This window comes from Bufo bufo, chromosome 3 (assembly GCF_905171765.1).
Source record: "Bufo bufo chromosome 3, aBufBuf1.1, whole genome shotgun sequence".
Taxonomy (NCBI): Eukaryota; Metazoa; Chordata; class Amphibia; order Anura; family Bufonidae; genus Bufo; species Bufo bufo.
The window spans coordinates 22804465-22876553 of NC_053391.1; the positions used below are offsets into that span (position 1 = coordinate 22804465).

The 72089-nt window shown below is 46.2% G+C and overlaps 1 protein-coding gene across 1 annotated transcript; it reads right to left on the bottom strand.

Moving 5' to 3' along the window:
* Window positions 1-21129: 21129 nt before the first annotated feature.
* Window positions 21130-48991, bottom strand: LOC120993578 (gastrula zinc finger protein XlCGF71.1-like). Its single transcript, XM_040422053.1, has 5 exons — window positions 48921-48991; window positions 36011-36132; window positions 22947-23009; window positions 21693-21794; window positions 21130-21599 (listed from the first exon to the last, which is right to left on the bottom strand). The coding sequence occupies exons 1-5, from the start codon at window positions 48989-48991 to the stop codon at window positions 21130-21132; spliced, it is 828 nt and encodes a 275-aa protein (XP_040277987.1).
* Window positions 48992-72089: the final 23098 nt, after the last annotated feature.

Sequence of the window (72089 nt, forward strand, 5' to 3'; positions counted from 1 at the left end):
TGCGGACCCATTCTCTTCAATGGAGCCGCAAAAGATGCAGACAGCAATCCGTGTGCTGTCCGCATCATTTGCTCCATTCCGTGGCCCCACAAAAAAAAATAGCATGTCCTATTTTTGTCCGTTTTGCGGACAAGAATAGGCATTTCTACAATGGGCCGCCCGTTCTGTTCCGCGGACCGCAAAAAACAGCACAGTTGTGTGCATGAGGCCTTAGTCTTTACAAACTTCAGCAACCTAGGGTATTGGGGGGGGGTCTTAATTTCCCTGACATTTCATTATATTATCTAGCGGCCAACTTTCGATATGTGGTTGATTGGATAGGAGGTAAATCCTATTTTGCTAATGTGGACATAGAAAAAGAATTCTTCCCTCACATCTCACTATTAACACTCCTACACTTGCCTAGAGTTACTCCTTCTCCTAATATACATGAATTCCCTGTTTTATGGAATACCATTCAGGCCTGGCATAAAGTCAGGAAACTTAGTAAACTGGATAGTGTGCATACCTTCTTCCAACCCTTTATTGGTCACCCAGGGTTTCTGGGAGGCAGACCACCCCAGGATATACACTACCTTGGCCTCACAGGGATGTGTTATGATTTTGGATTTATTAGACTCCAGCTACTTTATTCTTCCTTACACAGAAGCTTCTCAACGGTTCCCAGCTTTTACCTATCACCAATTTATATATCTACAAGCCCGTAGTTTTGCGCAACAGTGTATGCACAGTATTCCGAAAGAGTTGAGAGGGGCTTGCTTAGACATATTCCTTAAAAGGTTCAGAACACAGATCTCCTCAACCAGTAATATTTACAGATTTCTAAAACCCCTAAAAGACTGGGATGTAGTTACCACAGGTGCGGGGAAGTGGCTCAAGGATTTTCCAAGTCTGGAATTGAAAGCACTATTAGAGGCTACTTTAAAAATCCATACACATTCTCCGGTCAGCAGCCATACAGATATGGCATTGCTAATCTTCCATAGGGCTTATGTGACACCAAAGATTAAAAATAAAATGTCTTCTAACTGCATATACTCTTGTTCTAAATGTAACATACCCGACACAGATTTATACCACCATCTTTGGAGTTGCACATACAGTTTTGTTCAAAATAATAGCAGTGTGTTTAAAAAAAGTGAATAAAGCTCAAAATCCATCTAATAGCTTTTATTTCCATACACACAAATGCATTGGGAACACTACACATTCAATTCCAAATCAAAACATGAAGAAAAATATATCAAGTTTGTGTTGTTCCTCTGAAAAAAATAATAATAATTTGTATAAAAGTTATTAGACTGTTAAATAGCAGTGTTTGTATTCTTTACAAACTCAAACATTCACTATATAAACTGAAAAATGTTTGAAGATTTTGCTTTCCTTTGAATCACTTCACTAATATTTAGTTGTATAAACGCTGTTTCTGAGAACTGCTGGACGTCTGTGTTGATCGGAGTCAACCAACCTTTGGCCCCTGTGAACAGGTATTCCAGTCCACGATGATTGGACTACATTCCACAGTTTTTCTTTATTTCTTGGTTTTGCCTCAGAAACTGCATTTTTGATGTCACCCACAAGTTTTCTATTGGATTAATATCTGGGGCCGCTCCATAACGTCAATCTTGTTGGTCTGGAACAAAGATGTTGCACGTTTACTGGTGTGTTTGGGGTCGTTGTCTTGTTGGAACACCCATTTCAAGGGCATTTCCTCTTCAGCATAAGGCAGCATTGACCTCTTCAAGTATTCTGATGTATTCAAACTGATCCATGATCCCTGGTATGCGATAAATAGGCCCAACACCGTAGTATGAGAAACATCCCCATATCATGATGCTTGCTTGTCTTCACAGTGTACTGTGGCTTAAATTCAGTGTTTTGGGGTCATCTGACAAACTGTCTCCGGCCACTAGACCCAAAAAGAACAATCTTACTTTCATCAGTCCACAAAATATATCTTTAGGCCAGTCAATGTGCTCTTTGGCAAATTGTAACCTCTTCAGTCTTTTTTTCAACAGTAGAACTTTGCGGGGGCTTCTTGCAGATAGCTTGGCTTCACCATAGGCGTCTTCTAATTGTAACAGTACTCACAGGTAACTTTACACCTTCTTTGATCTTCCTGGAGCTGATTGTTGGCTGAGTCCTTGCCATTTTGGCTATTCCTTTATACATTTGAATGGTAGTTTTTTGCTTTCTTGCACGTCTTTCAGGTTTTGGTTGCCATTTTAAAGCATTTGCGGTCATTTTAGCTGAGCCGCCTGCACTTCTTTATATGTTTCCCCCTCTCCAATCAACTTTTTAATCAAGGTACGCTGTTCTTCTGAACAATGTCTAGAACGACCCATTTTCCTCAGAATTTCAGAGAGAAATGCACTGTAACCAGCATGTACTACATTTGCTGCCTTCCTTTCTTCCTTAAATAAGGGCAATAATTGGCACCTATTTTTCAAAGAATGAATGACCTCACTCATTGAACTCCACACTGCTATTATTTTGAACATGTCCCTTTCAATAAGTGATTGAATTACAGAGAATCAGCAGCATGCATGTCATGACTGTTTGGTCTGTTGGGTTTCTATTACTCTAGTAAATTATTTGCCATGTAGAAATATCATTTCTACCACAAACAATGATTGATCAGGTTAGTGATGTCTGACTGCTATTATTTTGAACACAACTGTATATTTAAGACTTATGGGAGCAAGTGAAATCTCATATACTAACAACATACAAAATATCCTTCACTATCACTCTCAAGTGGGCCTTTTTTAACATATTAGCTGATGAACAACACAGTCTCCCTAGATGCGAGAAAGCTTTATTACATAATTGGGGCGGCTGCTACGTGGAAAAGTATTCTACACATCAATGGTTAGACCCAGAAATACCCTCTATCCCTTTTATCAAAGCCAAGATAACCTTCCTATTTCATATGGATTGGATTTTTGCCTTATCAGATAAAGAAAAGTTGACCTAAAGATTTTTTGAAAAATGGTCTTTATTTATGAATACTCTCTCCAATTCCACCGCTTCTAAACTTATTTCACATTTTGAGCACACCACATGGTACTTATATGAGATTATTCATGGGTAGGGATGAGCGAACCCGAACTGTATTGTTCGGGTTCGTACCGAATTTTGGGGTGTCTGTGACACGGATCCGAACATTTTCGTAAAAGTCCGGGTTCGGGTTCGGTGTTCGGCGCTTTCTTGGCGCTTTTTGAAAGGCTGCAAAGCAGCCAATCAACAAGCGTCATACTACTTGGCCCAAGAGGCCATCACAGCCTTGCCTACTATTGGCATGGCTGTGATTGGCCAGTGCAGCATGTGACCCAGCCTCTATATAAGCTTGGGTCACGTTGCGCTGCACGTCACTCTGCTGATTGAAGCATAGGGAGAGGTTGCAGCTGCGACGTTAGGGCGAGATTAGGCAGATTAACTCCTCCAAAAGACTTCATTCTGTGATCGATCTGCAGCTGTGGATCATTGAAGTGCTATTATTGACTTGCTCACTTTTTTGAGGCTGCCCAGAGCATTTTTAGATCACATTTTTTCTGGGGTGATCGGCGGCCATTTTGTGACTTGTGGTGCGCCAGCACAAGCTATCACCAAGTGTATTTAACCATCAATAGTGTGGTTATTTTGTGCTATATCCTACATCAGCTGCAGGCTGAGCCTGTGTCACCGAAGTGCATTTAACCATCAACAGTCTGATTATTTTTTGGCCATATACTACATCTGGTGCAGGCTGAGCCTGTGTCACCCAAGTGCATTTAACCATCAACAGTGTGGTTATTTTTTGGCCATATACTACATCAGGGGCAAGTTGAGCCTGTCACCCAGCGCCTAAAAAATAGACCTGACATTTCTATTCAACCAAATCTGTACAGTTTTAGCTGGTCAAGTTATTTGTAGTGACCGTAAAAGCACAGTTTTTGTTCTGGGTTGAAAAACTATTCCCAAATTTGCCATTCTCAAAATAACTAGTTTCTGGTATTTGAGGCCTACTTGAAATCTATCCCAAAAAGGATATCTTACATTGAAGGTACTGATAGTGTCATTCAGAAAAACCTAAGACACACGCTACCGTGCTGATAGAAGTCTGATTCTGTGATTAAACCTATACCTGTCACACAGCGCAAAAAAAAACAGGCCTCACATTTCTATTCAACCAAATCTGTACTGTTTTAGCTGGTCAAGTTATTTGTAGTGACCGTAAAAGCACATTTTTTGTTCTGGGTTGAAAAACTATTCCCAAATTTGCCATTCTCAAAATTGTGGTGAACGGGAACAATGAGGAAAACATCTAATAAGGGACGCGGACGTGGACATGGTCGTGGTGGTGTTAGTGGACCCTCTGGTGCTGGGAGAGGACGTGGCCGTTCTGCCACAGCCACACGTCCTAGTGTACCAACTACCTCAGGTCCCAGTAGCCACCAGAATTTACAGGGATATTTGGTGGGGCCCAATGCCGTTCTAAGGATGGTAAGGCCTGAGCAGGTACAGGCATTAGTCAATTGGGTGGCCGACAGTGCATCCAGCACGTTCACATTATCTCCCACCCAGTCTTCTGCAGAAAGCGCACAGATGGCGCATGAAAACCAAGCCCATCAGTCTGTCACATCACCCCCATGCATATCAGGGAAACTGTCTGAGCCTCAAGTTATGCAGCAGTCTCCTATGCTGTTTGAAGACTCTGCTGCCAGGGTTTCCCAAGGGCATCCACCTAGCCCTTCCGAAGGGGTAGAAGAGATAGAATGCACTAACGCACAACCACTTATGTTTCCTGATGATGAGGACATGGGAATACCACCTCAGCACGTCTCTGATGATGACGAAACACAGGTGCCAACTGCTGCGTCTTTCTGCAGTGTGCAGACTGAACAGGAGGTCAGGGATCAAAACTGGGTGGAAGACGATGCAGGGGACGATGAGGTCCTAGACCCAACATGGAATGAAGGTCGTGCCACTGACTTTCACAGTTCGGAGGAAGAGGAAGTGGTGAGACCGAGCCAACAGCGTAGCAAAAGAGGGAGCAGTGGGCAAAATCAGAACACCCGCAGCCAAGAGACTCCGCCTGCTACTGACCGCCGCCATCTGGGACCGAGCACCCCAAAGGCAGCTTCAAGGAGTTCCCTGGCATGGCACTTCTTCAAACAATGTGCTGACGACAAGACCCGAGTGGTTTGCACGCTGTGCCATCAGAGCCTGAAGCGAGGCATTAACGTTCTGAACCTTAGCACAACCTGCATGACCATGCACCTGCATGCAAAGCATGAACTGCAGTGGAGTAAACACCTTAAAAACAAGGAAGTCACTCAGGCTCCCCCTGCTACCTCTTCTGATGCTGCCGCCTCGGCCTCTTCTGCTGCTGCCGCCGCCTCGGCCTCTTCTGCTGCTGCTGCCGCCGCCTCGGCCTCTTCCTCTGCCTCTGGAGGAACGTTGGCACTTGCTGCCCAGCAAACATGGGATGTACCACCAACACCACCACCTGCGTCACCAAGCATCTCAACCATGTCACACGGCAGCGTTCAGCTCTCCATCTCACAAACATTTGAGAGAAAGCGTAAATTCCCACCTAGCCACCCTCGATCCCTGAATGTCAGCATTTCTAAATTACTGGCCTATGAAATGCTGTCATTTAGGTTGGTGGACACACACAGCTTCAAACAGCTCATGTCACTTGCTGTCCTACAGTATGTTGTTCCCAGCCGCCACTACTTCTCCAAGAGAGCCGTGCCTTCCCTGCACAAACAAGTGTCCGATAAAATCAAGTGTGCACTGCGCAACGCCATCTGTTGCAAGGTCCACCTAACCACAGATACGTGGACCAGTAAGCACGGCCAGGGACGCTATATCTCCCTAACTGCACACTGGGTAAATGTAGTGACGGCTGGGCCCCAGGTGGAGAGCTGTTTGTCGCACGTCCTTCCGCCGCCAAGGATCGCAGGGCAGCATTCTTTGCCTCCTGTCTCCTCCTCCTCCTACTCAGCTTCCTCCTCCTCTTCTTCCACCTGCTCATCCAGTCAGCCACACACCTTCACCACCAACTTCAGCACAGCCCGGGGTAAACGTCAGCAGGCCATTCTGAAACTCATATGTTTGGGGGACAGGCCCCACACCGCACAGGAGTTGTGGCGGGGTATAGAACAACAGACCGACGAGTGGTTGCTGCCGGTGAGCCTCAAGCCCGGCCTGGTGGTGTGCGATAATGGGCGAAATCTCGTTGCAGCTCTGGGACTAGCCGGTTTGACGCACATCCCTTGCCTGGCGCATGTGCTGAATTTGGTGGTGCAGAAGTTCATTCGCAACTACCCCGACATGTCAGAGCTGCTGCATAAAGTGCGGGCCGTCTGTTCGCGCTTCCGGCGTTCACACCCTGCCGCTGCTCGCCTGTCTGCGCTACAGCGTAACTTCGGCCTTCCCGCTCACCGCCTCATATGCGACGTACCCACCAGGTGGAACTCCACCTTGCATATGCTGGACAGACTGTGTGAGCAGCAGCAGGCCATAGTGGAGTTTCAGCTGCAGCACGCACGGGTCAGTCGCACTGTGGATCAGACACACTTCACCACCAATGACTGGGCCTCCATGCGAGACCTGTGTGCCCTGTTGCGTTGTTTCGAGTACTCCACCAACATGGCCAGTGGCGATGACGCCGTTATCAGCGTTACAATACCACTTCTATGTCTCCTTGAGAAAACACTTAGGGCGATGATGGAAGAGGAGGTGGCCCAGGAGGAAGAGGAGGAAGAGGGGTCATTTTTAGCACTTTCAGGCCAGTCTCTTCGAAGTGACTCAGAGGGAGTTTTTTTGCAACAGCAGAGGCCAGGTACAAATGTGGCCAGACAGGGCCCACTACTGGAGGACGAGGATGAGGAGGAGGTGGAGGAGGATGAGGATGAAGCATGTTCACAGCGGGGTGGCACCCAAAGCAGCTCGGGCCCATCACTGGTGCGTGGCTGGGGGAAACACAGGACGATGACGATACGCCTCCCACAGAGGACAGCTTGTCCTTACCTCTGGGCAGCCTGGCACACATGAGCGACTACATGCTGCAGTGCTTGCGCAACGACAGCAGAGTTGCCCACATTTTAACGTGTGCGGACTACTGGGTTGCCACCCTGCTGGATCTCCGGTACAAAGACAATGTGCCCACCTTACTTCCTACACTGGAGCGTGATAGGAAGATGCGCGAGTACAAGCGCATGTTGGTAGACGCGCTACTGAGAGCATTCCCAAATGTCACAGGGGAACCAGTGGAAGCCCAAGGCGAAGGCAGAGGAGGAGCAAGAGGTCGCCAACGCAGCTGTGTCACGGCCAGCTCCTCTGAGGGCAGGGTTAGCATGGCAGAGATGTGGAAAAGTTTTGTCACCACGCCACAGCTAACTGCACCACCACCTGATACGGAACGTGTTAGCAGGAGGCAACATTTCACTAACATGGTGGAACAGTACCTGTGCACACCCCTCCACGTACTGACTGATGGTTCGGCCCCATTCAACTTCTGGGTCTCCAAATTGTCCACGTGGCCAGAGCTAGCCTTTTATGCCTTGGAGGTGCTGGCCTGCCTGGCGGCCAGCGTTTTGTCTGAACGTGTATTCAGCACGGCAGGGGGCGTCATTACGGACAAACGCAGCCGCCTGTCTACAGCCAATGTGGACAAGCTGACGTTCATAAAAATGAACCAGGCATGGATCCCACAGGACCTGTCCATCCCTTGTGCAGATTAGATATTAACTACCTCCCCTTAACAATATATTATTCTACTCCAGGGCACTTCCTCATTTAATACTATTTTTAATTTCATTTTACCATTATATTGCGGGGCAACCCAAAGTTGAATGAACCTCTCCTCTGTCTGGGTGCCGGGGCCTAAATGTGTGACAGTGGCCTGTTCCAGTGGTGGGTGACATGAAGCCTGATTCTCTGCTATGACATGAAGACTTATTCTGTGCTGACATGAAGCCAGATTCTCTGTTACGCGACCTCTCTCCTCTGCCTGGGTGCCTGGGCCTAAATATGTGACAGTGGCCTGTTCCAGTGGTGGGTGACGTGAAGCCTGATTCTCTGCTATGACATGAAGACAGATTCTGCGCTGACATAAGGCCAGATTCTCTGTCACGGGACCGCTCTCCTCTGTCTGGGTGCCGGGGCCTAAATGGGTGACAGTGGCCTGTTCCAGTGGTGGGTGACGTGAAGCCTGATTCTCTGCTATGTTATGAAGACAGATTCTGCGCTGACATAAGGCCAGATTCTCTGTTACGGGACCGCTCTCCTCTGTCTGGGTGCCGGGGCCTAAATGTGTGACAGTGGCCTGTTCCAGTGGTGGGTGACGTGAAGCCTGATTCTCTGCTATGACATGAAGACAGATTCTGTGCTGACATCAGGCCAGATTCTCTGTTACGGGACCTCTCTCCTCTGCCTGGGTGCCTGGGCCTAAATGTGTGACAGTGGCCTGTTCCAGTGGTGGGTGACGTGAAGCCTGATTCTCTGCTATGACATGAAGACTGATTCTGCTCTGACATAAGGCCAGATTCTCTGGTACGGGACCTCTCTCCTCTGCCTGGGTGTCTGGGCCTAAATGTGTGACAGTGGCCTGTTCCAGTGGTGGGTGACGTGAAGCTTGATTCTCTGTTATGACATGAAGACAGATTCTGCGCTGACATAAGGCCAGATTCTCTGTTACGGGACCGCTCTCCTCTGTCTGGGTGCCGGGGCCTAAATGTGTGACAGTGGCCTGTTCCAGTGGTGGGTGACGTGAAGCCTGATTCTCTGCTATGACATGAAGACTGATTCTGCGCTGACATAAGGCCAGATTCTCTGTTACGGGACCGCTCTCCTCTGCCTGGGTGCCTGGGCCTAAATGTGTGACAGTGGCCTGTTCCAGTGGTGGGTGACGTGAAGCTTGATTCTCTGCTATGACATGAAGACAGATTCTGCGCTGACATAAGGCCAGATTCTCTGTTACGGGACCGCTCTCCTCTGTCTGGGTGCCGGGGCCTAAATGTGTGACAGTGGCCTGTTCCAGTGGTGGGTGACGTGAAGCCTGAATCTCTGCTATGACATGAAGACAGATTCTGCGCTGACATAAGGCCAGATTCTCTGTTACGGGACCGCTCTCCTCTGTCTGGGTGCCGGGGCCTAAATATGTGACAGTGGCCTCTTCCAGTGGTGGGTGACATGAAGCCAGATTCTCTGCTATGGCATGAAGAGACTGATTCTCTGCTAACATGAAGCCAGATTCTTTGCTATGGCATGAAGAGACTGATTCTCTGCTGATGTGAAGCCAGATTCTCTGCTATGGGACCTCTGTCCAATTGATATTGGGTCATTTTTGTTTTTTTAATTTTTATTTTAATTAATTTCCCTATACACATTTGTTTGCAGGGGATTTACCTACATGTTGCTGCCTTTTGCAGCCCCCTATCTCTTTCCTGGGCTGTTTTACAGACTTTTTAGTGCCCAAAAGTTCGGGTCCCCATTGACTTCAATGGGGTTCGGGTTCGGGACGAAGTTCGGGTCGGGTTCGGATCCCGAACCCGAACATTTCCGGGAAGTTCGGCTGAACTTCTCGAACCCGAACATCCAGGTGTTCGCTTAACTCTATTCATGGGCGTACACCTGTACAGATTTTGGCCAGTTCTTGAGGGTCCTCCAAGGTGCCTTGCATCAACGCACAACAGAATTCAGGGGGAGGGGGAAGAATGTTCTGTTCTGTTTTATGACATTTGTATTAGTGACGATTATATCTACCAATGTATTTTGCATTGTTACCAGAAATGTTGAATTGTATAATCTTCCTGACTTATTTAAAAATCAATAAAAAGATTAAAAAAATAAAAAAGTATTTTCTGATCACTGTCCCTAGTACCTGTCACATCTCTCCCTGCACTGAGTTCACTGCAAAATAGCAGAGACCAAGCAGGAGGAGACTTTTTTTTATAGGGCTGTGACATCACAGGGGCTGGCTAGCTGCTGATTGGCTATCTGCATGGTATTATGGGTGCTCCCTCGTTCCCGGGTTTCTTACTTCCTCTTTCTAACATGTGCAGCTGCCATTTTAGAAAAAAATACTATTCATTACCATGAAGTGAAAGGAAAATAGACTTGGGGACAAATCGAATTTTTCCTGAAATTCAAATCGAATTCAACTTCACTAACTTCAATTCGCTCATCTCTAGTTGTGACACCCAAGCAAACCAAGTTCTCCTTCACCGGTGTATAAAATATCATTTTCATCAAAAGAATGAGTCGTAGATCCATGCAGATTTTCACAATCCTCCGTCTGAGTTCGATTACTAGATCTGCTCAGAGGTAGGTGGATAGAGAAATAAGGAAAACAACAAACAGCAGGTGGCGCTATACATGTACATTTTATTAAATGACTCAGTGGCTATATTACATTATAATTACATGCAAATACAAGAGAGTTAATTCCACCCCATTATTGAATCACAAGTTGTAGTAAGAATAGTTTTCTGTATTATATCCAGATATTTGTAGAGGTTGTACAGGATTAGAACTTGTGGCTGCTTTCTAACGCTGCGTTCACACTTGAGCGTACGGGATGGAGCGCTCTGTATGCGCGATTGTATGCGCGTTTACAATCGCGGCTCCGGAACAAGTGAACGCCCATTGTCGCGCGTTCCCGGAAGTCTATGTATGGGAACGCACGACAAGATGCCCCAAAGAAGCTCCTGAACTTCTTGGGGCGTCGGGCGTTTTACAGCGCGATCGCATGCGTTGTAAAATGCCCAGGTGAGAACCATGCTGATAAGGAAGCATTGGTTTCTCCTTGTTGAGCGTTTTACAGCGCGTAGGAACGTGCTGTAAAACGCTCAGGTCTGAACCGGCTGTTAGAGAAACAGCCCCACATCTGTCCATAGGTTATGTCTGGTATTGCAGTATGGCTCTATTAAAGTTAATGTGGCAGTATTACAATGCTGCGCTCAACCCTTTGACAGAAGAATGTCACGGATGGTGTACAGGAAACAAGACAATGCAATATAATCTATGACTCACTGGATCCGCAACTAAGGAACAAAAGGGAGACCCCTGCATGAGACTTGGAACTCTCCCTGACTGCTCAGCCTATGCGAACACCCCAAAGGTGGATGGTCGCATATCCACGTACCTCGACTATCTAAAGCCTGAAGACCCTACAATAGTGAGGGGACACGACCACCGGCTCCCTACACAGACACGGAGGGAGTCAGGGTCATCTGGATCCAGCAAACAGAAAATCACAAATGAATGTACAGCACTTATCTTGTAGAAGACTGGGAAATAGGAACAGCATGCACACACACTCTAGGAAGTTGTATAAGCCGCAACCTAATGCATTATGGGGAGGAATTTAAAGGGATACAATCAGTCCAAACACATGACAGCTGAAAGAGGCCAACGAGATGATGAACTGAAAACCAAACAAAGAAACTCAAGGAGGAAGTTCTGAAAGGTTTCTGTCAGAGCTTCTCAGCTGTCTGGTTGTGACAAAGACATGATGTTTTGGAGTAAAGAAGTTCTTTTTCTAATCCTGGAAACACCTTTATGTTATAGATCAGAAATCATGGTGAAGCAGCAGGTCCTAAAACTAAGCTCCACACCTTCCACATTTTCTACACTCTGAACATTACAATGGATCCCTCCTAGACTCTAAGCACGTATGGATTCTCCCTCATATGAATATTCAGATGTCTCACTAGACTTAAAGATGTTGTCCGGGATCCCCTATATTGATGACCTATCCTCAAAATAGTCTTATAGGAAATCCGAAAGCAGTTAGGGTGAGGATTAGGGATGCTTTAGGAGGTGACCTGCTCTCTTATCCCAGTCGCTGGCCTAGTTGTATTTCCAAAATCCCTTCTCATTGTACGGTGATGAGTTCCACCCACTCCCCACCGTGACAGAGAGCTTGTTTTTTGCTTAATGGGGTTGGCCACCATAAGTATAAAAAAACAATAAAGTGCCCCAGACAATAACTAAAGCCAAGAGGAATTTGTATCATGACAGATATACTGTATATATATCATTTTTCTACTGCATAGCATGCTCCCATTGATGAGAGGCTGTGTGGGCGGAGCAGCTGCAAAGTGAAAGTAAAAATCCCAGCATGCATCACAGCAAAGCGTCTCCAGGGGAGCAGTCACATGACATCTCTGCCTACTTGTGATGCCATAGTGACAACAGCACATTAGCTGTCATTTCATCAGAGCTTTAGCATACCTCCCAACTTTAGAATAGAAGGAAGAGGGACACTACGTGCCCAAGGCTACTTTCACACTTGTGTTTTTTGCGGATCCGTCATGGATCTGCAAAAACTGTTCTGTTACCATAGTATAACCGCATGCATCTGTCATAAACGGATCCATTTGTATTAGGTCTTCTATAACCATAACGGATCCATCTTGAACACCATTGAAAGTGAAAGGGGGACGGATCCGTTTTCTATTGTGCCAGAGAAAACGGATCCGTCCTCATTGACTTAGGCTCCGAAAGATACGGTGTGGTCTGGAATGGAAGCACAGATCGGAAACCTATGGAGTGCATCCATGGGTTTTCTGTCTATGCCTCCGCACTGCGAAAAAGTACTGTCGGATGCAGATTGCAGACCCCATTTAAATGAATGGGTTCATGTCTGCAGACAGTGGACACACTGTCAGCGCCCATGCATTGCAATGTACACACACACACACACACATGTGTGTGTAAGTGTTAAGGCTAGCTGTGGGCTAGCCTGGATTTGTGGGAGGAGCCGGTACCTTACTTAATGCGGTCCGGCTCACACAGGCAGCACGTCGGCAATTCGGACGTCTGCTACTTCCGGGTGTGACGTCATCATCAAGCGTCCTGCACGAGTCGGAGCTCAGAGACGCCGGGTGGTAACTTTGCTTTCAGCCTGAAAACTTCCTAAAATCATCTTTTCGGATCGCTGGTTGGTTTGAAAACTGTGGGAACGTGAGGGAGGGTAGGAGGGTGCAAGGCAAGAGGAAGTGTTCTGGAGGATCGCTTCTCCTCATTGCGATCCAGCACATGCGGTTCGGGACTTGGCACCAGGGGGCAGTATTGCCACACGTCTAGCTCATGCCTGCTCAGCACATTCAATGAATTTTCTTACTTCACACATGGGGCTGCGAGTCACCTGGGCATAGCGTGACTAGGCTCTGGCAACTGGGTCCTGGTGCCAGTATCTGGGTTGATTGCTTGTAGGTTATCTGGTTGTGCACATGATTGGCATTTATGACATACAGTACACACCTACCTTAGCATATAGTTCCGCACATCCGTTAGCCTTGACGTAAAAAAATAAAAATAAAAATAAAAGGGTGGTTTAAACTGAAAAAAAAATAAAAATATTAAATTACGAAATAAACCGTTTTTTCCCACCAAACTTCATGCATACACCACTAGCATAGGTGCATTCGCTAGTACAACCACACTCTCTCACGACAGACAGATACACCCCGTATCATCTCGTAGACTAGTGTCATACGGTCTGTTTTCCACAAATCCTATACTTGCATACATCACCTACCACGTCTGTAGGTTCGTTAGCCCGCAGTATTCGTTTTTAATTGATCGGTCACGTCGCAGATTCAGAAAAACTCGGGCTCGCTTCATACGTCAGTGGAAACGACTATCATACACCCTGTCAGCCTCGCCGGCTTCTCGTTCATTCGTATCACGCGGCGGGGGAGGAAAAAGGGGGGGTTTAGAGTCTGTCACCTTGTCTGCTGGCTTACGGGCAGCAGGTCGTAGGGTTAACAAATTGTTTTGTTTTGGTTGTTTGCAGTGGTCATGTCTCAGCCTTCAGATATTGAGGAATTTGTGTCCTTGCCTCCATCTCCAAGCAGAGGGTCCGAACACGGTAGCATCCCATCTCTGACAGCTGAACTTCTCAGGAGAGGCATTCCATTTGCGGCTACAGCCAGAAAGGCGGAACTGTTCAGACTACTTTTCCCCGCTACACCACAGGCCAGGCCTGCTGTGATCAGCGACAATACTACCATCAACAACTCGTTGGTGCAGATAAACGTGGTGTTGAACACTCACGAGTTCCATCCAGGATTTACAAACCCGGATGGAGGTGATGGAGCAGCGTCGCGACCCCCCCCCTAGCAGTTGGGCCAGCCAGTGGCGCGGCACCTCCGGCTGTGGTGGCAGGTACTGTGCCTACTTTATTATCAACAGCCAACCTGTCACAGGGCGGGGGAGTACCTTCAGTGGCGCCAGTGTATTTTGTTAGGCCTAGCATAAAAAAGGACATCTTGGAGGGCAAGGATGTCAACCTGGCATCCTTGTTAATAACATCCCATGAAGTAATGGAAAACAAGTCCTTTGGCTGTAGCAAGGTGTCGGTGGTGCTCAAAACCAAGGACCCCAGGCTCAGTCGTAAACTGTCACTGGCCGAATTCATCCTGGCCTTCAGCCTGTTCAGAGACGTTTTGTGCTCCGCCAGCCCTAACAGAAGAGAAGAGCTGGACACTTACCTCTACAGGGTGGTGGATTTGGCACACAAGTACGGGGGTTCAGCATTCTATGATTATCATAGGTCCTTCTCGGCCAAAGCGGCAGCCATTTGGGCCCAGTTTCAGGTAGTCACAAACTGGAGCAATATTGACATGGAGCTATTTTGCAGGCACTTCGCCAGTTTGAAATCCCCGGTGTGCGCCACATGTCAGTCCCCTGCTCATACTACTACTTGGTGCCCATTGGCTGACCTTACAGCTGTTCCCAGTACCTCCAGAGTTGGGATCAACCCGGGTCCTAGTCAGCAGTCAACTCAGTTTGACAAACTAGGGAGACCTATTCACTACTTAGGGAAAGCCCAGCTGTGTAATAATTTCAACTATGCCATCTGCAATTTCAGCCAGTGCAGGTGGATGTAGAATTAATTGAACCAGCTCCTGCGGCTTCACCCGGTTCAGCCGTTCCGGGCATTTCTGGTGGAAGGGTTTTCCCGGGGGTTCCACACTGGGCTCATCACCTTGCCACAGCAGACTCATGAATGCCCCAACCTTCAGTCTGCTTCCAGACATGCTGGTCTGGTGGACGAACTGTTGGCAAGTGAGCTGGATAAGGGCTTCGTCATAGGTCCTTTCCAGTCCCCTCCTTTTTCCACATGGAGGGTGAGCCCGGTGGGGGTGGTGCAGGGAAAATATTAAAATAAATTTTGTTTGATTTATGATTTGTCTGCTCCACATTCTTCCCACGTTCCAAGTCTCAACTCGTTGATTCCGTCTGAGGAATTTTCCTTGAAATATACTTCTGTGGACCAGGCTATCCAGGTCATTCTCCAGACAGGCGGGGGTGCTTGGCTGTCCAAAGCAGATATCTCTGATGCGTTCAAACAGATGCCCATTAGCCCATCTCTCTGGCAGTGGCATGGTATCAAATGGAGAGATGTATATTATTTCGCCACCAAATTGATGTTTGGTTCCAAGAGCAGCCCCAGTCTGTTTGACAAATTAGCGCAGGCACTGGAGTGGATTTTGTTGGAAGTACGGGGTTGCCAGAATATCATTCATTACCTGGATGATTTTCTGTTGATCGAAAGCCCCTCACAGACGCCTGTTGACTTGCAAGTTCTCTTGCAAGTCTTCAAGGAGTTAAACATTCTGGTGGCTGACCACAAAACAGAAGGGCCTGCACAAATTATCACGTTCTTAGGGATCTCCCTGAATTCACGCGACATGTCGGCCAGTCTGCCACAAGACAAACTCGACAGGATCAAGTCAGGTGTCCGTTCCTTGGTCATGTCTCAGGTTTGCACCAAGAGAGAATTGCAGTCTCTGTTGGGCATGTTAAACTTTGCCATGAGGATCATTCCCCAGGGTAGATCATTTATTTCAAGATTGTTAGTCTTACTACAAGCAACCAGTGATTTGGACGCATCAGTGCATCTTAATGTCAACGCCCGGGCAGATCTGTTCATGTGGGACAGATTTCTCAGTGGGTGGAATGGCATTTCCATGTTTATTCCGAGGGCTACTTCCGATTCCCCACACGTATTTTCAGATGCGGCTGCCTCGGTAGGTTTCGCTGCCATATTTGGCTCACATTGGTTCGCCGGCTCGTGGCCCACGGAGGTACTACAGATGCCGGGGTTTTCTCAGACGTCGGCATTGTTTGAGATCTATCCTATCGTAGCAGCTGCTATAATTTGGGGGCACAGGTGGTCGGGTCACACGGTGGTTTTCCACACTGACAACATGGCGACTGCAGAGATCATTAACAAGGGTAGATCCAAATCTTTACTCATCATGTCTTTCATGCGCAGATTGACCTGGATAGCTCTGGAGCAGGGGTTTCATTTTCATGCCCTGTTTTTGGATGGGGTGAGCAATGTCGTAGCTGATGCTTTGTCTCGTTTTGTTTTTTCACGCTTTTTCTTACAGAACCCAGAAGCAGACTCAGTGGGCACCCCGGTACCGTACCGGCGGCTGTAGGTGTTGGATTAGACTCTCTGATGGTGGTCGCCAGTTCACTCTTTACAAAGTCGTTGTCGGCCAGTACGTTGAGGTCGTACCACCGAGCGTGGGTGGTTTTCTCAAACTTTCAGTTGACATATCCTAGGGGTAACGCGGGGCAGGTCAAGTATATGGTGGCCTTTGTGTCGTATTGTCACTCAGTATTCTCCCTATCCTACATTACGATTAGGCTATATTTAGGGGTGCAGCATTTTTTGGCACTTCCAAGAGCCGGACAGACCTTCTATATTTTCGGCTCACCCAATCAAGGCCATCCTCAGAGGTATTCAGAAAAGACAGGTCACGGTCAAGTCGGTCCATCGACCTATTACGGGGGACATATTTCGCAGTCTGTCGGAAGTTCTTGCATTATCACCATTCTGAGTCTTTCCCAGTCTTGTGATCAAATCAGCGATGTACTTAGCATTTTACGGGTTTTTGAGACCAGGGGAGGTGACACAGGCTAGACAGGGGGCGGTGGCTCTCCGCAAGGGAGATTTAGTCAAGGTGGGTAGTAGCTATCACTTGCAGTTGCCTCACAACAAAACCAGGCCCGGCCACTTAGTCAAGTTCTTCCAGATCACGAACACATGGTGTCCAGTGACAGTCTTGGACAGCCTTTTTCTGGCCCTTAGTCTTCACAGCTCCACTGACCCGTTACTCCTGTTTCCTGTTGGTCCACTGACATCTAGCCAGTTTATCAAGCACATCCGCATCCTGTTGACCAATGTAAGGTTGAATCCTGCGCAATTCTCGGGGCATTCCTTCTGCATCGGGGCAGCATCCGCAGCGTCAAACACTTGGGGCACTGGAGTTCGGGGTGCTTTGTACGATATATCCCGGAGCCACAGGCTGAGCTGGTCCGAGCATTCAGCAAGTTGGCAGAGTAACAGGCCAGGCCAGTCCTTCCCTCACTAGTTGGTTTTTGCCCCCTTTTAGGCATACCGACCTAGTAAGGCCAAGGCACACCTCAGGCCATTTAGGTAGGGGGGTGACTGTTGGGCGACTCCAACTCGCATAGGTTCTGACCACAAGTGTTAAGGCTAGCTGTGGGCTAGCCTGGATTTGTGGGAGGAGCCGGTACCTTACTTAATGCGGTCCGGCTCACACAGGCAGCACGTCGGCAATTCGGACGTCCCCTGCCCACCCATTCCCACTTTTCATTCAGTCATTCATTTATCACAATCAGAGTATGCCCCCTTTTAGGCATACCGACCTAGTAAGGCAAAGGCACACCTCAGGCCATTTAGGTAGGGGGGTGGCGGTTGGGCGACTCCTACTCGCATAGGTTCTGACCACAAATATATGTATATAAATATGTATATGTACATATGTGTATGTATATATATATATATATATATATATATATATATATATATATATATATATTTATATGTACACATACTTAGGCTCCATTCACACATCCGCAATTCCATTCCGCATTTTGCGGAACGGAATTGCGGACCCATACATTTCCGGGTCCGCAATTCCGATCCTGAAAAAAATTGAACATGTCCTATTCTTGTCTGCAATAGCGGACAACTGCAATAGCGGACAAGAATAGGCATATTCTCTTAGTGCCGGCAATGTGCGGTCCACAAAATGCGGAACGCACATTGCCGCTGTCCGTGTTTTGCGGATCCGTAAAACAAACACGGATGGGTGAATGGACCCTTAGACATAAATACATACACACACATACATATAGGTACATACACACATATATACATATATATACACATACGGTCAGTGCCCATGCATTGCGGAATGTATATGCACATATAAATATATTAAACACGTGTGTTATATTTTGTGTATAAATAAATATATATATATATATATATATATATATATATACACACACGTGTATATTTAACACACATGTGTGTATATATATATATATATATATATATATATATATATAAATAAAGCAAAACAACAGCACTCTCATTAGATGAAAATAGAAAAAAAAGATTATTCACCCATGTGGACGCAATGTTTGTGTGTGTATATATATATATATATATATATATATAATCCAAAAAGCAGGCAGCACTCCAAGGTAAAGGTGTATGTGTATATATATATATATACAGTACAGATCAAAAGTTTGGACACACCTTCTCATTCAAAGAGTTTTCTTTATTTTCATGACTATGAAGGCATCAAAACTATGAATTAACACATGTGGAATTATATACATAACAAACAAGTGTGAAACAACTGAAAATATGTCATATTCTAGGTTCTTCAAAGTAGCCACTTTTTGCTTTGATTACTGCTTTGCACACTCTTGGCATTCTCTTGATGAGCTTCAAGAGGTAGTCACCTGAAATGGTCTTCCAACAGTCTTGAAGGAGTTCCCAGAGATGCTTAGCACTTGTTGGCCCTTTTGCCTTCACTCTGCGGTCCAGCTCACCCCAAACCATCTCGATTGGGTTCAGGTCCGGTGACTGTGGAGGCCAGGTCATCTGGCGCAGCACCCCATCACTCTCCTTCATGGTCAAATAGCCCTTACTTTCAAAGTTTTCCCAATTTTTCGGCTGACTGACTGACCTTCATTTCTTAAAGTAATGATGGCCACTCGTTTTTCTTTAGTTAGCTGCTTTTTTCTTGCCATAATACAAATTCTAACAGTCTATTCAGTAGGACTATCAGCTGTGTATCCACCTGATTTCTCCTCAATGCCACTGATAGTCCCAACCCCATTTATAAGGCAAGAAATCCCACTTATTAAACCTGACAGGGCACACCTGTGAAGTGAAAACCATTTCAGGGGACTACCTCTTGAAGCTCATCAAGAGAATGCCAAGAGTGTGCAAAGCAGTAATCAAAGCAAAGGGTGGCTACTTTGAAGAACCTAGAATATGACATATTTTCAGTTGTTTCACACTTGTTTGTTATGTATATAATTCCACATGTGTTAATTCATAGTTTTGATGCCTTCAGTGTGAATCTACAATTTTCATAGTCATGAAAATAAAGAAAACTCTTTGAATGAGAAGGTGTGTCCAAACTTTTGGTGTGTACTGTATATATATATATATATATATATATATATATATATACACACACACACACACACACAAAATCATAGTTCCTGGCTAGATGTCGTGCTTTCCCTGTTGGTTGCAGGGGGCGTGGCCTAACAGAACCAGTGGGCATGGTTTAGCGGGTCGGCTGTGTGGTGGTAGTGCACGGGGGATGGGGATTGACGAAGTAGCTTCTGTAGTAGGGACTCGGAAGGTTTTTATCACAGCCAGCTTCTGACAGGAATCAGCTGTTTGTAGAGAGGGAACAAGCAGCTGATTCCTGTGACAGTTGAAGCGGGCAGCAGGGAGCCGACCACTGACAGGAGCAGACTGCACATGGACGAGCTTCCTCTCAAGCTCCTCCATGTCGCGTGCAGCCATGGACGAACTCAGCTGCAAGGTAGAGCTGGGCTGAGGGGGAGAGGCTTATAACTGAAAGAGAAGCAGGCAGGTGTGTTTAATGAAGTATATTAGGAACTTCATTTTTTCCCTGCCTGCCACACTGTAGTGGAGAGTATTTAAAGAGTGGCCAACCCCTTTAACTATATTTTTTATTGATACAATTTCTGTGGTATGTACGGCGTACACTGTATAGGATTTCTTTTAATAGTTCAGGCATTTTCACACAGCGATAATTAATGTTTTTTTTTTATTGTTTATATATTCTTATATGTAAAATTGGGAAAGGGAGTAATTTGAACTTATATTGATGTTTTTTTTTAAACTTTTTTTATTTAACTTCTTTTTTTTTTAAATACCAATATGGCCCTTAGGGGCCTAGTACATAGGATCTTTTGAGCCCGTCTCCTATTCACCCTAATAGATCTCTATTAGGGCTCATGCACACAACAGTATGCATTTTGAGGTACGCAAAAAGCACCGATGACGTACGTGTGCATTCCGTATTTTACGGAACATAATGTCTGGCCCCTAATAGAACAGTCCCATCCTTGTTGGTAATGCGGACAATAATAGGACATGTTCTACGTTTTTGCGGAACGGACATACGGAAACTGAATGCACACAGTAACTTCCATTTTTTTTTTACGGACCCATTGAACTGAATGGTTCTGCATACGATCCACAAAAAAAAAAAAAAAAACACACAACAGACATGGAAAAAAAATACATTTGTGTGCATGAGCCCTTGGCGTGAATAGGGTTTTTACTCTCCATTCTGAGCTGTGCCTTGTGCATAGCTAAGTATGGAGAACTCCATGGCAGCCTGGATCACTTCAGCAGCGTCCAGGCTCCCATGGCAACCGATCAGAAGGCAGAGGGTACTGGCACACAGTGCAGTTCTGACATGCATTAAGGATGCAATTTTCAATTTAGCTAGTTGGGCTGCCAAATTAGCTAAATTGAAAATTGCATCCTGAATGCATGTCAGAACTGCACCCAGAAGAAGCAGCATCCCTCTGTCTTCATTCACAATTACAGCGATCTGCATTGATCACAGCACCTGAGAGGTTAAATGACGGGCACGACGCAATCTCCGCTGCCTGTCAGGTCAGATACATCCCCTCAGGCATTATGACGTACAGTTACGTCATAATACATGAAGGGATTAAAAGCCCGGACAACCCCTTTAATTTACAGCCAAAGCATTTCCCACATTCTGTATATTAAAAAGGCTTCTCTCTTGTGTGAATTCTTAGGTGTCTCACAAAACTTGATTTCTCACCAAAACACTTTCCACATTCAGTACATGAAAATGGCTTCTCTCCTGTGTGAATTCTCTGATGTTGCACAAGATTTGATTTCTTACTAAAACACTTTGAACATTCATAACATGAAAATAGCTTCTCTCCTGTGTGAATTCTCTGATGTTGCACAAGATTAGATTTCTCACCAAAACACTTTCCACATTCAGAACATGAAAATGGCTTCTCTCCTATGTGAATTCTCTGATGTTGCACAAGATTTGATTTCTTACTAAAACACTTTCCACATTCAGAACATGAAAATGGCTTCTCTCCTGTGTGAATTCTCTGATGTTGCACAAGATTTGATTTCTCACCAAAACACTTTCCACATTCAGAACATGAAAATGGCTTCTCTCCTATGTGAATTTTCAGATGAATCTCAAACTGATCTTTACGTCTAAATGACATCCTGCATTCAGGACATGGAAATGGCTTCTCTCCTGTGTGAGTTTTCTGATGTTTCACAAGAGTTGATTTCTCACTAAAACACTTTCCACATTCAGTACACGAAAATGGCTTCTCTCCTGTGTGAGTTTTCTGATGTCGAACAAAAGTTGATTTCTCACTAAAACACTTTCCACATTCTGGACATGAAAATGGCTTCTCTCCTGTGTGAGTTCTCAGATGTTTATCAAGTTGTTCTTTCTGATTAAAACACTTCTTACATTCAGGACATGGAAATGGTTTCTCTCCTGTGTGAATTCTTTGATGTTTAATAAGACTTGATTTAAGAGTAAAACATTTCTCGCATTCAGGACATGAATATGGCTTCTCTCCTGTGTGAATTCTTTGATGTTTAATAAGACTTGATTTAAGAGTAAAACATTTCTCGCATTCAGGACATGAATATGGCTTCTCTCCGGTGTGAATTCTCAGATGTGCATCAAGATTTGATTTACCAATAAAATATTTCCCACATTCCGGACATAAAAATTGCTTAATCCAGGTGTGAATTCTCTGTTGTTCCTCTAGAATTGATTTTTTACTGAAACACTTCTCACATTCGGGACATGAAAATCCCTTCTCTCCTTTGTGAATTCTCTGATGTTGCACAAGATTTGATTTCTGACTAAAACACTTCTCACATTCAGAACATGAAAATGGCTTCTTTCCTGTGTGAATTGACAGATGAATCTCAAACTGATCTTTACATTTAAATGACATCCTGCATTCAGGACATGGAAATGGCTTATCTCCTGTGTGAATCATTTGATGTTTAATAAGACTTGATTTAACAGTAAAACATTTCTCACATTCAGGACATGAATATGGCTTCTCTCCTAGGTGAGTTCTCAGATGTGTATTAAGATTAGATTTGTTAGCAAACCACTTTTCACATTCAGGACATGAAAATGGCTTCTCCCCTGTGTGAATTCTCTGATGTCTCACAAGAGTTGATTTATGACTAAAACATTTCTCACATTCTGAACATGAATATAGATTCTCCCCAGAAGGAGTTCTCAGGTGTATTTTAAAATGATGTTGACTCTTAAACCACTTCCCATATTCCAAACATGGAAATGGCTTTTCTCCTGTGTGAGTTTTCTGATTTTCAGTAACACTTGATATCACATTAAATGTTTTCTCTCTTTCAGAAGAAGACCATTCATCTTTCTTGATTTCTTTGTGCACAGAAAGATTAGCATTACTTTCAAAATCTTTCCCATATTCAGAATTTGCAGACATCTCACCCAGATTATGTCCAGTTCTATTATTGCTAATTTGGGATTGATTACCTTCTATTTCATAAGAAGGAGATAGAATTAGATGACCTTGGGAGCCTTTTATCCAGTCTTCACCTGAAGAAAGAAAAAATGTATAAGATAAAAGGTTCTCTTTTTCCTAATTACACAGAAATAGTTAAAATATAAAATGTAAATAACATGCAGATTAAAAAAAATGTACCAACGTTATAAATACTGTTAATAAACTGTTAATAAGCAAATAAATAAAATAAATCTGTCACCAAATTCAGTATGACACATGCAGGAGAATCATTGGCATTGATCACTAAAGTTATATTTATTATGCACCCCTTAGGCTGGGTTCAGACCTGAGCGTACGGGATGGAGCGCTCTGTATGCGCGATTGTATGCACGTTTACAGACGCGGCTCCGGAACAAGCGAACGCCCATTGTCGCGTGTTCCCGCTGAAGTCTATGTACGGGAACGCGCGACAAGACGCCCCAAAACAGCTCCTGTACTTCTTGGGGCGTCAGGCGTTTTACAGCGCGATCGTACGCGCTGTAAAACGCTCAGGTGAGAACCATGCCCATAGGGAAGCATTGGTTCTTGCCTGTTGAGCGTTTTACAGCGCGTAGGAACCCAGCCTAAAGGACACGGCCATATTTCACCTTAAGGACCAGGCCATTTTTTTGCAAATCTGACCAGTGTCACATTATGTGTGAAATTTAAAACACTTTTACTTATCCAGGCCATTCTGGGATTGCTTTTTTCGTCACATATTGTACTTCATGACACTGGTAAAATGGAGTAAAAAAACAAACATTTTTATTCTAAAAAAAAACAAAAATTTACCAAAAATTAGCAAATTTCCAAGTTTCAATTTCTCTACTTCTATAATAAATAGTAATACCTACAAAAAAATAGTTATTACTTTACATTCCCCATATGTCTACTTTATGTTTGGATCATTTTGGGAATGACATTTTATTTTTTGAAGACGTCACAAGGCTTAGGGCTGTTTCACACGAGCGAATTCCGTATGTGACATCCGCTGCGTGAATGAGAGCCAAGACCCTCTGCGGACAGAAGAAGCATGGAGCATTAACATGATTGATAATGCTCCGTGCCTGTCTGTGATCTTTTTACTACAAAATCACAGTGAGATAAGATTGTCACTGTGATTTTGTATACAAAAAGATCACAGAGAGGCACAATCATGTTAATGCTCCGTGCTTCTTCTGTCTGTAGCGGGTTTTGGCTCTCATTCACGCAGCGGATGTCACGCACAGCATCCGCTCATGTGAAACAGCCCTTAGAAGTTTAGAATCAAATCTTGAAATTTTTCTGAAATTTTCAAAAACCCACTTTTTAAGGACCAGTTCAGGTCTGAAGTCACTTTGTGAGGCTTGCATAATAGAAACCACCAAAAAATTACCCCATTCTATAAACTACACCCCTCAAGGTATTCAAAACTGATTTTACAAACGTCGTTCACCTTTAGTTGTTCCACAAGAGTTAATGCAAATGGAGATTACATTTCAGAATTTCGATTTTTTTTGGGCAAATTTTCCATTTTAATCCATTTTTTACAGTAACAAAGCAAGAGTTAACAGCCAAACAAAACTCAATATTTATTGCCCTGATTCTGTAGTTTGCAGAAACACCCCATATGTGGCCGTAAACTACTGTACTGGCACACGGTAGGGCGTAGAGGGAAAAGTGCGCCGTGTGGTTTTTGGAAGGCAGATTTTGCTGGACTGGTTTATTTGCACCATGTCCCATTTGAAGCCTCCCTGATGCACCCCTAGAGTAGAAACTCCATAAAAATAACCCCATTTTGGAAACTACAGGATAAGGTGGCAGTTTTGTTGGGACCATTTTTAGGGTACATATGATTTTTGGTTGCTCTATATTACATTTTTGTGAAGCAAGGTTACCAAAAATAGAAATTCAGAAATTTCATCTCCATTTGCCATAAACTGTTGAGGAACACCTAAAGGGTTAATAAAGTTTGTAAAATCAGTTTTGAATACCTTGAGGAGTATAGTTTCTTAGATGGGGTCAATTTTATGGAATTTCTACTCTAGGGGTGCATCAGGGGTTCTTCAAATGGGACATGGTGCCAAAATAAAAGAAAAAGGCTATCAAAATCTGCCTTCCAGAAACCATACAGAGTTCCTTTCCTTCTGCGCCCTGCCGTTTGGTCATACAGTAGTTTACGACCAGATATGGGGTGTTTCTGTAAACTGCAGAATCAGTGTAATACATTGTAAGTTTTGTTTGGCTGTTAACCCTTGCTTTGTTAGTGGAAAAAAAACAGATTAAAATGGAAAATTTGCAAAAAAATAGCAGTTTTGGCACAGTTTTTATTGAATTTCTTTGACCGTGTTCATCTGAGGGGTTAGGTCATGGGGTATATTTATAGAGCAGATTCTTACAGACGCGGCTAATATGTCTTACACTATATTATCCTTTTATAAACAAAAAAAAGTCAGTTTTTTTTTATTTAGCTTAGGTAGAGGCTAATTTTTTGCGGGATGAGAGGACGGTTTTATTGGCACTATTTTGGGGGCATATGACTTTTTGATCACTTGCTATTACAATTTTTGTGATGTAAGGTGACAAAAAAAATTATATAGATTAGGTCATGGGGTATTTTTATAGAGCTGATTATTATGGACGCGGTGATACTTAATATGCTTATAATATAAACTTTTTTTTTATTTATTTTAGTTTTACAAAATAATATTTTTAAAAAAATAACATTTTTTGTTTTAGTGTCTCTAGTCTGAGAACCATAGTTTTTTTCGATTGTCAGTGGCTAAATGGAATTAAAATTAGGGAAGGGGATTATAAATTTAGTACTCCATGGAAGTGTGGTACTCCCTGAAGCAACAGTCAATGCAGAGGCTCTGATGATCACAGGAGTGGGATACGGAAGGACACCACCACTCAGTGTGACACGTGCTCCATGGAAGTGTGGTACTCCCTGAATGATCCGCGCCTCTGCATTGACTGTTGCTTCAGGGAGTACCACACTTCCATGGAGCACGTGTCACACTGAGTGGTGGTGTCCTTCCGTATCCCACTCCTGTGACACACTCTGCACTTTTTTTTGGGGATCGTACCTTCTTTCCAGTATGGGGGAGGTACTCCGGCCTGCTCTTTCCCAGTCAGAAAAGATCAGGGCCTTGAGGACTGCCTCAGAACTGAAGGAATCTCCCTGTGTTGCCAGCGCTCTGGGACAGCACAAAAAAATACAAGGGAACCTGTACCAAGTAGACCGCGACTTTTTTGTACCATGCCCGGGTTTTGAGCATGGCATTATATGGCTTGAGGACTTGATCAGAGATATCAATTCCTCCCATATACCGATTGTAGTCGACGATACAATCGGGCTTGAGGACCGTTGCCGCGGTACCTCGCACAGGGACAGGGGTGATGCCGTTACCGTGAATTGTGGACAGTACAAGGACATCCCTCTTGTCCTTATATCTGACCAGCAACAGGTTTCCACTGGTAAGGGCACGGGTCTCACCCCTTGGGATAGGTACCTTGAGGGGGTGGATAGGGAGGCCGCGGACGTGGATCTGGCGGCGAGGGACTGGAACAAGGTGATACTAGTATAAAATTTATCCACGTACAGGTGGTAACCTTTATCTAGCAGTGGGTGCATAAGGTCCCACACAAGTTTCCCGCTAACACCCAGAGTGGGGGGACATTCTGGGGGTTCAATATGGGAATCTCGCACACATGAAACTTGTGAGAGTACCTCAGGGTACACTTACAAAGTTTGTACAGCTTCACGCCATACCTCGCCCGCTTTAGAGGGAACATACTGGCGAAAAATGAGTCTCCCCTTGAAAGCAATGAGAGACTCATCAACCGCGACCTCCCTTCCATGTACATAGGCTTCCAAATATTTGGCCCCAAAGTGATCGATGACCGGCCTGATTTTGTACAGGCGGTCATAGGTAGGATCACCTTGGGGGGGGGGGGACATGCTGCATTTCCGGATGGCCTCAAACCGGGTACGTGTCATGGCTGTACTGTAAAGTGGGGTCTGGTAGAGGACGTCCCCACTCCAGTAATGCCTGACACTGTTTTTTTTTACTAGGCCCATGTGCAACAGGAGGCCCCAAAACATCCTCATCTCGGCTGCACTGGCCGTAGCCAAAAAGGAGCCCGGGTGTTGAGCAATGAACTGTTGGGCGAGCACGTTTGTTTGCTCCACCATCAGATTCACAAAGTGGTCACTGAAAAAAAGACTAAAATAGTCATATTTAGTGAAGCTTACTGTGGGAATCTGGATTCCTGCTTGGCCAACAAAAATCAGGAATCGCGGGCAAAAAATGCTCTGGGGTACACCATGCAAGTTCACCGGTAGGGGGCTCCGGTGGACTTATCTAGTGGGAAAACTAGTACCCCCAGAGCTGCTCGCACTAGTGTTTGCCATAGGGTCCCTAGCATGGTGGTCCCTTTGCTCCGCCGCCTTGGGGGCTCATCATCATTGCTAGATGAGGAGGACGTGGATGACAAAAGGAAAGTGCGGTCATCCTCGTTCTCACTGGGACTCTCGGAGTCGGAGGCAAGCCGGGCGTATGCCTCCTCGGCCGAGAACATCCGGCGGGCCATAGGGGAGTGTGTGTGTGTGTGGAAATCTTTATTTAGTGTGCGTGTGGGTGGGGGCACGGGTGTTCGTGGACTTATCCCTAAAAGTAACAGAAAAAAAAAAAAAGGGAAATTTTTTTTTTTTTATTTCAACTCGCTAATCAGCCGTCCGAAGCTGATCAGCGGTGGGGTGTGCGATTCGCACACCCCACCGCTGATCAGCTTCGGACGGCTGATTAGCGAGTTGAAATAAAAAAAAAAAAATTTCCCTTTTTTTTTTTTGTTGGCCAAGCTTAACACTGGCCGGACGCCCAGAGTGCCGGCCACAGTCAGCGTATGCAGAAAAAAATAAAAAATAAAAATGCTCCGCAAAAAATGTGTGTGTGGGGGGGGGGGCCAAGCTGCAGCACCCCTGGAGGGTCTAGGGTCACACAGCTGTGCTGTGGACCCCAGACACCCGATTAGGGTGATGCAACAGTTGAAACTTGAAACTTTTTTTTTTTTTCCCCCACTAAACTTTCCCTGAATATCCCTGCTTAACCTAACCTTTCCCTAAATACCTTTTAGTGCCAGATGGCACTGTGGAGGGTCAGAAGGGGGTGCTGGCTCTGGAGATCGCTTCTCTCCTCGGCTCCCGGACACAGAAAGGAGGAGGAGAGGAGCGCTGCAATAATTTAAACCGTCCGCCCGCCCTGCAGCCAATCAGAGCCGATCCTGAGGTGATGTCACCATCACCTCTTAGGATCGCAGGATGGTGATTGGTGGTGTATTATCACACCACCGATCACCATCCTGTTCCGGGTTATCGGGTGTATCTAATCCCATCCAATAACCTGGAAACGCAGCAAACCGCAGGTCTAAATTGATCTGCGGTTTGCTGCGATCGCCGACACCGGGGGGGGGGGGGGGAAGGAGGCGGTCACAGGACCCCCGTGCATTGTCCCAGGGTGCCCGATTTGAGCAGGTACCTTGTTCCGATCACCGCCCGCAGCGCGGAAATACACAGAGCGTACAGATACGCCCCATGTACTTAAGTACCAGGACATCAGGGCATACCTGGACGCCCTTTGTCCTTTAGAGCTTGATTGCAGTTTTACTGATTGATTAGTGATTACATAACTAGCGTAGAGCAAATCAAAGCTGATGAAGTGGAATTTCAGGAAAAATTTGATTCACCGCAAAGCCGAATTTCCTCTTGCTTCGTGGTAATGAATTGATTTTTCCCTGAAATGGTTGTAAAAATAAAAGAAATCATACTTACCTTACCCGTTTGAGCGCAAAGAGGCCGCTACCGCCATTCTGCAAGAAGATACTGTGTGAAATCTCGTCATCACGAGCAGCATGAGATTTTGCACTGGATCTTCAAGCAAGGTGGCCACGGCGATCTCTTCATGATCAAATCGATGAGGTAAGTACAATTTATTTTTTGTGAGTGAGTAACTTCATAAAGGACTTAGAGGTTGTCCCGTCCCAAAATCAAAATTATTTTTATGTGCCCCTAACACCCCTCACCATGCACACATAAGCCCCCAATACCTGTTTCTCATGTCTGAGCTTTCCTTCCCCCCTGGGAGACATCAGACTATCCTGGCAGATCTGTTTACTTTCTCCTCTTCTTGTTTTGTTGAATACATAACTTTATTGATACACAAGCCTGGCTGCACTGCACAGTGATGAGTCACAGGCTGGCCACGCCCCCACACTGCTCTCTCTGCAGCAGCCACGCCCACTACAACTCCTGTGTCCATCTTTCTACATCCAGACAGGAATCTACTTCTCACCCAGTGTCTAAATCCCATCACTGACCGTCCACAGGCTCTGCCCTCACATGTGTATCTAATCCTGTCCTGTGTGATACAGCCTGCTGAGCGGTGTATCTAATCCCATCACTGACCGTCCACAGGCTCTGCCCTCACATGTGTATCTAATCCTATCCTGTGTGATACAGCCTGCTGAACGGTGTATCTAATCCCATCACTGACCGTCCACAGGCTCTGCCCTCACATGTGTATCTAATCCTATCCTGTGTGATACAGCCTGCTGAACGGTGTATCTAATCCCATCACTGACCATCCACAGGCTCTGCCCTCACATGTGTATCTAATCCTATCCTGTGTGATACACCGCTCAGCAGGCTGTATCTAATCCCATCACTGACCGTCCACAGGCTCTTCCCTCACATGTGTATCTAATCCTATCCTGTGTGATACAGCCTGCTGAGCGGTGTATCTAATCCCATCACTGACCGTCCACAGGCTCTGCCCTCACATGTGTATCTAATCCTATCCTGTGCGATACAGCCTGCTGAGCGGTGTATCTAATCCCATCACTGACCGTCCACAGGCTCTGCCCTCACATGTGTATCTAATCCTATCCTGTGTGATACAGGCTGCTGAGCGGTGTATCTAATCCCATCACTGACCGTCCACAGGCTCTGCCCTCACATGTGTATCTAATCCTATCCTGTGCGATACAGCCTGCAGAGCGGTGTATCTAATCCCATCACTGACCGTCCACAGGCTCTGCCCTCACATGTGTATCTAATCCTATCCTGTGTGATACAGCCTGCTGAGCGGTGTATCTAATCCCATCACTGACCGTCCACAGGCTCTGCCCTCACATGTGTATCTAATCCTGTCCTGTGTGATACAGCCTGCTGAGCGGTGTATCTAATCCCATCACTGACCGTCCACAGGCTCTGCCCTCACATGTGTATCTAATCCTGTCCTGTGTGATACAGCCTGCTGAGCGGTGTATCTAATCCCATCACTGACCGTCCACAGGCTCTGCCCTCACATGTGTATCTAATCCTATCCTGTGTGATACAGCCTGCTGAGCGGTGTATCTAATCCCATCACTGACCATCCACAGGCTCTTCCCTCACATGTGTATCTAATCCCATCCTGTGTGATACAGCCTGCTGAGCGGTGTATCTAATCCCATCACTGACCATCCACAGGCTCTTCCCTCACATGTGTATCTAATCCTATCCTGTGTGATACAGCCTGCTGAGCGGTGTATCTAATCCCATCACTGACCATCCACAGGCTCTTCCCTCACATGTGTATCTAATCCTGTCCTGTGTGATACAGCCTGCTGAGCGGTGTATCTAATCCCATCACTGACCGTCCACAGGCTCTGCCCTCACATGTGTATCTAATCCTGTCCTGTGCGATACAGCCTGCTGAGCTGTGTATCTAATCCCATCACTGACCGTCCACAGGCTCTGCCCTCACATGTGTATCTAATCCTATCCTGTGTGATACAGCCTGCTGAGTGGTGTATCTAATCCCCTCACTGACCGTCCACAGGCTCTGCCCTCACATGTGTATCTAATCCTATCCTGTGTGATACAGCCTGCTGAGCTGTGTATCTAATCCCATCACTGACCGTCCACAGGCTCTGCCCTCACATGTGTATCTAATCCTATCCTGTGTGATACAGCCTGCTGAGTGGTGTATCTAATCCCCTCACTGACCGTCCACAGGCTCTGCCCTCACATGTGTATCTAATCCTATCCTGTGTGATACAGCCTGCAGAGCGGTGTATCTAATCCCATCACTGACCGTCCACAGGCTCTGCCCTCACATGTGTATCTAATCCTATCCTGTGTGATACAGCCTGCTGAGCTGTGTATCTAATCCCATCACTATCCGTCCACAGGCTCTGCCCTCACATGTGTATCTAATCCTATCCTGTGTGATACAGCCTGCTGAGCTGTGTATCTAATCCCATCACTATCCGTCCACAGGCTCTGCTCTCACATGTGTATCTAATCCTATCCTGTGTGATACAGCCTGCAGAGCGGTGTATCTAATCCCATCACTGACCGTCCACAGGCTCTGCCCTCACATGTGTATCTAATCCTATCCTGTGTGATACAGCCTGCAGAGCGGTGTATCTAATCCCATCACTGACCGTCCACAGGCTCTGCCCTCACATGTGTATCTAATCCTATCCTGTGTGATACAGCCTGCTGAGCGGTGTATCTAATCCCATCACTAACCGTCCACAGGCTCTGCCCTCACATGTGTATCTAATCCTATCCTGTGTGATACAGCCTGCAGAGCGGTGTATCTAATCCCATCACTGACCGTCCACAGGCTCTGCCCTCACATGTGTATCTAATCCTATCCTGTGCGATACAGCCTGCTGAGCGGTGTATCTAATCCCATCACTGACCGTCCACAGGCTCTGCCCTCACATGTGTATCTAATCCTATCCTGTGTGATACAGCCTGCTGAGCGGTGTATCTAATCCCATCACTGACCGTCCACAGGCTCTGCCCTCACATGTGTATCTAATCCTATCCTGTGTGATACAGCCTGCTGAGCGGTGTATCTAATCCCATCACTGACCGTCCACAGGCTCTGCCCTCACATGTGTATCTAATCCTATCCTGTGTGATACAGCCTGCTGAGCGGTGTATCTAATCCCATCACTGACCATCCACAGGCTCTTCCCTCACATGTGTATCTAATCCCATCCTGTGTGATACAGCCTGCTGAGCGGTGTATCTAATCCCATCACTGACCATCCACAGGCTCTTCCCTCACATGTGTATCTAATCCTATCCTGTGTGATACAGCCTGCTGAGCGGTGTATCTAATCCCATCACTGACCGTCCACAGGCTCTTCCCTCACATGTGTATCTAATCCTGTCCTGTGTGATACAGCCTGCTGAGCGGTGTATCTAATCCCATCACTGACCGTCCACAGGCTCTGCCCTCACATGTGTATCTAATCCTGTCCTGTGCGATACAGCCTGCTGAGCGGTGTATCTAATCCCATCACTGGCCGTCCACAGGCTCTGCCCTCACATGTGTATCTAATCCTATCCTGTGTGATACAGCCTGCTGAGCTGTGTATCTAATCCCATCACTGACCGTCCACAGGCTCTGCCCTCACATGTGTATCTAATCCTATCCTGTGTGATACAGCCTGCAGAGCGGTGTATCTAATCCCATCACTGACCGTCCACAGGCTCTGCCCTCACATGTGTATCTAATCCTATCCTGTGTGATACAGCCTGCTGAGCGGTGTATCTAATCCCATCACTGACCGTCCACAGGCTCTGCCCTCACATGTGTATCTAATCCTATCCTGTGTGATACAGCCTGCAGAGCGGTGTATCTAATCCCATCACTGACCGTCCACAGGCTCTGCCCTCACATGTGTATCTAATCCTATCCTGTGTGATACAGCCTGCTGAGCGGTGTATCTAATCCCATCACTAACCGTCCACAGGCTCTGCCCTCACATGTGTATCTAATCCTATCCTGTGTGATACAGCCTGCAGAGCGGTGTATCTAATCCCATCACTAACCGTCCACAGGCTCTGCCCTCACATGTGTATCTAATCCTATCCTGTGCGATACAGCCTGCTGAGCGGTGTATCTAATCCCATCACTGACCATCCACAGGCTCTTCCCTCACATGTGTATCTAATCCTGTCCTGTGTGATACAGCCTGCTGAGCGGTGTATCTAATCCCATCACTGACCGTCCACAGGCTCTGCCCTCACATGTGTATCTAATCCTATCCTGTGTGATACAGCCTGCTGAGCGGTGTATCTAATCCCATCACTGACCATCCACAGGCTCTGCCCTCACATGTGTATCTAATCCTATCCTGTGCGATACAGCCTGCAGAGCGGTGTATCTAATCCCATCACTGACCATCCACAGGCTCTGCCCTCACATGTGTATCTAATCCTATCCTGTGCGATACAGCCTGCAGAGCGGTGTATCTAATCCCATCACTGACCGTCCACAGGCTCTTCCCTCACATGTGTATCTAATCCTATCCTGTGTGATACAGCCTGCTGAACGGTGTATCTAATCCCATCACTGACCATCCACAGGCTCTGCCCTCACATGTGTATCTAATCCTATCCTGTGTGATACACCGCTCAGCAGGCTGTATCTAATCCCATCACTGACCGTCCACAGGCTCTGCCCTCACATGTGTATCTAATCCTATCCTGTGTGATACACCGCTCAGCAGGCTGTATCTAATCCCATCACTGACCGTCCACAGGCTCTGCCCTCACATGTGTATCTAATCCTATCCTGTGTGATACAGCCTGCTGAGCGGTGTATCTAATCCCATCACTGACCGTCCACAGGCTCTGCCCTCACATGTGTATCTAATCCTATCCTGTGTGATACAGCCTGCTGAGCGGTGTATCTAATCCCATCACTGACCGTCCACAGGCTCTGCCCTCACATGTGTATCTAATCCTATCCTGTGTGATACAGCCTGCTGAGCGGTGTATCTAATCCCATCACTGACCGTCCACAGGCTCTGCCCTCACATGTGTATCTAATCCTATCCTGTGTGATACAGCCTGCTGAGCGGTGTATCTAATCCCATCACTGACCATCCACAGGCTCTGCCCTCTCCTGTGTATCTAATCCTATCCTGTGTGATACAGCCTGCTGAGCGGTGTATCTAATCCCATCACTGACCGTCCACAGGCTCTGCCCTCACATGTGTATCTAATCCTATCCTGTGTGATACAGCCTGCTGAGCGGTGTATCTAATCCCATCACTGACCATCCACAGGCTCTGCCCTCACATGTGTATCTAATCCTATCCTGTGTGATACAGCCTGCTGAGCGGTGTATCTAATCCCATCACTGACCGTCCATAGGCTCTGCCCTCACCATCTCCAGAGTGTGATAAACAGCTTGAATCAGCAAGTGTATCCAATCACATCTGTATCTAATCCTATCTTGTATGACAGCCTGCTGAGTGGTGTATCTAATCCTGTCTTGTATATACTGCTTGATAAGCGGTGTATCTAATCCCTTATGCACACGACCGTATCCATTTTGCGATCCACATTTTTCAGCTCCATTGAGTTCTATGGATTTCAGGTCCTCATTTTGAAGACCAGAATAGGACATGTTCTGTCTTTACTGGAACGGACAGACGGATGTAGAAAACACACTGATGACGTCCCTGTGCTTTCCACATCCGTGTGTCAGTTTTGCGAAAGAAAGAACATGTCCTATTCTGGTCCTCATAATGCAGATCTAAAGCCCATAGAACTCAATGGAACTGCAAAAAAATGTGAATCGCACACGGACAGTAACCTTATTTAGTGGATCCGCGACTTGCAGAACGCAAAACAGATACGGTTCTGTGCACGAGCCCTATCACTTATACTGAGCGCCCATAACAGTGACATCCACAGTGCCCCCCATAACAGTGACATCCACAGCGCCCACACTTTGCCATCCAGTGCCCCCATGACACGTACAGCATAGCGATCAGCCTCTGATCTGATCGGCCCCCTGTCCCTGCAGCATACGGGGTGATGGAGTCAAAGGGAGACCCCTCCCTCTGTAAAGCCCGAACATGCAGAGGTCAGCGCTGACCGTGGCATGTTAAGGGTTAAACTGCCACCATTGCTGTCAGTAATAGCCGGGCCTGTGCTGCTGCTGATCCTGCACCCGCCCGATCACATCACGTACTGCACGTGCGGCAAGAGACCGCATTCCCTCATGTACATGTATGATATAATGTGGGAGGGGGTTACACTTCATAAACTCAATTTCTCTGTTTAAGGGCTTATTCACACGACTGTATTGTGTTTTGCGGTCCGCAAAAAATACGGATGACGTGCGTGTGCGTTCCATATTTTGCGTAACAGAACAGCTGGCCCCTAATAGAACAGTCCTAAATATATATATATACACACAGCAGGTAATACCACTGGAGCAAGTGCACTGGTTTGACTTGGGGCTGTGATACTAATGTTATCCGAATGTATAAGAATGAGAGGAATAATGGTGGTTGACACTCAAGTAGTCATGGAACCTTAGTTAGTATGGCCGTGTATAGAAGTGGAGAAGTACTGAGGGGACTGGAGCTCAGGAGAACAAGGTGGATTCTCAGGCATGGTCACGAGATGTTCTGAGCAGAAAAACAAGTTCTTGTGCATGAACACATGTCCATATAAGATGTTCTCATAATAAGACTTCTCTCTCTGCACATGATCGAGTAAATATGATCACGCACTTACACTCCCGTTCACCAGTTTATGAAATCATATTTGCTTAGAAAATTTGCAGGGTTTCCAATTGGAATTTGGGGATTTGTTGAAGACGGGGCAGACGTGCCTTGCCCTGTTCCCAGATTCTTCCCCTTGCTGATTGTTGGAATCCCCCAATCCGTGGGCAAAGGGTGATGCTGCAATATCTGGTGATGTATTGATGCTTTACTCTTACTTACGGTAGTCAGGATAATCGTAGTTTTAGAATTACGATAACTCTTATTGTCAACCATGATTTCATTATCAAATAAAAGTCATTGTTTTGCTTTATTATAACTTGTGCCTAATCTGTGTCTTAGTGAGAGCTTCGTAGTAGTGTTAGCAACAGTTTTATCAGGCAAAACAGGGGCCAAACCCAGAGGATGGAAACTCAGTGAGCCCCGTTCTTCACAGAGCCCCTGATGGTGGGGATAAACTTAGCCGAGGGCTCCCTGGTCGCACCTGCAGGATGGTCCCGGTGCACTTGGCCACTTACAAGCAGATACAAGCACCAGCAGTCCAGACATTCATGGGATGGACTGGAACCCAGGGACACAAACAGGAACCCAAACAAACTCAGGACACTGTTCAGACAAGACATAACGGGAACCAGAAAACAAGACAGATGCCCAGACCCAACGCGGAACGGATGCATGATGGTCACAGGCAGAGCTGGATACATGGACTATATGTCCTCCTCCTGAGAACCCAGGAGCTTTTTCCACGAAGGCAAAGGACCAGACTAGCAGATGCCTGTTCCCCATGCGGAGTGAGTCCATTGGTGAACAGACAGAGCTGCACAGAAGACATGGGACTGGACAAGGTAAACCTTATGTCTCACTAGGTGACCACACAGACAGGACAGATAGAAGAACCACAACTAAGAAGCATAGCTCCTGCATCCAGCAAAGCAAATTTCCTTCCTCTTACTGGGTCTGAGTCTAAGGTTCAGAGCAATAAATGTAAAATACAAGAAGAAGTGTAGAAAATGTGTATTGTAAAAGATGTAAAATCAGTGTCCAGTTATGATGGGAGTTATATGGAGATCTACATGGAGACATACACAAGAAACATTACAGACAGAAAGACATTGTCCTTATACACAGGACAGATTACAATATCTTCCACTTACAGTCAGTTCAGTGACACTTACCAGACATGGACCCTCCACACACTCAGGACTTGATCTCCAGTCAGTGTCTTCTCCTCAGCAAGTCAGTGATCCAAGTAAATACTCTTGGTAAATTCCAGCTCTCTGAGCCATGCTTGGGTCTTTTATACCCCTTTGGTGCCTATAGCTATCTGCTCCTCCTCTTCCCCCAAGAGACGCCCAGTCCCACCTTCATAATCAGTGAAACCTTTCATTATGAGATCTGGCTTCCCTCATTACCATATACAATGGAAGAATAATGGTGCGACCTTCTCATCAACCAGTTTAGCATTTTCTGGCCTCCTGAGATGGTCCTTCATTTACACATTGTATTTGCAGGGTAGAGACCTATTGTTCACACTCCTATTTAGCATCTGTAAGAGATTCCTGGGATACTCCGAGACCTTTTCATGTGAGAATCAGTGTAAACAATGAGCATTTTACATCCTGATGAGATACATTCCATCCAGACATACAACCACATGACTCCCCATCTATAATTCACATATATGAATATCTCTATTTAAGGATGAACGAAGGTCCTATTCTTCACCGTCTTATGCAGATCATGGACCTATTAAAGTTAATATGTCCACACTGTGCACAAGGCCGGTATAAATGTTTTGTGGATCAGTGGTTTGCGGACCAAAAAAACTGACACGGTTGTGTGCATGGGGCCTCAGAGGGAAATACCTATGCGACAACTTTAGGTCTCATGCACACGACCATTCCGTTTTTTGCGGTCTGCAAACCGCGGATATGCAAAAAACGGAAGCCGCCCGTGTGCCTTCCGCAATTTGCGGAATGGAACGGGCGGCCCATTGTATAAATGCCTATTCTTGTCCGCAAAACGGACAAGAATAGGATATGTTCTATTTTTTTTCCGGGGCCACAGAACGGAGCAACGGATGCGGACAGCACAACGTTTCCCTAAACTTTCCCTGAATATCCCTGCCTAACCTAACCTTTCCCTAAATACCTTTTAGTGCCAGATGGCACTGTGGAGGGTCAGAAGGGGGTGCTGGCTCTGGAGATCGCTTCTCTCCTCGGCTCCCGGGCACAGAAAGGAGGAGGAGAGGAGCGCTGCAATAATTTAAACCGCCCGCCCTTCAGCCAATCAGAGCCGATCCTGAGAGGTGATGTCACCATCACCTCTTAGGATCGCAGGATGGTGATTGGTGGTATATTATCACACCACCGATCACCATCCTGTTCCGGGTTATCGGGCCCCAGAGACCCGAATAACCAGGAAACGCAGCAAACCTCAGGTTTGAATTGATCTGCGGTTTGCTGCGATCGCCGACATGGGGGGAAGGAGGCGGTCACAGGACCCCCTACGCATTGTCCCAGGGTGCCTGATTTAAGCAGGTACCTTGTTCCGATCACCGCCCGCAGCGCAGAAATACACAGAGCGTACAGATACGCCCCATGTCCTTAAGTACCAGGACATCAGGGCATACCTGGATGCAGGGCTGGGACAAGGTCCACCACCAACAGAGGCTGAGCTGCCCAAGTAAAATGCCCTCAAAAGATAAGGGGGCACTGCCTCCGACTGGATAAGGAAAAGTTCAGTCTCCAGAAGCGTCAAAGCTTCTTTACTGTAATAACTGTGAATCTGTGGCACAGACTTCCTCCGGACGTGGTCACAGCAGAAACAGTGGACAGTTTTAAAAAGGGTTTAGATGACATTAATGCTTATGAAAATATGCAGAAATCTAATTTCCTTCTTGGATTTGCGTCCCCACCTATCCCTTGGTTGAACTTGATGGACTCATGACTTTTTTGAACCATATTAACTAAATAACAATGTAACATTTCAATGAAAATTTGCTCATTACATTTGAGTATTATTACCACAAAGAAAAAGGAAATTCGGCTTTGTGGCGAATCAAAATGTTCCTGAATATCAGATTGAAGTCCACTTCAGATACTTTGATTCTCTCAATACTAATCACTACATTTATCAGGATAAGTCCTTTAATACTATCATTGGGAGTAGTGGAGGTATAATAGAGAAAAAAGCTAGCATTATTTTAGATCTAAAGACTCTTTAAAAGGGTAATAAATAATAAACACCCTGACAAAACGGATCCACCAGGTTTTCGGGTTCAGAGAACTGCAGTAAGTATACTTTGCAGTACTATGAAGACCATGGGAAACGGGATAATTTTTTTTTTTTTTAATTAAGGTTGAAATGGTTGGGGAAATATTTTAATAGTTTTTTTTTTTTCCTCCTCATTTCTGAATGAGCTGACAGAGGGCTAGGGGATATTTTATTTATTTTTGCATGTTATTTTTTATGATTGTCTATAGAAGATTTATTGTAAATTAAGTGGAATCAAAATTAAAAAGTTCCACAGATACGTAACTGTTGCTACTCTGTAATATGTAAATGAGAAAAATGCAACTAGACAAAAGTTTCAACAAAATGAAAACATTGCCGCACCGGGATGAGAGATCCTCACCTGGACATTAGCATCACAATGACAACTACTCCCATCATTTAGATTTTGCTCTCCCAGATCTACAGATACAGTTCAAAAGTTGTGGCCGGGGCAGATTTGAGCTTTTTGCTGCCTGTGGTACAAATTGAAATAGTGTCTCCACTTTGCCAAATTCTCAATCCAGCCCCTACCCCAGCCCTACTGTTAAAGACATATTTAAACTAAGGGTTCCTGCACACGACTGTTGTTTGGGTCCACATCCAAGCTGCATGGTTTGCAGCTCAGATTTGGACCCATTCACTTTAATGGAACCGCAAAAGATGTGGACAGAACTTCGTTTGCTGTCCTCATCCTCAAAAAAAGAACATGTCCTATTCTTGTCCTATTTTGCGGACAATAATAGGCATTTCTATCATGAGCTTCCATTTACGTTCTGCAAATTTGTGGAACGCACATGGTTCGATCTGAATTTATTCGCGGCGAATCACGTTAAAAAACGGCTATTTCCTGGCTGAGCAGAGAGCCTTTATAGGGGTGTAGAACACTGTGCCCTGCAGTAACACACATAGGGAGTCTGCTGTGGTAGTGAAATAATACTGTGAGTCCGTATGACATGCAGATGACAGGCATCGCTCTTAGAATCACTGCACACTTCACTTATTAGGGCAGTCACGGGGCCAAAACTGACCAAATAACCCAAGTGCGAACTCAGCCTTACAGGTCGATGTTAGTGCCAAGAAGAAGCGCACTCCTTTTACATCGTCGTCAGCTGATTCCACATAGATGTCTACAGAACCTGTTCTATTAAACGCTTATACAAGTAGAGCCCCCGACAGAGTGGAGAGGGTGTCAGCAGTAAGTACGTGTTGATATTCACTGATTATTTTGCCCTTCCTCTCATCCGTCAGAACAATAACCCACAAAAATCGGATCCTGTCTGTGGAGCATCCGCCTTTACTCGGTCAGCATTTGGTCAGTAATCCATCAGTATTGCTAATGCAAAAAAAACAGGAGTGGATCCAAAACAGAGATGGCATGTGAATGGAATATTTGCAAGTCTTCTGTGTTTTGTACCCACTCCTGCTTTTGGCTACCAAATCATAAGCCAAATCTGATGGGACCATACAGGCCTTACAGCTGCTACACAGACAGGATCCATTGTGCGTCTCATTTTTCCTTCCTTCTGACAGATCAGAAGAAAAGTCAAATAAATGATGATGTCAGCCCAGTCATGAAGTGGGGAGGGTTATAACAGCATGAAAAGTCCACAGAGTGGCCCTATGACATAGTGGTGAAGTGGAAGCAGCATGAGGAGACTACAGAGTGGCCCAATGACAGGGTCTGGAGGTGGCGGCAGCATCAGGAGGCCACAGAGTGGCACCATGACAGAGTCTGGAGGTGGCAGAAGCATGGGGAGACCACAGAGTGGCAAGGTGACAGAGTGGGGAGATGGCAGCATTAGGAGGATGCCACAGAGTGGCAAGGTGACATAGTGTGGAGTTGGCAGCAGCAGCATAAGAAGACCACAGAGTGACCCGGTGACATAGTGTGGAGATGGCAGCAGCAGCATCAAGAGGTGGCCACAGAGTGGCAAGGTGATGTAGTGTGAAGATGGTCTAATTTGATGCTGTCACGACTGTGACTGATCCAGACAGGTCTGGGAGGAGAAGGTCGCAGCGACTTGCTACTCGCGATAGCTTGTGAGTTTGCTCCGTGGTTCAGGGTATGTCATCTGGGTTTTGCCTTGTGAACCTTTTTGTCCTGACTGGGAGTTTGTAGGCATCCTTCTCAGGTGAGTCCTGTCTGCCACTCCCAGCTACTATATTAGTTTTACTTTCACTTGCAGTCATTGCCAGATATAGTCCTTACTTCCAGTTCTATTCTGACCATTAAAGGAGATCGTTTGATGGTGTTGCTGTGGAGCTCTTGTCCGGCGTGGACTGTCGTGATTGGGATCGCCTTCTCTGCTCGTGACTGGATAAGTCTAACTCTGCTATAGTTTGTTTGTTGCTGTCTTCCCCTGCTGTTTTCCTAGACATGAGTGATGGTGACTAGTGCTCCCATCGGCCTTTCCCCACTCTAGGCTTGTTAGGGCGACTGAGGGTTTAGGCATCCAGCTCGCCGCACGGGTTCACACCCCGTCTAGGGTATCAGGGCAGACAGGTGCCAGCTTAGGGTTAGTCAGGGGTGGCCATACTATCCCCATCCATAGATAAGGGTCCCCCTTCCCCTCCGTCTGGTGCGACACGACTGCTGCTGGGATAGCAGTCGTGACAGATGCATCAGGGATTGGTGGGTGGAAATCCTGGCTGATCCAAGCCTAATTCATCTTGACAAAGATCAGTCTCTCCACATTTTGGATGGACAGGCGAGTTCTTCTTGGGGTAACTATGGCCCTCATCGGACTAAACACCCGCTCTGATGCCAGACTACTGGCCTGGCAGGACATATTTCCAGGGCAAACTCGGCCAGTTGCGGCCACAAATCCAGTTTGGCTGCCAAGTAGTCCAGTGAACTTCAATGACGGCTGGTAGGGAGCACTCCAAGTATGCCACCACCTGCTCCAGGTCTACCTGCTGCTGCTGGTGAGTAGTTTCTTCACTATGCGGGTGAAGAAAGCTGGTCATCATTGACTCTAGTTGCTGCTGATGGAGCTGGAACTGCTCCTTCCCCCCCACCCTGCCACAGAAGCCATGGCAGAGGAACATGAGCGCAGAGGGCACCCCCGGTTAGACCTGCAAGAAGATGGACGATGGCGCAGATAATCAGTGGCCAACCGACTACATCGGAGGTCTCTGTAGTAGTTAAGTTTGTCCTCCCTCTCAGCAGGTGTACAAAAGGTCCCATTTTGGACCGGTAGCGAGGGTCCAACAAGGTGGAGAGCCAGAAGTCATCCCTCTGCCGAATTATGACAATTCGGCTGTCACTATGCAAGCAAGTGAGAATGCATTCGGCCATTTGTGCAAGTGACTCGGACTCCCTGCCTCCATCTCTACTGCATACTGCCACGGGATGTCTGGGTCCTCTGCCTCCTCTTCTTCATTGTCCTGTAGCTCCTCTGGCTGCTCCTGCTCCTCCTCTCCTGTCACCTGAGTAGAAAAACCACCCATTTTGCTACACATTGCCTGTGATCCAATGTCCTCCTCGGTCTCCTCCTCCTCCTCTTCCTGTTCAGCCCCCACAGGGCAAATGTGGCTGTGAGATCTAGACACCACGTCTCCAGTCCCCTGACCAGCCATTGTTACCAGTATCTGTTCCAGGACATGAAGCAGTGGAATGATATCATTCATCCCGTAGTCCTGGCGACTGACAAATAATCTGGCATCCCTTAAAGCAAACGGCAGGTGTCATGCATGAGCTGCCACTGGCTGACATCGAAATTACACAGGGTAATACTCCTATCCGCTTGGATCATCAAGAAATTGTTGATGGACTTTCTCTGTTCGTATAGTCGGTCCAACATATAGAGGGTGGAATTCCAACAGGTGAAAACGTCACATATCAGCCTATGTTGGGGGATGACGTTCTGCCACTGCAGCTCAAGGAGGGTGTGCTTTGCGGTGTGCGAGTGGCTGAATTACATGCAAACTTTCCTGGCCATTTTTAGGATGTCTTGTAGATGGGTGGAAGACTTCAGGAACCGCTTGACAACCAGATTGAACACGTGTGCCATGCACGTGCGCCGACACCATATTCTTAACGTTGTCGGTCACCATGGTTCCGATTTTCAGTCGTCGCGGAGAAAGCCAGGATTAGATTTCTTGATGAAGGACACGGAGCAGTTCCTCCCCTGTGTGATTCAGTTCATCCAGGCAAACGAGGTGCAGAACAGCATGACACCGCCGTGTCCTGCACTTGTGGTATTCTGGAGAGGCACTGTGAATTGTTCCTGCAGCAGAGTCTGAGGAGGCAGAGGCGGACTTTGTCGCAGGACCAACGGCGTAAGAACGTGGAGGTGGAAGCGGCGTCACCTGGCCAAGTTGCTGGTTTGGCTGTGCAGGAACAAAATTCACACAGTGGGCCGTAAAGGACTGTAGTTCCTGACTGTAGTTACAGCTCCACACGTTGGCGCTGCCATGCGCTTTGGCAGACACTGACAGGCTCAAGGACTGGACCACATTCTGTTCTACAAGTGTGAACAGGGCTGGTACTGCCTTTTTGGCAAAGAAATTATGGCTTGGGACTCTTCACCTCGACTCCGCACAAACCATCAGTTCTCTGAAAGGTGCAGAGTCCACCAATTGGAAAGGGAGGGACTGCAGCACCAACAACTTGGACAGTAGCACATTCAGCTTCTGCGCCGTTGAATAAGTGTACCCATACTGTTGTCTCTTGGCAATCGCTTTGGTGATCGATGTCTGATGGAATGACTGACGAGGAGTGGGAGGAGGAGAAGCAGGAGCATCCAGACCAGCAGATGATGGGAGGGACAGACAGCTCCCTTCAGCTGAGGTGGTGGAGCCTTGACTGCCTGAAATGGGGTGCAGCATGCCACTGGGTGATGCAACGCTTGCTGCGTCAGGCTGAACCACCACATCGGAGCCACAGTTCTCCCAGGCCAATTTATTGTGACGCTGCATATGTTGACGCAGGGCCGTGGTGACCACATTGGCACCCTTGCCACGCTTCACCTTCTGCCCACAGATTCTACTTATGGCGATGTTCACCTCCTCCGGCGGCTTAACAAAAAACTGCCACACTGCCGAGTAGGTGATTTTACCCTCAACACTAAGCACTGACTGACTGCTACCTCCACTGCTTCCACGAACCCATGCACCACTACTTTCCAGGTTGCTGCAAACGGGTGGTCTACCCCGGGCACGTTTGGCTCCCGACCTCCCACTGCTGCCACCCTGATGACTCCTGGCCACTTTACCGACATGTTGGCTCCACTGCTGCCACCCTCTTCTCCCGATGATGATGAAGCCCCTTCGTCACCCGGCCCCCAATTGCCATTAGCTACATAATCTTCGAGTACTATCTGAACGTCACTGATGTCCTCCTCAACAGTCTCTTAGCGAGGAGCCTGACCTCTTGCAACACCAGCTCCCACACCACTCTCCTCAACACTACATGCCTGCCTACCGGAGGAAGTGGCGGATGTCTCCTCCAGATCTTGGCTGGGCAGTAGCTGCTGACTGTCCTCTAGCAGCTCGTCCTCGCTGTATAGTGGAGCTGAGCCCACAGCATATAGTACTTCTCTGGCTGAGGGAACAGAAAAGGACAGAGGCAGGTTGAGGACAGGTGAGGGCACAGGGCCTGCTCCCGGGCCATGCCAACTAAGGGTTATGTCTGAAAAACTCACGACTCTTGGCTGGGAGTGTCTGATGTCACCTGGGATGAAGTGGATGACTGTGTCAACCATTCAAAAACGGCTGGGTTGCTGGTCAAGAAACGACCGCTAGATGACAGCGGTAGCTCAGGCCTCTCGCTGTGACTCCTGCTGCCACACACCCTTACTCTGCTGCGACCTGTGCCTGCATCAGAAACACTTAGGCCTGTGCCACTCCCCTGTGCCTGGCACTTTTCTGTCTGACATACTGTTAGATGAAATAAAAAAATAAAAATGAAATTAATACAACCCAAAAAATGGCAAATATATCTGTCTTTTGCCACTAATACACGACAAAAAGGGCTTTAGAATATATAACTGCACCACTAAATGGCAATTAGGCCCTAATTTTTTTCAACTTTTCCACTACACAAAAAGTTTTCAACATAAAACTGCAGCACTGAATGGCGAATATATTTTTCTTTTTCTACTTAAATACGCCAATAAAGGCTTTTCAATACAGCACTTGCACCCCAATAACAAGAACAGTTTGCTGGAATGACAGAGCTGTATAATATCATTGGATCCCCAGTCAGAGCAGCAAGGTGTAATAGTATTGTTCCTATTACCCAAGCTGTAACCTCCCCTACTGGACCCTGTTATACATAAATGCTGTGAAATGATTCCTCCCTATCCTATCTCTACACCTTGAATAATTTTTCCCTGAACTTGTAAATCATTTTTTTAGCACAATGAAGTCTTTCCTAGCACTGTCCCTAGCGCCTGCTAATGTCTCTCCCTGCACTAAGTAGACTGGAATATGGCAGAATCCAAGATGGCTGAGGCTATTTATAAGGCTGTGACATTACAAGGCTGGCTGGCTGCATGCATGGCTTTATGGGTGATCCCACTTTCCCAGAGTTCCTTTCTCCATGTCCTCACACGTGCAGCAGCCATTTTAGGGAAAAATGTGATTCGTTACCACAAAGCATGAGGAAATTCAGATTCAGTGCGAATTGAATAAAACCTAAAATTCGGATCGAATTCCACTTTGTCAGCTTCTAGTCGCTCATCTCTAACTATAAAGTGTCACAGCCCCAGATTCTTGTACAAAAAAAGAGCAAGGATTTAACAAGGTAAAAAAATCTCATTTTATTTATTATAAATCACATGAACATTACAGGTGAGACTCAAAAGGGACAGAACATGGAGACTGGGCCACAAAAGGGCTCTGCAATGGGGAGAATCACAATGGGGGATAATGTGACCATATACAGCAGGTAACAGACAATAAACAGAAGCTGTGAACATTGGAGTAGTTGCGGGTGCAATTGCTGTCCCCTAATGTTGAACAACTACCTAGCTCTTATTCACAGCGTCCAAGCAATGGATGCTGTAGGGTATAATTGGACGGTGCAATACTACTCATAAAGATGGCATATAACAATAACTGTAAGTCACTAGTCCCACCCTAATACAGATACCATGTTACCTACCCATGTTGCTGCTGAAAAATGGTGACACAGTTCCCCCACTGCTTCGACCTCAACACGTGTTTCGCCACGTAGGCTTCTTCAGGAGGTACAAACACACTAAGACAGATTTGGGCATATAAAGGCTAAAGAGGAGGGATTAATTATCACTAACCATGATAGAAAAGTATTTCTTCAACAGTAATTTACGGGAGAAAAGTTCTAAATCCTTCACTGCCTCAAAGAAGTCAAATTTCCCAACAGGGGAAAAGGACAAACCCTTTTGTAACACCTGTATCTGGGGAGCACTAAGGGTAATATTAGATAAATTCATTACCTTCAGTTCTTGGATTTTGTGTTCTTGTCGGGGGTTGGACTCGCTCACCATGTAATGCACTCTTTATATATTTGACAATTATTATAGACCTGAAACATCACTGATTATAAAAGGTATCTTAGCACACACGCACTTTATTCCTCTGCAGGAGGCTTTGGTGAAATGTAAAGATGATGCATTTATTCTGTGATTTGGATTTGTGCCTTCCCTGTATGAATGGATGAGAGCATGCCCTCCCTCCCTCCCTCCCCCCCCTTCCCTCTCCCCATAACTTAATTATGGTAATGTAAACATATTTTTCCATGAGATTTTGAGATTATATTTGTCTTCTGTATTTTATAAATCGATCTATGAGCTGATATGAAGATAGTTGAGGGGTGTGTTGAGTTATAGATAATTAGCTATAGTCCGATTTGTGGTTGCTTATAGTAGTTGTATTTAGGACCTGGGAGCACATCAGCTTTGGCTGAAAGACCTGGGAGATGGTCACATGTCCATGACGTCAGGACCATGTGACCAGATAGCAATCATATGACTCCTTCCCTCTATAACTTAACCATGGTAATGCAAAAATATATATTCTTCTATGAGATGATTCTGTTATTATATTTGTATTTTATAAATTGATCTATGAGCTGATATGAAGATAATTGAGAGGTGTTTTGAGTTATAGATAAGTAGCTTTAGCTGTATACAGGACCTGGGAGTATTTTCAACTATGGTTGAAGGACCTGGGAGATGGTCACATGTCCATGACATCAGGACCATGTGACCAGGTAGCGATTATGTGATTGGCTGACATATGTGCTGTGTGATTGCCATCCGGAAGTGCTGGAATCAGGTTGCATTTTAATGACCAGGAAGCACTGAAGGAGGCTGTCTCACAACATGAATACCCTTGGTACAGATGATCATGGTTAGTGATAATTAATCCCTCCTCTTTAGCCTTTATATGCCCAAATCTGTCTTAGTGTGTTTGTACCTCCTGACGAAGCCTACGTGGCGAAACACGTGTTCAGGTCGAAGCAGTGGGGGAACTGTGTCACCATTTTTCAGCAGCAACATGGGTAGGTAACATGGTATCTGTATTAGGGTGGGACTAGTGACTTACAGTTATTGTTATATGCCATCTTTATGAGTAGTATTGCACCGTCCAATTATACCCTACAGCATCCATTGCTTGGACGCTGTGAATAAGAGCTAGGTAGTTGTTCAACACTAGGGGACAGCAATTGCACCCACAACTACTCCAATGTTCACAGCTTCTGTTTATTGTCTGTTACCTGCTGTATATGGTCACATTATCCCCCATTGTGATTCTCCACATTGCAGAGCCCTTTTGTGGCCCAGTCTCTATGTTCTGTCCCTTTTGAGTCTCACCTGTAATGTTCATGTGATTTATAATAAATGGTTAAGGCTGCAGCGCAGCCTGTAATTGTGGGAGGGGCATGCAGCATTTAGGCCGGCATGCACCTCCTCTCCAGCCTGGCGTTCCTGCGGCGTGCTCAGCGTGCAGTCCGGTCCTCAGCAGGGTCCTCACTTCCGGGTCCGCCCCCTCAGCTTCCTCCAGCTGCGTCTCCAGCGTTCGGCTCTCCTCCGCTCCTGGCGTCTCAAGGCTATCACGGTAGGTTAAGCGCAGGTTCTGCCTGTCACCTCACGCTGCCTGGGTGAAGCGGCCTCCAGGGTTTCGGATCCCTAGTCTGCCTGGCCGGGGTCCCTGTCCACTTCATCGTCTTCTCCCCTTGTCCTGGGGCATGTAGTCCTCACCACTTCACTGCTGCATTTTTCTCTGTCTCACCTGGGCTTGGTTCGGGCCTGGGCGCTTTTGTGACGCGCTCCTGCGGGCTGTGGGTCGGCCGACAGGCGGGGGCCATTGATCCCCCGGGAAATGGCTCTCCCCTAGGCGTTTTTGCAGCACGTGCGACACCCCGGGAGGTACTCGTGCGTCTTTTTGAGGCATATTGTCGTGCGTTCCCATAGTCTCGGGGGGGGGGGGCGCGCGACAATAGGCGTACGTGGTCCTGAAGCCGCATATTCGGCTGCCTACGGCTCGTGCCTACAGGGCGCGACATTCTGGACGCCCAGGTTTTGAACCAACATCGGGCAGCCCGCCTACCCGCGGCGAGTTAGGGGTTGGTCTGTTCCTGCATTCCGCAGGTTCCGTTCCTCGATTTGCGGGTGGGTGTGTGGTTCCTGCCAATGTTTTACAACATTCCCGTCCCCCAGCTGTAGCATGTTCTTCCTCCAGCTACTGCGGAGTCTTGGCCAGTACTCTGGGTTTGCCAGCCTCCGCAGTCACCAGTACACGTATCACGGGCCTCACCTCATGTTGTCCATTCCCTTACACGACGGCTCTCAGTGTTCCGGCTCACAACATTCTCGCCACAGTCCCTGTCGTTGCTTGGTCTTCCCGGATCGCCCGGGCTCTCTCTCTCACACGGTGTTCATCCTGTCTCAAGCCTTGGATCGCCCAGGGTCGTCTCTCTCCGGTTCGCCCGGTCCACGTTTTTTTCTCTCCTGGATCGCCCAGGTCTCTTCCCTAGTTCGCCTGGGGCTTCTTCTTTCTCCTGGATCGCCCAGGTCTCTTCCCTAGTTCGCCTGGGGTTTCTTCTTTCTCCTGGTTCGCCCAGGTCTCTTCCCTAGTTCGCCTGGGGTACTTCTTTCTCCTGGATCGCCCAGGTCTCTGCCCCAGTTTACCTGGGATTCCTCCTTCCTCCTGGTTCGCCCAGATCTGTTTTCAGTTTCTCGGCCATCTGGTTGCTCTGCATGTCACGGGTGTGGGTTGTCCATGCTTCTTGTTTCCAGTCGGCATGTCCCTCGTGCCCTGGGTCATGTCTCAGGCTCTTTCGTTCCCTGGGCCAGCCTGGTCGACTGATCCTTTCAGCGTCTTACCTGTCACCACTTCCTTTAGGGGATCGCCTCCCGTTTTTCTTCCCAGCTGTCGGTCACCTGGTCCTCATACACATTATCTTCAGATCGCAGGTTCCTGTCCGTTTTTCGGCTCACGTCAGTCAAAGGTTTAAATCCTTTCTAAGGTAAGTTCAGGTCATGTTCGTTCCTCTGAGGACCGTATTTTCGTTTGCTCTTCCCTTCTGAAGGTCTGGGTTTTTCTTTAGCTTACCGGTTCGTTATCGGTTTCGGATCTCCGGTTCCTTGGTCTTGGGCTTCTTCTGGTAAGTATTTTGAAAGGTTTCGTTTCCCTCACCTTTCATCTTCGTTTTAGGCTGTCCCTTCGCGACCGCAGCTTCGTTTTCCCTCTCATTTTCCTTTTCCGCAGGTTAAGGATGTCGCATGTGTCGGAGATGGAAGACAATATTTCCCTTCCTGGAACATCGGCTTCGGGTCACTCCGTCAGCGCTTCCTTGCGGAGCTGGACTGTGCCTAGGCTAGTCACCGAGCTCAACCGCAGGGGGATTCGTCATCCCGCGTCAGCCCGCAAGGCGGAATTATACCGCTTGTTGATGACGGCCCCGAGTTCAGTGGAGGGTCAGTCTAGCTCACCTTCCATCCAGCAAGCCCTGTCCCAGATTCAGTCCTCTATCAACGGACTTGCCAGTTCTTTATGTGACATTCAGGCCAGGGTTGCAGCCCTCGAGTCCAGACCCTCGGCAATCCCACCCTCCCCAGTGGTGGCACCCTCCCCACCTCTAGATGTGGCAGGTAGGCCAGCTTCTGGTCCTCTGATTGCCCCGTCTCACTTCATTCCCGAGCATATTAAGAAGGACATCCTGGCTGGGAAGGATGTGAATTTGGCCTCCATCCTCATCGCCTCCCAGGACATCTCGGAGAATCGGATCATCAATTGCGGGGAGGTTTCGGTGGTCTTGAAGGCCAAAGACGCCAGACTTAACCGCAAATTGTCCATTCCCGAGTTTCTCCTGGCCTTTAGCCTGTATCGGGACATTGTTTGTTCTGCCAATCCGTCCAGGAGGGAGGAGCTTGATACCTACCTGTATCGGGTATCGGACCTGGGCCACAAGTACGGTGGCTCAGCGTTCTACGATTATCACAGGTCCTTTTCCGCTAAGGCGGCAGCAGCCCTGTCGCAGTTTCAGTTCATGACTAATTGGGCTGATCTCGACATGGAGCTGTTCTGCCGTCATTTTGCCGGTCTCAGAGCTCCCTCCTGCACCTCTTGCCAGTCCATATTTCATTCCTCTGACTGGTGTCCCGATCGGGCTCATCCTTCCCAGCCGGGAGCTGCTCCTAGTACCTCCGGGGCCACCAAGCCTTTGGCAACTCTGGACAAACTGGGCAGACCAATCGTCTTTTTAGGTAGCAGCCAGGTCTGCAACAACTTCAATGCGGGGGGTTGTGCCTTTAACGCCTGTCGAGCTCTTCACATCTGCTCGGCATGTTTTCGGGCCCATCCGCGTTCGGCTTGTTCCAGGAAATCTTCCAAGAGCTCCTGACTAGCCGACATTGATATAGACCTTCTGGCTGTTCTGCTGCAGGATCACCCAGACCGTCTTTTCGTGGCCTTCCTCTTGGCCGGGTTCAAGGAGGGCTTTCACACAGGGCTCATCACCCTGCCTCACGGGTCATGGGAGGGTCCCAATTTGCGCTCGGCGTTCGGTGACCCGGAGGCCATGGATGCCCTCCTTCGATCCGAAGTTGAAAAAGGGTTCATCATTGGTCCCTTTCTCCACATTCCATTTCAGTCCTGGCGGATCAACCCTATTGGGCTGGTTGTGAAACAGTCTTCGAATAAAAAACGCCTCATCTACGATCTGTCAGCGCCTCATATGTCATCCACCCCAAGCCTGAATTCTCTTATCCCTTCTGAGGAGTATTCTATGCAATACTCGTCAGTTGAGGAAGCCATTCAGCTCATTCTCCAGTCGGGGGTTGGGTCTTGGCTTGCCAAGGTAGACATAGCCGATGCCTTCAAGCTTCTCCCGGTCCACCCGCATCTTTGGAGATACTATGGCATCAATTGGTCGGACAGGTTTTATTTTGCCAACCGCTTAACCTTTGGGTCCAAGAGCAGCCCCTGGCTGTTCGACCAGTTTGCCAGGGCTCTCCATTGGATCCTGGTGCATCACGGAGGTCTTCCTATGGTAATTCATTACCTGGACGATTTTTTGCTCATTGAGAACCCTCATCCGGTCCCCTCAATTCCCGCTACCCTCTTGGAGTTTTTTTTCCCTCCTCCAGGTGCCCGTGGCCTCCACCAAGACCGAGGGCCCTGCCACCAGGGTAACCTTTCTGGGCATCACGTTAGATTCCATCAAGATGGAGGCCAGTCTGCCCCCTGAAAAGTTGACCCGGATCCGCTCTGCCATCTCCCGGGCGGTCAGCGCTCTGTCCCTGACCAAGGCGGAGCTTCAGTCCTTACTGGGTCTGCTGAATCATGCCACGAAGATCATGCCCCAGGGCCGATCTTTTCTGGCCAGCCTGTTGCATCTTCTTTCCACAGTTCCTGACCAGGATTCTGTTGTCCACCTGAACTGCCACGCCATCTCGGACCTTGCCATGTGGAATACCTTCCTTGCAGGTTGGAACGGCATTTCCCTCTTCGTTCCCCGCTGGGACTCGGCTTCCCCGATTATTTTCTCGGACGCAGCCGGTTCCATCGGCTTTGCCGCCATCTTCAGGTCCCACTGGCTGGCGGCCAGGTGGCCTCCGGAAATTCTAGCAGACCCAGCTGCCATCAGTTCTTCTCCCCTCCTGGAATTATACCCCATCGTGGCGGCCGCCTTGGTCTGGGGCAGCTCCTGGTCCAACTTGCCGGTTTTGTTCGTCACGGACAACCAGTCCCTGGTCGATATCATCAATTCCGGCAGGTCCAAATCTCTCCGGGTCATGGCCCTGCTGCGGAAATTAGTGTGGCTATCCCTCACCCACAACTTTCATGTCCGTGGTGCTCACATTCCAGGGGATTCCAACACTGCCGCTGACGCCCTCTCCCGTTTCTGTTTTTCCACTTTCTTTCAGGAAATGCCCGAAGCGGATCATTCCGGCACTCGGGTTCCTCCACTCAGCTCATTCATCCTGGATTAGCATCTCTGGTGATTCAGGCAGAGAGACTGGTCGAGGGTTCCCTTTCTCACAACACGGCTAGGAACTACCGGGCAGGGTTTACGGCTTTCAGCAAGTTTGCTCAAGAATTCCCGAGGGGTCAGCTGGAGGAAACCTCATATGTCATGGCGTTCATTGCATTTTGCCACACCCGCCTCTCCTTGTCGCACAACACCATCAAGCTATACTTAGCAGGGCTCCAGCATTATCGCTTGACCGCCAGGCCACATGGGGGTTCCATCCTCGCTTCACAAGCCGTCAAGGCAACACTCAGGTGTCTGCAGAAGAAGGGGAAGGGTCCACGCACCCGTAGACAGCCGGTGTCGGGGGAATTGTTCAGAGCCCTATCCTCGGCCTTAGACGGCAGTCCTTTTGGGCCCTCTCTCAGCACGGTTCTGAAGGCGGCTATTTACCTCGGGTTCTACGGCTTCCTCAGGCCTGGTGAATTCACGTCGGGCTCCGGGCGTCATAGCTTCCTCCAGAAACGCCACCTAGTCTGGTCCACAGACCATTTTGTCCTCCATCTCCCGTCCTCCAAGACCAACCAGTTTGGTCCCCCCTCCGAGATCAAGTTTTTCCCTTCAGGTAACCGTTGGTGCCCGGTCGAGGTTCTGTGGCAATTATCGTCCTGCTTCACGGTCTCTCCACCAGACTCCCCTCTTCTGCCTTATGTAGGTAAGCCACTCACCACATCGAAGTTCATGTCCCTTGTCAGGTCCCTGATGCAGGGGTTGGGTCACGACCCCAGTACTATTTTGGGTCATTCCTTCCGCATTGGGGCTGCGTCGGCAGCTTCTAAGCATCAGGTCCCCGCACATGTCATTCGCTGCATGGGGCGTTGGCGCTCGTCCTGTTTCGCCCGTTACATACCAGATCCCCAGGCAGAAATCTCTCAGGCCTTCCGTACACTGGCTTTGTAATATATTCAATAAAACTATGTTACCTATTCAGAAGTCTTTGGCCCCTTTTCTTGGCGTACCCGCGATCATGGCTCCCGGCACACCCCAGCCACTAGGTTCAGGGTTAAGGGTTTCCCCTTTCCCCACTTCCACCATCCTTAGCCCTGACCACAAATGGTTAAGGCTGCAGCGCAGCCTGTAATTGTGGGAGGGGCATGCAGCATTTAGGCCGGCACGCACCTCCTCTCCAGCCTGGCGTTCCTGCGGCGTGCCCCTCCCTCCCTCCCCTTTTCTTCCACTCTCACCTTGGGTATGCCCCCTTTTCTTGGCGTACCCGCGATCGTGGCTCCCGGCACACCCCAGCTACTAGGTTCAGGGTTAAGGGTTTCCCCTTTCCCCACTTCCACCATCCTTAGCCCTGACCACAAATAAAATGAGATTTTTTTACCTTGTTAAATCCTTGCTCTTTTTTTGTACAAGTTGCAGTAAGTTGGTGAGTGAGGTTCGGTTTTTGGGTTATTGTAAGCTCTAACAGCCCCAGATTCTCCCAGAGAGCAGAGAGACCGGGGAAGCCGACAAGGGACCATCTCTGCAGACTAACCAATCTGAGCACTTTAGTGTTAAAATGCCAGTTTCAGGCTGTGATCTCCACGCTGGAGATCACAGCCTGAAATCAGCCATGACCCCCACTGTGCCCACAGTGCCCCTGATGATTATAATGTCCCCATATGCCGCAATTGCCCCCCTTGTCCCCATCGACCCCAGATGCCCCCTGCAGCTTGATCTAATGTGCGGGCTCTGATGGCAGTGGCTCAGGAACGGAGCAGCTGCCATCAGCAGAGAGTGTCTGGTGTAATTTACAACTGACACTCTGCTGCTACGGGCAAAATTGGTGCTGGCACCGATCTTGGCCATTTAACCCCATAGATGCCATGATCCATGGGGTTGGGAGGGAGGGAGCTCCCTCTGTCTTTCATAGGGGCCGCCACTGCTGCAATGGCAGCATCGCGATGGTTGCTATGGCAACCAGGCGCCTTAAAAAGGCATCCAGGCTGCCATGTACCTAAGGCTGATCAGAACCTGAGGGTCTGATCAGTCTTAGTGTAACTGTAATAGACACTATACAGCGCATTGCAATAGATGACTATTGCAATGCACTGTATAGCCATCAGGCCCACTGGATCTTCAAGATGCAGATGGGTGTTGATAAATAAAAAAAAAAGTAAAAATTTTTTTAAAAAAATGAAATAAAAAGTTAAATAGAAACAAAATAAAAGTTGTCTTTTCTCATATCTGTTCAATTATGTCAAGATCCAGATGGGTGTTGATAAATAAAAAAAAAGTGAAAAAAATAAAAAGCTAAATAAAAACAAAATAGAAATTGTCTTTTCTCATATCCGTTCATTTATGTCATAAAAAAATTAAATAAATAAAAAAATACACATAATTGGTATCGCTGCATCTATAACGACCTGATCTATAAAATATCATATTACTAATCCCGCCCGGTGAACGCCGTTAAAAATAATGTAGAAAAAAAATGACTGAATTATTGTTTTGATCACCTCACGTCCACAAAAAAATAAATAACAAGTGATCAAAAAGACAAATGTACCCCAAATTATACCAATAAAAACTAGCCCGTCCCGCAAAAAACAAGCCCCCACACAGCTACATTCGTGAAAAAATATAAATGTTAAGGACTTTAGTATATGGCGATGCAAAATATAGTTTTTTTCAACACAAAAATTATTTTATTGCTGAAAAAGTAGTAAAACATAAAAAACTACATAAATTTGGTATTGCCATAACCGTATCAACCCACAGAATAAAATATTCACGTACAACAATCTTTATGTGTGTTTACGTCACTGTTTTCAATCTATCTCACTGCAGTATGGGACGCTTAAAACAAAAACAAAAAAACTTTTTTGTTTTTGTTTTAAGCATCCCATACTGCACAGATTAAAATAATCATATAATATTTACCACAAGAGGAGACCCATAAAAAATAAAAATGAAAAACACTGACAAAATTGCCATTTTTGTCAACTTCACCTCCACAAAAAATGGTATAAAAAGTGTTTAAAAAGACAAATGTACCCCAAAATGATATCAATAATAACCACAGCCCGTCCCACAAAAACAAGCCAAAAACAAGCCCCCACACAGCTACATTGGTGAAAAAAATAATAAAGTTATGGACTTTAGTATATGGCGATGCAAAATATCATTTATTTTTAACAGAAAAGTGATTTTATGCTGAAAAAGTAGTAAAACATAAAAAACGACATAAATTTGGTATTGCAATAACTGTATCAACCCACAGAATAAAATAATCAGAATTGCCAATTTTGCCCACTTCATCTCCACAAAAAAATGGTATAAAAAGTGATCAAAAAGACATATGTACCCCAAAATGAAATAAATAAAAACAACATCCCGTCCTGCAAAAAACAAGTCCCCACACAGCTACATTGGTAAAAAAAAATACAAATGTTATGGGCCCTAAACTAATTTCAGCAAATTACATGTTAGAAAATCCCGATGTCACTCCTTCCCTTCTGAATGCTGCCGTTCCCCCAAACAGTGGTTTATGACCACGTATGAGGTGTTGCCGTATTCAGGAGAAAATGTATAACAAATTGTGGGGTGCATTTTCTCTTGTTACCCCTTATGAAAATAAAAATTTTTGGGGCTAATGCAACTTTATATTGGAAATAAAAGTTAATTTTTCATTTTCACAGCCATCTGTTTCTAAATTCCATGAAACGCTTGTTGGGTCAAAGCATTCACTTCACCACTAACTTTATTCTGTGAGGGGTGTAGTTTCCAAAATGGGGTCACTTTTGGGGTTTTTCTTTCTAGGAATACCTTAGCTTCTCTTCAAATGTGACATGGCACCTAAAAACCATTCCAGCAAAATCTGGCCTCCGTTAACAATATGGCGCTCCTTTCTTTCTGAACCATGCCGTGTGTCCATACAGCAGTTTACAACCACATATGGGGGTTTTCTGTAAACTGCAGAATCAGGGTAATAAATATTGAGGTTTCTTTGTCTGTTAACCCTTGATGTGTTCCAGGGAAATTGGATTTAAATGGAAAAGCTCCCCCCAAAAATGAAATTTTAAAATTTCCCCTCCATTTTGCTTTAATTCTTGTGGAACACCTAAAGGGTTAATAAAGCTTGTAAAATCAGTTTTGAATAACTTGAGGGGTGTCGTTTCTAAAATGTGATCATTTATGGGTGGTTTCTACTATGTAAGCCTCACAAAGTGACTTCATAAGTGAAATGGTCCTTAAAAAAGTTGGTTTTGTAAATTTTCTTAAAAATTTTAAAATGTGCTTATAAACTTCTAAGCCTTCTAACTTCCTAAAAAAATAAAATGACATTTACAAAATGAATGATGCCAACATAAAGTAGACAAATGGGGAATGTAAAGTAATAACTATTTTATTAAGTATCACTATTTGTCTAAGAAATTCTAAATTTGAAAATAGCAAAAAATTTCTGCTAATTTTTGATTTTTTTTTATGCATTAAGGTAAAACGTATCAACTCAAATTCACCACTAACATGAAGTAAGATGTGTCACAAGAAAACAATCTCAGAATGGCTTGGATCAGTAAGGCCTCTTTCACACGAGCGTGGTGGACTGGCTCCAGATGCGTTCAGGGTGAGTTCAGTGAAACTCACACGATTTCGCAAGCAAGTTCAGTTAGTTTTGTCTGCGATTGCGTTCAGTTGTTCAGTTTTTTCCGCGCGGGTGCAATGCGCTTTGATGCATTTTTCACGCAAGTGAGAAAAAACTGAATGTTTACAAACAACATCTCTTAGCAACCTTCAGTGAAAAACGCATCTCACCTGCACTTCCTTGCGGATGCAATGCGTTTTTCACGCAGCCCCATTCAGTGTGTTCATGTCACGCATTGCACCTGTGCGGAAAACTCGCTTGTGTGAAAGGGACCTAAGGCCCTTTTCACACGGGCGAGTTTTCCGCGCGGGTGCAATGCGCGAAGTGAACGCATTGCAGCTGCACTGAATCTGGACCCATTCATTTCTATGGGGCTGTGCACATGAGCGGTGATTTTCACGCATTACTTGTGTGTTGCGTGAAAATCGCAGCATGCTCCTCTTTGTGCGGATGCGGTGCGATTTTCACGCACGGTTGCTAGGAGACAATTGGGATGGAGACCCGATCATTATTATTTTCCCTTATAACATGGTTATAAGGGAAAATAATAGCATTCTTAATACAGAATGCATAGTACAATAGGGCTGGAGGGGTTAAAAAAAATAATATAATAATTTAACTCACCTTAATCCACTTGTTCGTGCAGCCCGCCTTCTCTTCTGTCTTAATCTTTGCTGTGCCGTAGGAAAAGGACCTGTGGTGACGTCACTACGCTCATCACATGGTCCGTCACATGATCCATCAAAGGTCCTATTCCTCAAAGAAGAAGACAGAAGAGATGCCGGCTGTGCGAACAAGTGGATTAAGGTGAGTTAAATTATTTATATATTTTTTTAACCCCTCCAGACCTATTGTACTATGCATTCTGTATTAAGAATGCTATTATTTTCCCTTATAACCATGCAACACACCTGCATCTTATCCGGGCCAAAAACATGACGCCCGTGTGAAAAAGGCCTAAAAGTGTTCCAAAATTATAACCACTTAAAGTGACACATGTCAGATTAGAAAAATGGGGCTCCGGCATTTTGTCCAAACGGCTGTCGCTTGAAGGGGTTAAGTGTGTCAGGCTGCTACTTTTAAGATGTAAATTATACGATTTACCAGGATAGACTCGATCAGACAGCCATCAACATAATTTAGATTTTTTTGTTAAATTAACGTTAAATCTATGCCAATTATTAAATTCACAGATATTTCTATTTATCAACTCATATTAATTCACCTGTGGCCATCACCATGATACAAGTTCAGGTTGTCCTCACTGGACTGTGGCTTCATCACTGGTTCTGAGAACGTAGTGTTTTAAAAAAATATATGTGATGCATCACAACAATTGATCAATTTGAGAACAAAATCATTTGCTCTTGGCCGATCTCTGGATTTTCTGAGACACACATTAAAACCAAATATAGAGAACAAAGACATAAAAGAGTAAAATAAAAATCCAGAGTGTGACATTTTTTGTTTTGTCTCACAATGCTTTTGTTTTTCTGGTATCAGAAATTGGTATGATGATGGGCACTCCTGTGCTATGTACCTTGGCTAATATACTGTATTTGAAGTCTCTTATGCAGGCCTATTTTTCTGTCTGAACGCCCCGGAACGGCGTTCCGCCACCTATTTTCAGCCACCTCGCCCCGCCTCCCTTTAGTTACTGCAGGGGCGCTGTCAGGAGGGGGGCGCCGGCAGGGCACAGCAGGAGATGAGCGCTGCGCTTCCATTGTGGAAGCGCTCACTCATCTCCAAAGTCATCTCATCTGTATCGCTGTCCTCAGGACGGCAATACAAATGTCTGTAATGCGGCAGGGCAGGGAGAGGTGTGTCCCCTCCTTGTTCCTCTGATAGGCTGCCAGCACTAGGCCGGCAGCCTATCAGAGGCCGGTGCAGGCGGCATGATGACGTCATCGCGCCGCCTGAGCCAGCGAGGGACACAGGCCGGAAGAGGCCTGCATCGCATCCTGGAGGAGGTAAGTATAAGTTTATTTTTATTTTTTTATATGTACAAATGACAATTCTGGCACATAAGGGGGGCTTCTGGGCTGACACAGACATAAGGGGGGCTGCTGGGCTGGCACAGACATAAGGGGGGCTGCTGGCACATAAGGGGGGCTACTGGCACATAAGGGGGGCTGCTGGCACAGACATAAGGGGGGTTGCTGGCACATAAGGGGGGCTACTGGCACATAAGGGAAGCTACTGGCACATAAGGCTACTGGCACATAAGGGATAAGGGGGGCTACTGGCACATAAGGGGGGCTACTGGCACTTAAGGGGGGCTACTGGCACTTGATAGGGGGGCTACTGGCACATGATAGGGGGGCTACTGGCACATGATAGGGGGGCTATTGGCACATGATAGGGGGGCACTCAGGCTACTGGCACATGATGGTGGGGGGCTCTTATTACTGGCACATGATTGGGGGGCATCTATGGGGGCACATCTTACTGGCACATGATATGGGGGCACATCTTACTGGTACATGATTGGGGGGCATCTATTGGGGCACTTATTACTGGCACATTATTGGGTGGCACTATAGGGACATCTACAGAGGCTAAAAAGAAGGGGTATTTTATATGGGGGCTCTGTATAGGGACATTTTATACTGGGAGGGAAGGAAGGGGCCAGGCCAGGCTGCGCTGCCCATGTGTGGACTAGGGCGGCGGCGGCCGCGGGCACTGGCATCCTGGCTGTCACGACCGTCACTGGCAATTTTACTTGCATCCCTGTTCTCTAAAGGGGTTTTAGGGGGCGGTCCTAGGGGTGTGTAGGGGCGTGGCCAGGGGAGGGGGGGTGAGTTCCACACCTTTTCTCTGAGAAAAAAAGCCCTGATCTTATGAGTTTACAGTAAAAAATCCTTATGTACAGTCCATCAAAGCTTCTTTTAGATGCATCGATTACGTGTTCATCAAATATTCAGAGGAGGAAGTGCAGTTTCTAAATTTCTTTACTTATTTAAATAACATCAACGAGATAAATATGAACTATTATAAAAAGAAGATAAAGAAAAGTGAATGGGCACTCCGATAGATGGAGTCACACAGGTTCAATGTGTTCACATAAAATATAACATTTATTATTGTTGAATAAAGTCGATACAATTAATATTCACATAAATGCAATGTACATTGCCCATTCACTTTTCTTTATCTATTTTTACTTGGTGAATAGAGTGCAACACTGGTTTGGAGCACCTACATTATTAGACAAAAGGAGAGCCGCCCTTTACAATTTCTGCCTCATCCTATTATAAAAAGAACCCTGGTTAATAATGAAGACACGTGCATAAATGAAAAAGTAGATCAGAGTGTAATAAGCTGAGCCCCCGCACTCCACTGCACAGAAGAGCCCTGCAGCGCTTAGACTGGGCCATCTTAAAGGGGTTGTCTCATCATGGACAATGCTGGCATATCGCTAGGATATGCCCCCATTGTCTAATATGTCCCAGAGGTGGGACCCGCACCTATATTGAGAACAGAGCCCCGCAAGGAGGTGGCTGGAGGACTCCGGTCCGGCGACCACCAAGCCAGCTCCCGATAGAAGTGAATGGGAGCGTACCGCACCCACTCCCATTCATTTCTATGGGGCCGACGGAAATAGCCGAGTCAGAGCTCAGCTATTTTCGATGGCCCCATAGAAAATAAATGGAGGGCGGCTCGGAATGCGCAGTGCGCCCTCCTTAATTTGCAGGGCTCCATTCTCGATATAGGTGCGGGTCCTTGCGGTGGGACTCGCACCTATAAGACAATGGGGGCATATCCTAGCGATATGCTCCCATTGCCCATGATGAGATAACCCCTTTAAATAGGGTGGGGCACAGCCTAAGACCCTTAGAGAAAAAGTGCTAAAAGGTTGTGGGTGTTTAAAGGGGTTGTCCAGGTGCTAAAGCCTGCCTATGAGTGACGGTGACGTCACCAGCAACACTGCTAGGCAGAAGCCAGGCTGTCTGGGTGAGAATGAGGAACTGTCCAGGTTCAGCTCTGAAGGCAGACAACCCCTTTAAGGAGTTAATGGGCCTCCCGCGGCCTCTCCATAGGCCATATGACATCACTGTACATAGGTCACCCGGCCTAGTTGCAGCTCAGCCCCATTGAAGTGAATAGGGTTGAGCTGCAATACCAATCACAGCCACTGTACTATCTATGGCGCTGCGCTTGGTGAGATCCTGGGAGTCCACAGTGTTCACCTGCGCTCCGGTCAGAATACGGTGATGAAAAGAAAAAGAATAAGTTTTTTATTTCAGTATAAAATACAAGAAAAACTACACATATGTGGTATTGCTATAATCATACTGATCAGGAGAATTAAAGTAACAGGTCAGTTGTACTGTATAGGGGATGCCTTAAAAACCAAAGCAATAAAACTGTTGTGGAATTGATTATTTCCCCCCCAATTTTCCCCTTTTGTTTTGTTTTTTTTAACTCCCCACTATATCATATACAATATTAATTGGTGGAATTAAAAGTACAACTTGCCCCGCAAAAAGCAACACCTCCTAAGGCTATGTGAACTGAAAAAGAAAAAAGTTATCACCCCTGTAAGTTAGGGAGTGAAAAACCAAAATGCAAAAATGAAAAACCTTCTGGGGCTGAAAGGGTTAATTTTTTTTAAAAGAAGTGTTTATTTAACTGCATTTTTCTTTGTCACACTCTTTTAACATTTAGTTTGTCTAGGCAGTTTTTCTATCTATTTCTCGGGGTATAACTTCTGAAAGCCAAACCTAGAGCTTTCTGCTTTCTGGAAGCTTCACTATGGACCCAAAAAACACGGCAAAAGTAAAGAAATAATTGGAGGGTGTTGCAAAATATTTTTTTGACTTATCTGGCTACGGGTTATTTTCTCAAAAAAGTAGCAATAAAATTGTACAAAAAAAATTGATTAGATAAAATGGATTGATTGCAATTGTCTGAATTATGTTGGTCTACCCCTTTTCATATGTACAGCGCCAAGGAATGAATGGTGCTTTAATAAATTGTAATAATACTAATAATAATTAGAGATAAGCAAAGTAATGGGGAAATTCGATTTGGCTGCTTCACCGGAAAAAAAAAAAAATTTGCTTCATGACGAATTACAGAAAATCCACATGAAATAATCACTAAAAACTTCATAAAAGCCCAGTTTTAGTTGCTGATTTTGGTGAGGATTTTCTCTGTATGTTAATAACGTCCATTGAAGTCTATGGGGAAAACCACTCTACAGAGGGTGCGGAATCACACAAACCATTGACGTGCTGCAAATTTCAAAATCCACCTGACAGGTTAATATCTGCTCGGAAGAAATAAACCAAAAACTGGAAAAACTTGAGCTCATAGACAACCAATTATGAAAAAATACTTTATTGTTATATAATAAATATTGCATATATTGCCATTAAAAAGGAGGGTGGGGAACATAGAAAAACACCATCCCGCCATATTACAGACCTGTCATGCCCCACTCTGACAATGTGCGGAGGTCGGCCAGGATAGCAGCACGAGTTTAGTATTTGTTTTGGTGTCGTGCTGGATCCGCCTCTCATCAGGTGCACTGGGTGGAGTCATTAGTTTAAATGGCCTCCAGCTAAGTGCTCTGAGCGGATTATACTGATCATTTTGGTCTGGGAAGTTTGGAGGAAAGGTTGGCTGTCAGTTCCTGCTCTCAGAGATAAGTGGCATTTCTAGTTTGGTTGTTTGTGTCATCTAGCCCATCCAGGTTCTGTGCGAGCAGGCTGCTCCTTTCTCCCCACTTCACCATCTCAGGGAGTTCAGGGTTTTGTTAGTCCAGGCTGGTGGACACAGCACACCTATCTTTAAGGTCTGCTTGTGGGCTGAGCAGTGCAGGGAAAGAGGTCAGGAATTTACTAGGAGGCGACCCTTCCCCTGTCTCTCGTCCAGAGCCTGGTTGGTGTGTTATCGTTTATACTGAGTGCACGTCCGCCGTGACATTATAATCCGCCATACTGTGACTGCCATTGCTCAGCGCTTTTGTGATGGCGTCAATTGATGCACTGGTTGACCGCATGCAGGGTTTAACCCTAGAGGTTGTGGCTCTGCGTAGTACGGTCGCACAGTGTCAGAGAGTGCTGGCATCAGGTACAGGTTAAATTGTTGGGGAGGCTAAAGTCGCTCTTCCTGAGAAATTTACAGGGGGTACTGATGATTTTTTCTGTTTCAAAGAGTCATGTAATTTGTACTTTCGATTGTGCCCTTTTTCATCAGGTAATGAGGATCAGAGGGTGGGTATCATCATGTCTTTGCTTAAAGGGGACGCGCAATCCTGGGCTTTTTCTCTGCCGCCCGGTTCTCTGGCCCTCCGGTCGGTGGAGGAATTTTTTAAAGCCCTGGGATTGATTTATGATGGCCCAGATCGAGTTTCGATGGCAGAATCAAAATTACGTAACTTACTACAGGGAAAACATACTGCTGAAGTTTACTGCACTGAGTTTAGGAGGTGGGCTACTGAGTCGGGGGAAAACGACCCCGCGTTACGTAGTCAGTTTTGTCAGGGGTTATCTGAAAGGTTGAAAGATGCCCTGGCTTTTCATGAATACCCAGATACTTTGGAGAACGCAATGTCTTTGGCTATACGTTTGGATAGACGTATCAGAGAGAGGTGTAAGGGTCCCTCCGTGCAGGGGATTCCTCCCGCGTGTGGTTTTATTTCACCAGCTGACCAGGGTGATATTGCTTGTTACTCTGGGGTAGGGGAGGAACCCATGCAGTTAGGTCAGATATCTTGCCATTCGGATAGCAGAGACTTTTGAAAAGTGCACAATCTATGTTTCTATTGCGGGAAGAGGGGTCATTTTATTTTTTCTTGTCCTTATGTTAAACCACAGGGGAAAGAGATAAAGAAAAAAGAAAAAAAAACTCCCCTCACACTTGGTAGTATGAATGGTGTGGTGGAGCAGACTGGTATGCAAGTTCCCTGCAGTTCTCGTTTTCTCCTTTCAGCTATGGTGGCGCTAGAGTCTAGAAATGTGTCTGTTGATGTTTTTCTTGATTGTGGTGCTGGGGTAAATTTAATTGACTTTCTGTTTCTTCAGGGCCTGGGACTAAGTACTTGCACGTTAGAGAACGAGATTCGTGTTATTGCAATTGATTCTTCCCCTCTTTCTCAAAGGAGCCTTACTCACATTGTTCATGGTATTCATTTAAGGGTGGGTGAGTCACATGCTGAGATTATTTCTTGTTTTGTTATGAAGGATTTGCCAGCTCCAATAGTTTTGGGGTTGCCATGGTTGTCTAGACATAACCCAATTATAGACTGGCAAGCGAGACAAATCATTGGTTGGAGCAAGTTTTGTTCGGATAATTGTCTTGTCACATCTATTTCTGAAGTGTCCATTTCGGCCTTGCCTCAGTATCTCTCGGATTTTTCGGATGTCTTTTCGGAGGGTGGGGCTCAGGAATTGCCCCCTCATCGTGACTATGATTGCCCAGTGAATCTCATTCCGGGGGCTAAGTTGCCTAAGTCTCGGCTTTACAACCTCTTTCAACCCGAGAGAGAGGTCATGCGAAAGTATGTCGCCGAGAGTCATATTAGACCATCCAAGTCTCCAGTGGCTGTAGGTTTGTTCTTCGTGAAGAAGAAAGATGGATCACTGAGACCGTGTTTGGATTTCCGGGAGCTGAACCGTATTACAGTCTGGGATACATATCCCCTGCCTTTGATCTCTGATCTTTTTGATCAGATTGTTGGAGCCTAGGCGTTCTCCAAGTTGGATTTGAGAGGAGCATACAATCTGATCAGGATCAAGGAGGGGGATGAGTGGAAAACGGCCTTCAATACGCACGAGGGTCATTTTGAGAACCTGGTGATGCCTTTTGGGTAGACGAATGCGCCAGCGGTATTTCAGCGATTCGTCAATGATATTTTTCATCACTTGGTGGGGAGGTTCGTAGTAGTCTACCTAGATGACATTTTAATTTATTCTCCTGATCTGAAGACCCATCAGGATCATGTGAGACAGGTTTTGACGATCCTTCGGGAGAATAAGTTATATGCCAAATTTGAGAAATGTTTGTTTGCTGTGCAAGAGCTTCCTTTCTTGGGATACATGCTTTCTGATTCCGGTTTTCGTATGGACCCTGAAAATGTCCGGGCGGTTCTGGAGTGGGACCGACCAGAGAATCAGAAAGCTTTGATGCGATTCTTGGGGTTTACTAATTATTATAGAAATTTATTTAGAATTATTCCACTCTAGTCAAACCTCTTACTGATATGACCAAGAAGGGCGCTGATGTCTCTGTCTGGTCGGATGAGGCATTGCAGGCCTTTTCGGCTATTAAGGAGCGTTTTGCGTCTGCTCCCATTCTGGTGCAGCCGGATGTATCTCAGCCATTCGTGGTGGAGGTTGATGCATCAGAGGTGGGGGTTGGGGCGGTGCTTTCGCAGGGTCCTTTTCCTGGCAAGTGGGTCCCGTGTGCCTTCTTCTCCATGAAGCTCTCGGTCGCCGAGAGGAATTATGATGTTGGATATAGGGAGTTGTTGGCTATCAAGTTGGCCTTTGAGGAATGGCGTCACTGGTTAGAGGGGGCGTCTCACCCCGTTACTGTGTATACAGACCATAAGAATTTGGCTTACCTGCAATCTGCCAAGCGTCTGAACCCTAGACAGGCCAGATGGTCATTGTTTTTTACCAGGTTCAATTTCATGGTTACCTTTCGCCCAGGGGTCAAGAACGTCAAGCCAGATGCCTTGTATCGCAGCTTCCCTGGGGGAGGTGATTCTGAAGATCCAGCACCGATTTTGGCGGATGGGGTGGTGGTCTCCGCTCTGTACCCTGAATTGGAGATGGAGGTATTGGGAGCTCAGGAGGAGGCTCCTGGTTCGTGTCCCCCAGGGAGGTTGTTTGTTCCTGAGGGCCTATGATACAAGGTGTTCAAGGAACATCACAATACTGTTCTCGCTGGACATCCTGGTGGTAAGTCCACCTGTGATCTGGTGTCCCGGAGTTTCTGGTTGCCAGGGTTACGTAAGAGTATTGAGAATTACGTGACAGCTTGTGAAACCTGCGCTCGGTCAAAGGTTGCTCATACTCGACCGCCTGGTTCACTTCTTCCATTGTCTATTCCATCTTGTCCTTGGACGCATTTGTCAATGGACTTTATTACGGACCTGCCGAGTTCCTCCGGGAGAACAGTGATTTTGGTGGTAGTCGACCGTTTCAGTAAGATGGCTCACTTTATACCACTAACGAGTCTGCCTAACGCTAAGACTCTTTTTGTGGATAATATTGTGAAATTGCACGGTATTCCTTCGGATGTGGTCTCTGATAGGGGCACGCAGTTTGTCTCCAGGTTTTGGAGGGCGTTCTGCTCTCGGCTTGGTATTCAACTTTCTTTCTCGTCGGCTTTTCATCCACAGTCGAATGGTCAGACGGAGCGTATCAATCAAAACTTGGAGACCTACTTGAGGTGCTTTGTGGCTGAGAATCAGGAGGACTGGTCCTCATTCTTTTCCTTAGCAGAATTTGCATTGAATAACCGTAGGCAGGAGTCCACGGGTAAGTCGCCATATTTTGGCGCATACGGTTTCCATCCTCAGTTTGGTACCTTTTCTGGGTCTGGTTCCTCCGGGATGCCAGAGGAGGAGAGATTCTCTTCTGCCTTGTCCTCTATCTGGTGGAGGATTCAAGGGAATTTGGAGAGGATGGGTGAGAGGTATAAACGAATGGCTGACAGGAGACGTGTGACTAGTCCGGACCTGTGTGTGGGTGATCTGGTGTGGCTGTCCACTAAGAATATCAGGTTGAGAGTGCCATCTTGGAAACTGGGTCCAAGATTTGTTGGTCCGTATAAAATTTCTGCGATGATCAATCTGTGGCGTTTCGGCTGGATCTTCCGCAGACTTGGAGGATTCATGATGTCTTCCACAGGTCTTTACTAAAAAAATATGTTCAACCGGTGGTACCATTGCCTCCTCCTCCTGTTCTCGAGGGAAACTTGGAGTTCGAGATCTCCAGGATTCTCGACTCAAGAGTTCTGCGGGGTTCCCTATAGTACCTGGTGCACTGGAAGGGATACGGTCCTGAGGAGAGGATGTGGGTTCCGGCGTCAGATGTCAACGCCAGCCGACTGGTGAGGGCCTTTCATAGGTCCCATCTGGATAAGGTTGCTCCAGGGTGTTCGGAGGTCACCCGTAGAAGGGGGGGTACTGTCATGCCCCACTCTGACGATGTGCGGAGGTCGGCCAGGATAGCAGCACGAGTTTAGTATTTGTTTTGGTGTCGTGCTGGATCCACCTCTCATCAGGTGCACTGGGTGGAGTCATTAGTTTAAATGGCCTCCAGCTAAGTGTTCTGAGCGGATTATACTGATCATTTTGGTCTGGGAAGTTTGGCTGTCAGTTCCTGCTCTCAGAGATAAGTGGCATTTCTAGTTGTGTTGTTTGTGTCATCTAGCCCATCCAGGTTCTGTGCGAGCAGGCTGCTCCTTTCTCCCCACTTCACCATCTCAGGGAGTTCAGGGTTTTGTTAGTCCAGGCTGGTGGACACAGCACACCTATCTTTAAGGTCTGCCTGTGGGCTGAGCAGTGCAGGGAAAGAGGTCAGGGATTTACTAGGAGGTGACCCTTCCCCTGTTTCTCGTCCAGAGCCTGGTTGGTGTGTTATCGTTTATACTGAGTGCACATCCGCCGTGACAAGACCACTGGACACAAGTAAAGTGCATGTATAATTAAAGGTTCATCGATCAAGTGCATAACATCTTGATAAATTCTAAGGTGCGCCCTCAGCACAAATGACATGAAAAGGACAGAAGTGGACCAGCAGATGGCAACAATGCCAAAGATACAGAGGTCCTCATATAGAACATGTTGTGGATAGAGTATAGACCGTCCCAATCACAGTTAAACATAATCTAACAAACAGACTGTCAGCCTGAGCGATGTACTACACACCACATGGACTCACCTAAGAGTAGTGGGATCTGTATGCCGGGATGGCGTTACCCAGACGCGCGTTTCGGTGTGCCTTCGTCTGGGGGTAACGCCATCACTGTGGAATCCACCATTTAAGCTTTCCTTTGGCCAATGAGGGCCCTGATGATGTGAGATTTCACTCACCTGAGCATGTGTGCGGCCGCACCGAGCGAGGCAGCCGGAGCTCCGTAGTCCCGCCCCCAGGCGTCATGCCGTGATGCACCAAATCACATGGGTAACATGCGATGCGTCCGGTTGGCATTTAGACGCCGCAGGAGGGAGGGCACAGAGCGCGGCCCCGCGTCACCGTGCGTGCCTCGCTCAGGTGAGGAAACATCGCCAGTTAGGCCGATAATTTCGGGACAAGGAAGTTTGGTAGATAGTATTTGTAAATTCATAGATTATTATCTGAAACCTAGGTGGAACTTTTACCATCATATATACGGGATACTTCCGACTTACTACAGAAGTTACAGGGGATTTGTCTAGAGGAGAATACACTCCATGTGACATGTGATGTGGAGTCCCTATACACCAGCATTAAACATTCTGATGGACTCCAAGCAGTTGACTTCTTCCTCAGAGCCATCAATGTCGCAAAGGAGCTGGCCTCCATCTTGCTACAGCTGCTCCAGTTTGTGTTGACCAAGAATTTATTTACTTTCAATGGGTCCTTCTTCCTACAGCTCCAGGGGACAGCAATGGGGGTGGCCTATGCTCTCTCATATGATAATCTGTTCCTGGGGCTGTGGGAGAGGGACCTATTCATGTCAGATGGACACGTCATCATGGACGGAGCCATTTTTTGGGCGCGGTACATAGACAACGTCTTCTTAATCTGCCAAGGTACTGCAGAACATCTACAGGAATTTTTTGGGATCCTTAACAACAACACACGGAACATCAGATTAGCCTATACATATCATAGGGATAAAATATAATTTTTAGATGTATCTGTGATTAGAACCCAAGATGGCCATATACAGACGTATACCGTAAGGAAACGGCTGTAAATGCATATTTACACGCATCCTTTTTGCACCCCAGGAGTACCACCAATGCTATATCGACTGGTCAGTTCTTTCGCATACAGAGAATTTGTTCGACTGCTGCAATTTTTAAAGCACAAGCTAGAGACCTGAAAGACCGTTTTTTGAGAAAAGACTACAGTCATCGATACATAAAGAAAGCGTATCAGAGGGCCTGGACACAAAAACAAATGGATCAGCTGCAACCAAGAAAAGACAAGATCAGAGATAATAGCATCAGGTATGTGACTACATATCATTCACGATGGGAGGAGATGAAGAGATCTATAGATGGACACTGGCCCATCCTTTTAACGGACCCAATTTTGGAGAAGCTTGTATCTCCAAGACCCTCCATTACAGCTTGCAGAGCCAACACCTTACGAGATACCCTTGTTAAAAGCTATCTAGAGGCAATACACACACCACCCCTGCCAGGTCTGGGTACACCACAATGGGGTTTTAAACCCTGTGGCAGATGTGTTGCATGCCCGAACATGGAATGGGCATATAACTTTGTGGATTCAGCTGGAGAACGGACGTTCCAGATTAGACATAATCTTACTTGTTCACGGTTATCTATTATGCCTCTTGCCCATGTGCAAAAATATATTTGGGACTAACGACCCAGGAGTACGTGAGCGCATGTGAAGGATATCATTGCAGCAGACAACAGGAAGGGAGGGGGGACCTGAAACCTGTAGCAAGACATTTTAAGGAGTTCCATGCGTGCAATCCCAGATTACTTAAGGGGAAAGGGATTGACTGCATTAGGTTGAACTTAAGGGAATATTTTAAAAAAATTGGCTCAAAAAGAAAGCCGTTGGATATGGACACTTGGAACTTTACGTCCAAGGGGTCTAAATGAGAATCTGGGTTTCTCGTTGTTCCTTTGATCACCAAGACCACGACTGTGGTTTTTCACCTCCTCTCCCTATGTTTTCAATTACTTGATTACTGTTATTATTCATGGTATTTTCGTCTTTTTATTTTTTGTTTTAGGTCATTGGCCAGTGAGGATACCTATGGATGCTTTGGCTTTGTTCTTTTCAATTGTTCTTCGTGGAACGCAATTCGTAGATTTGGTGTCATGAGCCAATTGGACTTGTCATATAACCTGGAACCCATTTCTTTCTTTTCTTAACTCAATTTTTCATCCATCTTTTTATTCTGTCACAATTTCACATTTGTGGTTTTTTTCTTAATTTTCTTTTAACATTGTAGTTTAGTTTTTCTTCATTTGCAATTTTTGAGTCACATTAACTCCATTGTTATTTTTGTCTTTGTCACTTCTCCAACACTTATTTTCTCTTCACACTATGTATCATGTATTTTCTTCATGGTATTTTTCTGTCTCAGCATATTCTCACATCACACTTGCCGTTCCTATTTGGTACTATATTAATGAAATGTAAACTTTTTTTTATTGTATTTATATGTATTGTGTTTGAGCGAACATGGTATATTTTTGTAATCAATGGCACACTTTGCCTCAATATTTTTTAAGCACAGTGGGCCCCCCTTTTTTTCCATAATATTTATATATATTTTTATAATATTTTTGTAATTTTGCTTTACATTATATTTATCACGTATTCCATATTCTGATATACCTACTATATAGCTTTTGGTGATGTTTCCTCACCTGAGCGAGGCACGCACGGTGACGCTGGGACGCGCTCTGTGCCCTTCCTCAAGCTCATCTCCATGCCAACCGGATGCATTGCATGTTACCCATGTGATCTGGTGCGTCACGGCATGATGCCTGGGGGCGGGACTATGGAGCTCCGGCGGCCGCGCTTGGTGCGGTCGCACACAGGCTCGGGAGAGCGAAATTTCACATCATCAGGGTCCTCATTGGCCAGAGGCAAGATTAAATGGTGGATTCCACGGTGATGGTGTTACGGGATGGTGTTTTTCTCTGTTCCCTACCCTCCTTTTTAATGGCAATATATGCAATATTTATTATGTAACAATAAAGTATTTTTTTCATAATTGGATGTCTATGAGCTCAAGTTTTTCCAGTTTTTTGTTTTATATGCAGTGAGCTTTTCCATGTGTAGTGATTGGTCCCTATATGTAGCCGCAATATTGTATTGGTCACTTTTTCGGCAGGGACACCCATGGTCATATCTGTTTTCTAATGTTATATCGGAAGAAAGAAAGCAAATTGTACGTGACATTTATCAAATCCTCAAGAAATCTGCAATGTGTGCAGTTCCCCTAATGGCCGGTTACAGATAGGGTTGTAATGGCATTGTTGTGTAATTCTTCTGTTTTAGGAACATTTTTTGCACATAAAATTTTTTCTGCTTTTTTTGCCAAAAACTCCTGCTCCAAATGTTAGTTGAAACTCTGTAGTTAATGTAAAATGCAAGAAACACAAGAGTTTTTTTCTTTGTTACTGCCATTTTTTGTAATTAAATGGCATTTGGACAATTGTTTAAAAAATGCAGCACGCTGAAGCTTTTGCCATTTTTTTCAGGTGTTTTGATATTTCCTTTTCTATTGGTGAAGAAAGCCAGGAAAAAGAACACGTGTAATACTTCTGTTGTGTCCGTCAGTCTTACAGATCTGATGTTGACGTCCTATTCTAAGGATCAGCTTTTCATTTTGCATTTCCAGAAAACAGTTTTAGGCTACATGCACACGACCATTGGTGTTTTGCAGCCTGCAAATTGTGGATCCGCAAAAAAAAAAAAAAAAAGAATGACGCCTGTATGGCATCTGTTTTTTTGTGGATCTATTGCAACAATGCTGATACTGTATGTCTGTGTAGTATCTGTCTACACAGAAAGAAGGAGCACGAGATGAATAAAGTAGAGCTGATCAGTCAGACAAAACTTTGGAAGGCATATAGCAATCTTATGAGTATTATACTATTGAGGGGCCGTGGTCTCACCATGTAGGAAAAGTCCTTGGAGTGAAACCATACATGGAACTGGTATTAGTTTTAGGAAAGTGGGCCAAGGTGAAAGTGTATCGGATCGAACTTGGGAGGATGGAAACAGTAGAAATTAAGGATGAAGTTGTGACTGAGCCGAGGGATTCAAGAATGGAACGACAAGACATTAACATCTAAGCTTTGAGCACAATTCTCAACTCTATTGATTTTTCCTATAATTCTTCTACAAACTTCCATAAGATGAATCTTCTACAATAACTATGGAATACTTTTATAAGAAAGCGGAGTCCTCCTGCTGTATGTGATATGAAGAGAAATTATGGAAATTGATGAATATTTTACAGTAGTAATTAGAGATGAGCGAACTTCTTAAAAATTTGATTCAGCTGCTTCTCTGAATTTCACAAAAC

Coding starts and splice junctions, on each gene's coding strand:
- LOC120993578 (XM_040422053.1), bottom strand. CDS start 48,991: ATGCAGAGCAACCAGATGGCCGAGAAACTGAAAACAGATCTGGGCGAA. Junction 23,010..36,010: donor GCACCGGGACCATCCTGCAG/GTGCGACCAGGG, acceptor TTCTTTCTTCAG/GTGAAGACTGGATAAAAGGC. Junction 21,600..21,692: donor TGAATGTGGAAAGTGTTTTA/GTGAGAAATCAA, acceptor TTAGACGTAAAG/ATCAGTTTGAGATTCATCTG.